Source organism: Physella acuta, unplaced genomic scaffold (assembly GCF_028476545.2).
Source record: "Physella acuta isolate Inbredline_101_S28 unplaced genomic scaffold, ASM2847654v3 ptg001797l, whole genome shotgun sequence".
Lineage (NCBI taxonomy): Eukaryota > Metazoa > Mollusca > Gastropoda > Physidae > Physella > Physella acuta.
Window position 1 is genome coordinate 22,247 of NW_026733307.1, and position 72,089 is coordinate 94,335.

General features: G+C 38.3%; 1 protein-coding gene across 1 annotated transcript; it reads right to left on the reverse strand.

The window, feature by feature from the left end:
• Positions 1-6,365: 6,365 nt before the first annotated feature.
• Positions 6,366-32,371, reverse strand: LOC131930537 (choline O-acetyltransferase). Its single transcript, XM_059287071.1, has 14 exons — positions 31,923-32,371; positions 28,762-28,956; positions 27,749-27,867; positions 26,696-26,749; positions 23,616-23,790; positions 22,886-23,060; positions 21,913-22,109; positions 20,706-20,806; positions 19,436-19,561; positions 10,514-10,636; positions 10,016-10,154; positions 9,827-9,889; positions 9,466-9,603; positions 6,366-8,959 (listed from the first exon to the last, which is right to left on the reverse strand). Exons 1-14 carry the CDS (start codon positions 32,052-32,054, stop codon positions 8,732-8,734), a joined length of 1,965 nt encoding a protein of 654 aa, XP_059143054.1. The 5' UTR covers positions 32,055-32,371; the 3' UTR covers positions 6,366-8,731.
• Between the last annotated feature and the right edge of the window lie 39,718 nt (positions 32,372-72,089).

A 72,089-nucleotide genomic window follows, 5' to 3' on the forward strand; every position in this document is an offset into this window, starting at 1 on the left:
TTAGTAGTTTCTTTCTAAGTGCTAAAGGTTGTTTACTCAGAATCCAGTGAAACTTTGCGATTTTATTTTAGCCTAAAAGTGCCCCCCCCCCCCCTTGCACTATCTTGATAAAAGTCACTAACGTATTTTACGGTTAAACAATCGTACAATACGTTTTAATACAATTGGTTGTTTTTATAAGGGGTAACGTTTATCGACTCACCAATCTAGTGTAAATTGTTCCGATTGAAGTCTCGAAAAAGCGCCCCCCACCCCTCCCCATCTAGGAAAAGCATGAAAGCGGTTTTGCCGGCAGTGTTTCTTCCAGACTTTTTTCTATGGGTGGGGGGGAGGGCACTTGAAATTTTCGGGTAGGGGGGGGCGGTAGACTTTCTTCGGGGGGGGGGGGGGCGGACACTTTTAAAAGTATATATTTTCTATATAAATTATATAAATTTCATTTCGTTCGGGGGGGGGGGGGCGGTAAAAAATGTTCGGGGGGGCTTTGCCCCCCCCCCCCCTTCCCCCAAAGAGATGCCTGGAAAAAACTCTGTTTGCCGGTCACTGTTTCTTAAGAGTATGTTTTACAGTTAGTAATCAAGGTAGATAACAGTTGAATTCGTATGAAAAGGCGTGTAGCCATTACATTTCTTAACTTAGACTGTTTATAATTCAAAACTGCAGCGTAAAATCAGCTTTAAATTTTTTTCACCCCTTTGGGTGCCCACGGGTCGGCCGCCCCCCCCCCCCCTCCCCTAGCTACGCCTCCGGTACTAGACCAGGAAGATATGCTCATCACATTTAACAAACTTTTTTTTGCTTTTCCAATCACTCCCATGACAGGTGTCGCCTGATGCAGCCATGACCTAATTTGTGGCTTCTGTGTACAGTCCAGTGGATACAGTCATTCATGTGACCTGCATATCTAGACTTGGATCTAGCCTTAAAAAACGTATTACAGTTTCAACATTATTGTCTTTATCCTTTAATTCAATAATTCGATATTTTGGCCTAAAAATAAACAATTCATACCAGAGTTCGAATTTAGCTGGCAGTTTCTGTGAATCAGTATCGATCATGCTTTCGTTATCAAAATGTTTGACGTTTTATCAGTGGCTGGTGTGTGGGCCGGTTTGATTAGATTGTAGAGGTATTAAACGATGTTGTGATTAGCTTTTATGATGGTAATTTCAAACAAGTTAACACATTTAACTAAAGGTAAGTAATTTCATGAATAAGCTACATATGTATCTGCTTATAAAGCTAATGTTTGGATTAGAGTTTTTAGTCTTCTATTAAATACTTTTATCCCTCTTCCGTATTATCATATGTGCAAATATACATTTATTTTAAGCCTTATATATATATATATATATATATATATATATATATATATATATATATATATATAATAAAAGGCTTAAAATAAATGTATATTTGCACGTATATATATATATATATATATATATATATATATATATATATATATATATATATATATGGCTACAGGACATTACCCCCCTGGATATTTCCCCCCCGGACATTCCCCCCCCCCGTATTTACCCCCCGGAGCAATTACCCCCCTGTCAATTACCCCCCTGTCGATGACCCCCCCCCCCCCCCCCGGGGAATTACCCCCCCCCCCCCTCTCAAGTTAAAATCCTAACTCTAACTAGAATTTTATCCCTATATACTACTTTAATCCAAACCTTAAGAAAAAGACCAAAACCTAAGCATCCACCTTAGCCTAAAACTTCACACAAAACCAAAACCAAAGCTAGACACAACCCTAACCCTAAAACTAGCTCTAACCCTAACCCTAGCTCTAACTCTAACCCTAACCCTAATCTTAACCCTAATCCTAACCCCAGCCCTAGCCCTAGCCCTAGCCCTAGCCCTAATCTTAACCCTAACCCTAATCTTAACCCTAACCCTAGCCCTAACCCTAACCCTAACCCTAACCCTAACCCTAACCCTAACCCTAGCCCTAGCCCTAGCCCTAGCCCTAGCCCTAGCCCTAGCCCTAACCCTAACCCTAACCCTAACCCTAACCCTAGCCCTAGCCCTAAACCTAACCCAAAACCTAGCCCTAACCCTAACTCTAACCCTGTCCGGGGGGGGGGGGGGTAATGTCCTACTGGGCGGGGGGTAATTGACAGGGGGGTAATTGACAGGGGGGTAATTACTCTGGGGGGTAATGTTGGGGGGGAAATATCCGGGGGGTAATTGACAGGGGGGAAATGCCCTGTTCCCTATATATATATATATATATATATATATATATATATATATATATATATATATATATATATATATATATATATATATATATATATATATATATATATATATCGTAATCTTGCAGTTTTTTAACTCAGCTTATATCTTGAGTTCACAAGCCGACATTAACTACATTCAGCCACTCACAACTTACCCACAACTGTAGGTATATCGCTTTAATACCTGTGATGGGGAACTCTAGGAGCCGAGACAAACAGACAGACCTGTTGAACCAAGACCACACCCGAACTTCACCCCATGGGCAGACGACCAGAACGGCACGCGCCAAGTCGATGACGTCACTTCCTGTGCTCTGCTTCAACACGTCTCACACGGCCCCACGACGCTGGAGTGACCCACCTACACACCAGTCCAGAGACAACTCACTCTCCTCAATTAATGTAAACATTACACATGTAAACATAGTAGAAAACGAGCCTGAACACAAACACGACAGTGAACAAGGGATGCAACAAAGTAAAAACCGATTCACTGCTAAGCTTAATAACGGTATCGTCCCTTTAAGCAAGCGGGAAATGCGTCGTGCTAAAATAAAAGAAACCCCAGAACCAACTACGCAAAGGCAAATTCTCACAGGATCTTTCTTAGAAGTGACATGTATTGACGTTGTAAGTCATTTAAGCTATGATAACGAAGAGATGACTCCGGAAGTCCAAGAACACCACATATTAAGACAAGAAGAGCCAGTGATTATTGCAAGGCCACTGAGCGATGTTCAACTATTCGACAAACACATTCCATATTTACACACATCTCTTCCAACGCTTAAATCCCGTTCAGATCGTTTTATAAATAAACCACAACGGCGTTTTACTTTCCCTTTCGATTTCAAAGAAAACGAAAATGAAAGCTGTCACAAATTACCTCGTTGGTACAGCGACCCACAAACACTTCATCTAATAGACAACACCACTTTGTCAATGCTGTTAGATGTTAAAACAACCAGTACAAACGTAGAAGAAAAGACGGATTTAAATTTGAAGAAAAAAAGCGTAAAAATCAAAGGGAAGCAACGAAAAATAAACCGCATTGGCGCTAAGCTTATTAAGAGTATTGCCCCTTTATGCAAGCGAGGAAAACGGCGGTCGAAACGAAAAACAAATCCCGGACCAGTCCCGCAGAGGTTGAGTTCAACTGGTCCGTTTCTAGAGTCATGTGACTCGCTAGCCAGCTTTGAGATCGTTGACCATTCCAGCTGTAACGAGGAGTCTTATCCCGACGTACAACAGCACGTGGTTTTAAAACAAGAGGAGCCGGTGTCTGTTGCTAGGTTACATCGCGTTCTTCAACCACGTGACAAAAACAGAACATATTTGAAAACAACATCTCTTCCTTCGTTGAACACATTCTCGGATTATTCGATAAATAAACAACAGCTGCGCCTTACGCACTCTGCTGATATCAAAGAAAAGGAAAATAAAGATAGTGTTTATTTTTCAAGTCGAGTGGTCAAAGGGAGATCACAAGAGAATTATTTTCACGACGATGAGGCACACATGACTAGCCTCCCTTTGTTAGCTGAACCTAAATGCTCAAGCTACCAGCCCCTGACGTTAGCAGAGCTGGCCGAATTACGTCCCTTTTTAGACGTCAGCGATTCAATTGAGGATTTTGATTGTCTGGAAGATTCTCTTAACGCTTGTTCGCAGGAGTTAAGCGCCAAACCCCCTTCACGGATCCGAACCCGACTCTCTCGCTTTAAACAATCCTGCAAAAAACTCATCCCAAAGTTAACTCACAAAACCCAGACAGACCAGGGGAGTAAAATAAACGGGCTTCAAAGAGAGAATTCGTGTCTAGTTAAAACGTACATACCGCCGGAAAATCGGACAAGGAATATCCGGATCGCTCGACCCGGTCAGGCGGATCCGTTGATAATTTCAGGAGCGGACACCCTTGGGGGTTTACCCGAGGGTGAGGGGTCCCAGTCCAGATTTTTAACGTCGTGGAGTCTGTGTGACGACGCGAGCGGTTGCTATGGCGACGGTGATACCGAAAGTAAATCGGGTGCCGGCCCCAGCCGTCGTTTAAGTTTAAACCCCGCTGTCGTTGAGGAATCATTAAGTAGGTCACGTTCTAATAATAACATTTCGCCCCGTCGAAAATTCAACAAGAAACGGAAGATTCGCCGCGAGGATGGGTTGGGCGACGACATTTCCGACGACTCGGAGGAATCGTCCTCGAAGAGACGCTCGGTCTGGAACTCTACGAGCCGGTTGTACAGCAGCTGCCGGGATCTCCAGCCCCGGGCCATGCACTTCCCGTCGCCTGAAGGTCAAGGCCGAGCGGCACACGTGGCCCCGCGGGCCAGCAGCCGCCTGCTCGGGTACCTGTCGAGTTCCAGCCTCGACTCGCTCAACTCGCAGCTGACCAGCCACCGCTCGGTCAGGTCGACCTCGTCGGCGGACGAGTCGTGCGCGTGACAGGTTTGTTGAGCTGGGTCACGTGGATTTTTTTAGGGGGAGGGGTTTACGTCACATGGCTTGAATGACGTCATATACTTTGAGTGGCTTCACACGGTATGAAATTTGTCACATCTTTAAACTGATGCCGCATTGGGTTTGACTGACGTCACATGCTTTGAATGACGTAATATACCTTGAGAGTTTGAATGATGTCACATGTTTTGATTGATAACGCAAGGTGTTTGAGTTATGTTCCACCTTAGCAACGAAAGACTGAGAGACTAGGCAGGTCTTGACTGACAGATGATTGACCCAGCAGGGTTGACCTCTCAGGCTATCTGCTACCAGGCTTGATTGTATGTCATAATGTCCAGCTGTTATTTAATGTAATTTTTAGAGCACTACTGAGTACACTGATACCAGGCAACAGTGAGTTAACTCAGCCCTATTGTGTACCAGGCAACAGTGAATTAACTCGGCCCTATTGTGTACCTGGCAACAGTGTGTTAACTCAGCACTATTGTGTACCTGGCAACAGTGTGTTAACTCAGCCCTATTGTGTACCTGGCAACAGTGTGTTAAGTCAGCTTTGATAGGTACCTACTAACAGTGAGTTAACTCAGTCCAAATGGGTACCAGGCAACAGTGAGTTCACCCAATCATAAGAGATGCCTGACAACATGGGTACCTTAGACCTAATACATACTTGACAAAAAGCTTTGAGTACTCAGCTATAAAAGTGTTTAGACATAAATTGAGCTGTGTATGTTGACCATTTATTTCTTGAACATGCTGGTTTCTTGCTGTTTTTTTTTTTTTTTTTTAATAATACATTCTACTTCCTCTACCCTCTGCAATGTCAAGTCCCCAGGCCATACTAAGGTACTTTTTTTTTTAAATTAACATATAAACAACATAAAAAAGACAAAAACAGATCAGGTATATCTCTTTAGTGCTTTAGTTTACTATCTATTTTAAACCTCTTAAAAAACATTGCATAAACAAAACAACAAAAAAATTCTCTGCCAACAAGCACAGATAACTCTACATCACTCAACTATACACCAGTATTTTACAGTTGTATTTAAGGTTAATCTGTACATAATATTTACACCTTCTCTAAATAAGTTAAATTATGTCACATTGTGTTGTATATCACCAATTAGATTTTAACACATTTTTAATTAACATGTACATACAATATGCATGCAGTAACTAGTAGTAAAAAAAACATTTGAACAAAAGTTGGTCTTGAGGTAATGGTAGTAAGTCTCTTACTTATAAAGTAAAATGTAGCGCAAGTTTTGTTTGAAAATCGAAACAAATTTCATGTAATTAAGTGATTTATTTTAAGCAAAAATTATTTAAAATTTTGTTTCATTGATCCAGTTAATTTGTTTTCAAGTGTTAACAGATACACATTTAGAAAATAAAAATAATAGCTAAAATACTAAATTTTGTCTTTTTGTTCTTTGATATAAATTTACTGCTTGATTTCATTTAAATTTTTTAAATAAAAGAAATCTTGGACACTATTAATTAATAAATTATTATTGAATAAAATTAAAATTATTATTTTGATATTTCATATTATTTACATGTTTCAAACTTTGAAAAGATCGCAGAAGTTGTGAGGCAATACATTGGTCACATGCAAAAGAAAAATATTTTATCACATGTCAATGGCTCATCGAAGAAATTTCATGTTAATTCAGCTTAAGCTTAAATGCAAAATTCAAATTTTTACTTCAAACTGTCACTAAGATAATTGTTATACTGTGATACTTCATTAATATTTTTTTGTTTATATCAGAAAAAAAATGTATCAAAATGTAATAATTTATTACTCTATTAACATTCGGGAGAAAACTAAAATTGGTTTAAGTGTTAGGTCAATGAATACGTTAACGTAATGTACAAGAACAGTGTTGTCACACAAATAAACATATTTGTATCACAGTTTCTATTGGATACACCAAACAATTTTACAAAAACATTCAGGCTTAATGTATATGTACATGTGAAAGCTACATCATTTTAATGCATCACTGGATCAAACTAATAACATTAATTACAGCTTTGGAGTGAGACTAATTAACAGTGACAGATTTCTGGTGATGCTGACTCCGTTGAGACCAGTTCCGCCACATGTGAATATTTTTAACTACCCCAAAATCCTTTCTCAAAGCTACCACAACATATAAGGGTGCTTTGTTGTAAGAAAGTCATTAGGGGCTACATGATCATTTTCAGCGGAATCTTAATCAACCAGACTCTAATAGAAAATGTAAGTTCCATCCGGATTCTCTTTATAAATAAATGACCTGATTGTTGCATTGACTTATAAAGGTGAGTAACTTTTGTAAGAGGCAGGTGGGCAAACATTGAGTGAGTCATTAACAGATTTAAAGCTGTTAATAAATTAATCGTCAATGCTATGTTAGCACATAAGGTTGATAATCATATTTGGGTAGTACAGTAAGAAATAAATAAACAAGAAGTTCAACGTTAATAGATTTCATAAAGAGTAAGTTATGAGATTAGACTATCATTACATATAAACATGTAATATATAAGTTCATATAGGATTTGATGGTATAATATTTATACTGGTTCTGAAGGTCAAGGTAATATTTTGTTATCAACATGTGATGTGACCTAATTGATTCTAGATAGTTCTCACAGCCAAATATTGAATTGTATTTGAGATTCAAATAACGTTTTCAACAACGATAGAAGATTTGAATCAGACTAGCATCAATGAGGATCAAGATGAGGACAGAGGAAAGTGGTATGGGGGGGGGGAGATAATTTCCTAAAAAGAGGTAACAGTATAATTTGTAAAATTTGCACATCTTCATTATGGTGATATTTAGAAGAAACCTACAAAGAATGTATGAGATCTAATGTTTGCTCGTTAATGTTTGCTCGTTAACGGTGTAGGTGGCATACCACCACTTCGATTGTTAGGTCATTTGCTAAAGGTCTCCAATGACATTCAAAAAGTATAAATAATCACATTATCTTACACCTCATAAAAAGTAACTGTTTAATTAAAAAAAAGTCTATTTAAATAAATAAAAATGAACTGGTATAAAAATGATTTGTTACAACAAACTTCAAAGTAATGTTATTTTAAATTCTATACATATTTTTAAAAAAAGCAATGCCTATAACTGGCTTGTACTATATACATATTGTTAAAGTATTTGGTAAAATAAATAATGATTTATGGCTGTGTGAGTCAATGAAACACTGTTCGTACAATTTTTGTATCCTTTATAAATAACCAGTGTATGTTATATAAATATATTTTTTATACAGGTGATATTGCACACAACTTTAGGCTAGAAGCAGCTAGGTTTTACATCAGAGATATCACATTGTGCTAATAAATTATGGTACAGGTTATAAACAGTAAATGTTAACAGTTATTAAGTGCTAATAAATTATGGTACAAATATTAACAGTAATTTTAACAGTTAATGAGCGCTATTAAATTTACAATTAATGAACAGTGAGTTTGATAGCTTACAAGTTTTAGAACTGCCTTAACTTTTTTCTTTTAAATCTTTATAATTAGGTTGTTTATCTTGTTAATATTAATTTAATTCTCATTCATTGTAGAGAATTAAAATTTTATGATTTCAAAGATTTACTTTTTTTAAATATATGATAATCAGATTCGTATCACATTTGTTTTTTATGCTTTTGTGTTATACTTTATTTAATAACTGAACACTTTTTCAAAACTTTAACAAAGGGATTTTTTAAAAATTAAAGCTGAAATTGTATGAGGGGAATTTTAAAAATGAAATGGTGATCAGAATTAAGTGAAATGTCACTACAAGATTTCAACAAGCACAACCTAATGTGAATTAATATGTAAACAATAAAAGTAATTGGTATATAACAAGTACTAAACCCTTGTTAAAATTAACGCAATTTCTAAACTTGTGAACATTGACAGATTTAAAAAAAAAATTTAATAAATTATTTCTAGAGTATTCTAAAAAAAAAACTAAATTACTAGACCGCAGCAAATTTTATCTCTGGTTCAAGCTGTGAGCATCGTGGTCAAAGGTGCATAACTCTGCCATCTGCAGAAGGCTGGACTCGAGGGAGTGGGCGAACATCTGGGACGAGGTGTCAAGGCAGTCGTTGAAGGTCGCCACGCTGAAGATGATGGCGTCGGTTTTTGGGTTGTAGCAGCATCCATACCCATCCGGAACCACAGCGCCATAGCCCATCCAGTAGTCGGATACTGTAGGAACCTACATGATTATAAAAGAAACAATTAGGATAAAATAAACAAAATTATTCTGCACAATTTAATTTATAAGGGAGGCCACCCTAGTGACTTTTTTAAAAACTTCATCTTCTAAGTATGTTATTAAAATACTGATAGTCTTTTTGATATGATTTTATATTTTATAATATTTAATTGTTTCATTGCATTTTTATTTTATTACTAATTAGCCTTTCATTAATTCAATAAGAGAGGAGAAAGAGTGGGGATCAGTCAGACTAACTTTGGCCTCTCTATAGCCTACATTTTACTAAAAAATATTAGTTTAGCATTTGAAGGGAGCAAAATAGAACGGCCCAATTAGCAAAATTTGAAAAAAAAAATTTAACACCTAGAGGGAGCTAAAAAGATTTGCCCATTGTGATAAAAATGTAAAAAAAAAAAACATAACACTTAAAGGAAGCAAAATACAGGTTGCATTTCACAAAAACAAATTTAAAAAAAAAAATAGAAAACATAAAGGGGGCTAACCTGACTGGTGGAGAGACGGAATGTGTTTAGTTCCTTGTAGGAAGGGTCAGTGAAGAATTCTGGAGTTGGAATGTCCAGCTCTTTGGCGACCTCTCTAAGGCCGAGAAGGTGAAGGTCAATGCCATAACCCAGGATGGTCTGTGGTAAACAAAAGAATGACATCAGATCATGAAATGTGTTCGCTCTTAAAACATTGGTAGCTTAATTTACAACACAAAACACATACACAGTGAGCCTACTTAATAAAAATGTGTCATTTTTTTTAATCGGTTTAACATTCTGGGATTAAATCGATGTATTTGATGTAATGTTTAAACAAGATTATGTGTAAGGAAAAATAAATGTGTGAGAGAGCGCTTACATCCATCATGTAATCTTGTTGCCACTGTACAGCCTCATTGAGAAGTCGAAATTTCTCTTCCTCCTACAAAGATTTAAAACGTCTGTTAAATTTATGGTTTTTCTAAACCGAATAATAGTCTTAAAAAAATTAATTAGAGCTAATTAAATTTATTAATCAATCAATGGGATTGCTAATGAGACTGCTTACGGATGCTTCGGTTTGTCCAAGCATGGCCTTGACCCAGGCTAAAGCTGGAGGGGAGTTGGCCCTGATGACGTCAACTCTGCCTTGCCTGTAACGGCGGACAGAACAGCTTTCATAAGTCGATGTCATCCTGCCATGAATTCTGTTGAGAAAAAAAAATAAACTTGTTAGGCCTAATAAATATATTTATATATATAAAATTGTAACAAGTTTTAGGATAAAAAAGAATAAATGCAAAGACATTTTATTGTTAGATCTAGAATAGATATATCCTTGACTGATTGTTGTTTTTTTTTTGTTTTATTTTTTTGTGTTTTGTTTTGATTTTTCGTTTTGTTGTTTAGTTGTTGTAGAATCTTATCTTTTTTTGCTTGAATGAAAAATTGACTAAAATTTATTTTACTGACTTGTTTTCTTCAAGTTTAGGCCTAAAACGTGTGTTTTTCTACTGCGAGCTTTGAGTGTACACTGAAGCAAAAATAATTCTACCAATCAACTTACTTGTAATATGTAAGCTGCAACGCCAACTGTATGAAAGCATCGGGACTCATGTTTTGGCTTTTGATAAACTCTCGACCGTAGCCATCAAATTTGTAAACAGTTAAATCAAAATCTTCAACCATTCTGAAATGAAACAAAAAAATCAATAATAATAAGATTTTTCTATTTAAACTGATTATTTAAAGCAAAATTCTTTTAACTAGATCTAGTAAAATTACAACTATATATATATATATATATATACTAAGAAAACATACTTTCTTTTTAAACTGAGTATGCATATTGAATATTGTAATTTGTATTAACGAGTTAAATTGCAGCTATCTATCTTCTATATATATAATTCTCTTCTTCGAGCCGTTAGAAAACAAGCTGCAAACGCTCTCCCTACCTCCCCACCCCTACATGGTTTTAGTGAGCTGTGTTCACTCTAAATGTTTACAAATTACAAGCAGAGCCAACGATTTTAAACGTAGGGGGGGGGGGGGAGGAGGGGGGAGGGAAGGAAGGGGGGGGGTTATGGTCCTTAACGAGCTACTTATAGTGTTTTAAAGAAATATTTTCAGTGTCAGCGTTGGTACTGTCGAATTCACAAATTATGAATTATTGAAAATGGAGGCGAGCGAGTTGACGAGATTCCGTCCCCAATGTTGTTGACATGGAATAAAAACGTGCTTTTTAGATTTAGACCGTAAAAAAAAATAAAAAATAAAAACTTAAGCCTAAAATTAATTTAGAAATTTTATATTTTTAGAATAAATGCTATAAAAGTTGCAAATCCAGAGAACTTGAAAATAATTTGTTGAGTTTAAGGCTACATTTCTATTTATTTTCATCAAGCCTAAGTTATAACCGGATGTTTCACTTTCGTAAGACAAATATTGATTGGCTGTACAGTAACTTAGTGATCGATAACTATTTGTTTACAAAACTTTGCAGATCAAGTTTTTAAATAACAATGCAAATTTAAAACCCCATGACCTAGTTTTCTATTTTTAGCTTACAATGTGTACAATAAAATCAATGGCGGCCTATCCAATAGCAGGATGCCATTGTTTATGTCGCCATTACACGCGAAAACCAAATTGTTTTTGCTTTTTTTTTTAATTTTTATTTAGTTACCGAAAATATTATAAACATCAAATACATCCAATCTTTAGTAAAGTCCGAAAAAAACCAGATAGACAGGATTTTATAACCATATTAATTGTAACTACGCTGTGCATGATTTTTAAATGAATTTATACACCTCTCAAATACCTTTGAGACTTTTCTCGCTGGTGTCCATTAGAAACAACTAAATAGCGGCGTATGTTATGCCGCGGGCCGGCTCGTAATATTTAATTTTAGTTAAACGGGGGAAGATATTTTTAAAGTCAAGTCTTTTAGATTTTGAAGACAACGTCAACATGATTGTTGAAAGCCCAACTTTTAACTACTACTGCTTCAAAATGAAAGTGTTTATTTTAAGATTCAAGAGACTTGATGTATTTAAAGAGCCATGAAAGGCTTATCTGAGCCCTAAGTCCTGAGCTTTGAAGGACTTGTTGGAAGGACAGAGGGACCTAACCCAAACGATTTATCTAAAACCAACAGAGTTGTATAATGTAGGACTGGTTTGATGGACGATACAGCGATACCAAGAGACAGTTTTCTGCAGACAATTTCATTTTTTTGTGTGTCTAAAACACACTCTCGGAGATACTAATGTATCGATTTTTCATAGACGGTCAGGATAAACCATATCTTGTTGCTGGCGAGCAACCCTTTCTACCAAACCACTAACAATCTTTTTTCCCTGGACAGCTAGAAACCTTTTACCGGTTAGTAATCATTTCCACCAACCCGCCAGCCTTCCATCAACCCACTAGCTACCCCTAACACCAACCCCACCAACCACACCCTCCACCAACCCGCTAGCAAACCTTTCCACCAACCTATGAGCAACCCCTTCTACTAATCCATTAGAAACCCCTCCACCAACTCGCGAGCAACCCATTTACCAACCCATTAGCAACTTTTTCACCAAAGCCATCAGCAACCCTTTCCACCAACCCAACATTACCTTTTCCACCAACCCACCATTACCTTCCAACACCCACCAGCAACCCTTTCCACCAACCCACCATTACCTTCCACCACCCACCAGCAACCCTTCCACCAACCCGCCACCAACCCATCCACCATTATCTACCCCCCCCCCCCCCCCCCCACCACCACCAGGGCCGACCACCGACAAACCCCGACGATATCTCGAAGGTTATTTTTCTTGGCAGAGAGTTATCTCCCCTCCACTGTCCGGCCTCCCCACCGAGTTCACCATGTTGTGTTCTCTCAAGAGCCCACCCTTGTTTGCTTGCCCCCTGTTTGTGTATCTGTGCGCCCCTACTCCACCCCCCTCCACCGGGGGCCAATTTGGCCCCTGGGGTTGGGGCGTCAATATTTAGAAACAAAATAGCGTCATCTCTACTCCGGACCCCCCACCTCCCCCCTCCCCCTATAGCAATCGCTCATTTCTCGGTCTTCTGCATCCTTCGTCTCCACCATTCTTTGCCTCCACTTGAGAAAAAGCTCGATAAAGAGAGATAACTCCGTGTCGTAAGGGGTCAAATCCAATTAGGGTGCTCGGCCGCGGTTCAAGATTACACGCATCGATTTCCTCTGTCCCGGGCCAGCCCGGGGATGGCCCCGGGACGCTGGCCAAGAGTTGAGATTGTTATGATGGCCAGCACATCAAAACAAAACTCAAGTGGGGGGGGGGGGGGGAAGAAGGAGGGAAAAAAAACTTTAGGATTGCGAAATCAAAAGTTATTAGCTCCCTTTGCGGCGAGATTCAATTCGTTCGCTGGTCCGAATTTAAGGCATGAAAGAGAATTTTGTTTCTTTCCGAATGATAGCATCTGTATTTTATCTTTTTTTTTTTTAAATTCTATTTATTTTTCTTTTCTGGTAATAAATTTAAGCATCGTCCGTGTTGTCGCACGCAAATAAAGTTCTATTGGAGAGTCGCCTAGCTATATTTTTTTAGCTCAGAACCTCACACCACACCACAGTACTAGAAGGCTAAAATATCAAATTCATGTTTGCAACAGAATTTCAAAAATGCTAATGAATGCGTATATGGAAATTTAATTTTACTGTTGTCTGAAAGTTTCTGTAAATTGCAAATTCGGGCGACATGGTGGCCGGAAAGAACCGCAACGGAAAAAAGCGCAACGGAAAAAAGCGCAAAACAAAAAGCGCAACGGAAATAAGCGCACACGGAAAAAAGCGCAAAGAGAAAAAAGCGCACACGGAAAAAAGCGCAAAGAGAAAAAAGCGCAAAGAGAAAAAAGCGCAAAAAGAAAAAAGCGCACACAGAAAAAAGCGCAAACAGAAAAAAGCGCACACGGAAAAAAGCGCAAAGAGAAAAAAGCGCACACGGAAAAAAGCGCAAAGAGAAAAAAGCGCAACGAGAAAAAAGCGCAAAAAGAAAAAAGCGCACACAGAAAAAAGCGCAAACAGAAAAAAGCGCAAACGGAAAAAAGCGCAAACAGAAAAAAGCGCAAACGGAAAAAAGCGCAAACAGAAAAAAGCGCACACAGAAAAAAGCGCAAACGGAAAAAAGCGCAAACGGAAAAAGGCGCAAACAGAAAAAAGCGCAAACGGAAAAAAGCGCAAACAGAAAAAAGCGCACACAGAAAAAAGCGCAAACAGAAAAAAGCGCAAACGGAAAAAAGCGCAAACAGAAAAAAGCGCACACAGAAAAAAGCGCAAACGGAAAAAAGCGCAAACAGAAAAATGCGCAAACAGAAAAAACAACGAAAAATGTGCAAAAGAGAAATTTAGCACAAATACCTATATCGACTAGATGACACATTTATACATGACTGTTAGGGCTGCTGTAAGAGTGTCGTGTTTGATCACGTGATCTACTACCATTTAAAGCGTACCACTACCATGTGCATTCCCCTCACCACGATACAGGCGATAATCGCTTTACACAATGCCTATTATTTTCTTGGTCAATAATTATTCAACTACTATTCTCATATAAATAAACATAAAACTATTCTTGATATTGACATTACACGAAGTATCTCTCACATTCTCCCTAGTCCGAACTACCTAGCTTGCATACCATAACTACCCGTTCCTATGGCAAAACTTCACTCTCTTTCATCCGCGTCATCTAACATGCATTCGTCATATTTCTCGCAACAACATTCATTCGCACCAAAACACACATCATAACGACGATTTATTTACCATTATTTCATTATGACGCACCTACCTACCTACCTACCAACCTACCTCCCTCCCTCCCAACACCTCCCTCCCTCCCTGACTGCCTGACTACCTACCTGTCTGCCTGCCTGCTTGCCTGCCTACCTACCTACCTACCTACTTACTTGCCTACCAACCTGCCTGCCTGCCCACCTGCCTACCTACCTACTTACCTGCCTACCAACCTGCCTGCCCGCCTGCCTGCCTACCTACCTACCTGCCTACATGCCTACCCACCTATCTAATTACCTCATATATATATATATATATATATATATATATATATATATATATATATATATATATATATATATATATATATATATATATATATGGGTAGGTGGGTAAGTGGGTGGGTAGGTAGGTTGTTAGGTGGGTATGTGGGTAGATGTGTGGGTGGGTAGTTAGGTAGGTGGTTTGGTGTTTTTGTAGATGATATAGATTATGCACATTTCCATTTTGCTAGCTTAGTAACAGTGTTACAAAACTCGAAATTTCAAACTGGTTTGGCGTAAGGTTAGTTCATTGATCCTGTTGAGCCCTACATTACATAGTTAATCAGTTTAACAATGTAGATGATATTGTAGTAGGTGTAAGTCAAAGCCTGATGTTATTATAAAACTTCATCCCTCTTTGTTTCTTTATAAAAAGGTTTTGGAAGGTTTTTTTAAGGTTTTTTACTGAAAGGTTTACCGGACGAATGCAAAATGATATAAACAACCATAGCTCTTCTGTTATATAGACTACATGCAGTGTTTCTTCCAGTCTTTTTTCTCCGGGGCTAAGGGGGGGGGGGGGGATTTTCGGGGGGGGGGGGGGGTCAACATTTTTCGGGGGGGGGGGGGGCGGACACTAGTAAAAGTGTATGTTTACATGTTTTCATTACCCTTCAAACAATAGTCTATTTTAGTTATATTGAGATTAAAGAATGTAAATATATAGTACACACAATTCTGTAGAATAGGAACGATTGGGAGGGAAGTGACATATAGCGCAAGAAATTTAGAGGTTACGTAGGGTATAATAAATGGTGGGGTTAGGAAAGTTAGGGGGTCCATTCTCTAACAGGCAGTCTATGTCTCTTTCGTACTTTCGTGTTGGTTTATTGTCGAACCTGTCCTCACATCACAACAGTTGGGTGACGCTTACCGTGTAATGTTAAAATAAATAGCATGTAATTGAGTTAGTTCGAAGTGAGTTTTCATACAAGCCCAACGCACTAATTAAGATTGTCGCAAAATGTAACATATATGTAACATATGTCAATGATATCAATGAATTTTCATTAAAAAAAAGTACAGTTTACGAAACTAACGAACTTCGCCGATCCTTTTTCGGTGGGTAGGTGGGTAAGTGGGTAGGTGGGTAAGTGGGCAGGTGGGTAGGTGGGTAAGTGGGTAGGTGGGTAAGTGGGTAGGTGGGTAAGCGTGTAGGTGGGTAGGTAGGTAGGTAGTAGGTGAGTAGGTAAGTGCGTCATGATGTGAAATAATATTAAATACATAATTGTTATGTTGGTGCGATGAATGTTGTTGCGAGAGATATGAGAGATATGACGAATGCATGTTAGATGACGCGGATGAAAGAGAGTGAAGTTTTGCCATAGGAACGGGTAGTTATGGTATGCAAGCTAGGTAGTTCGGACTAGGGAGAATGTGAGAGATACTTCGTGTAATGTCGATATCAAGGATAGTTTTATGTTTATTTATACGAGAATAGTAGTTGAATAATTATTGACCAAGAAAATAATAGGCATTGTGTAAAGCGATTATCGCCTGTATCGTGGTGAGGGGAATGCACATGGTAGTGGTACGCTTTAAATGGTAGTAGATCACGTGATCAAACACGACACTCTTACAGCAGCCCTAACAGTCATGTATAAATGTGTCATCTAGTCGATATAGGTATTTGTGCTAAATTTCTCTTTTGCACATTTTTCGTTGTTTTTTCTGTTTGCGCATTTTTCTGTTTGCGCTTTTTTCCGTTTGCGCTTTTTTCTGTGTGCGCTTTTTTCTGTTTGCGCTTTTTTCCGTTTGCGCTTTTTTCTGTTTGCGCTTTTTTCTGTGTGCGCTTTTTTCTGTTTGCGCTTTTTTCCGTTTGCGCTTTTTTCTGTTTGCGCCTTTTTCCGTTTGCGCTTTTTTCCGTTTGCGCTTTTTTCTGTGTGCGCTTTTTTCTGTTTGCGCTTTTTTCCGTTTGCGCTTTTTTCTGTTTGCGCTTTTTTCCGTTTGCGCTTTTTTCTGTTTGCGCTTTTTTCTGTGTGCGCTTTTTTCTTTTTGCGCTTTTTTCTCGTTGCGCTTTTTTCTCTTTGCGCTTTTTTCCGTGTGCGCTTTTTTCTCTTTGCGCTTTTTTCCGTGTGCGCTTTTTTCTGTTTGCGCTTTTTTCTGTGTGCGCTTTTTTCTTTTTGCGCTTTTTTCTCTTTGCGCTTTTTTCTCTTTGCGCTTTTTTCCGTGTGCGCTTTTTTCTCTTTGCGCTTTTTTCCGTGTGCGCTTATTTCCGTTGCGCTTTTTGTTTTGCGCTTTTTTCCGTTGCGCTTTTTTCCGTTGCGCTTCTTTCTGGGAACCGGGCGACATATGGGGAAAAAACTCGGCTGTCTTAGCTATTGAAACAATTTTTTTCTCGTGTTCAAGCCATGGTTCATGATCATGGTTCCTATAAACTTATTGTATTTTCTTTTTAAATTATAGGTATTTAGATTGTTTTTGAGGTGTGCCAATAGACTCATGGCTTTGTAATTGATGTAACAATAGACCCCTGACTTGTATGAGTTGTGCCAATAGACCCCTGACTTGTATGATTTGTGCCAATAGACTTCCTGCTTTTATTGTATGTTCCAGTAGACTTAACTTATATTTGTTGTGCCTGTAGACTCCTTCCTGTGTTTGCTTAGACAATAGACACCCGACTTGTATTTGTTGCGTCAATAGACACCCAACTTACATTTGTTGTATATATAGACACCCAACTTACATTTGTTGTATAAATAAACACCCAACTTATATTTGTCGTGCCAATAGACACCCAACTTGTATTTGATGTGTCAATAAACACCCAGCGTGTATTTATTGTGCCAATAGACACCGAACTTGTATTTATTGTGCCAATAGACTCTTCCCACGTATTTGTCGAGCCGATAGACGCCCGCCTGGTTGATGTGAGTCGCGAGTCGACAAATCCCAAAAATTGTTTCAATTTCCTGCCCGCAAGCCCGCAGGGAGGGAGGCAAATTGTGCTAAGTAATTGTCCATCGGAGGGAGCGTCAACTGGGGAGCGATTCCAGAACGTCACTGGGAGTGCACTAACTTCGTCGGGGTAGAGAGGAGTGCAATAACTTAGTCGGGGTAGAAGGGAGTGCACTAACGTAGTCGGGGTAGAGGGGAGTGCACTAACGTAGTCGGGGTAGAAGGCAGTGCACAGTATCGACGGGGCAGAGGGCAGTGCATTTACGGCAGGGGACAGCTTTGTGAATGTAGAAGGCAGTGACATGGCATTGTCATATGATGTCATTTTTACTTGACTGGTCGAAATGTATGCTTTAAAATTGTACGAGTTTTACAGGCAAGTCACATGATCAAATGTTATCATCATATTGATCGATAAGAAGTGAGAATTTTAAAAAGTTAGTTGGGAATCGTGCTCAATATTTAAAGTGCTTGATTAGCAAGATTTGAAGTACTTGATTCTCAAGATTGGTAGTACTTGATCATCTAGACTAGAGCGCATCAAAATGTCATTGAACTTGATGGTATCAAGATTTAAAGAACCTTTACCTGCAATACCCGCCCCAATAGTCCCTACTCCCTACGCAGCCCCCCCCCACCAAAAGCCCCAACACCCGCCCCAAAAGCCCCTATCCCCAACACCCGCCACCCCAACAGCCCCTATCCCCAATAGCCCCTATCTCCAACACCCCCTCCACCTGGTTAGGATTCGAACTCCAGACCCGAAACCGAATATTGACTTATCTCAAAGGTGTGAACAGTTTTTTTGTGAAAATTATGTCCCTTCTGCTCGATTTATCTGCCCTTTCTTAAGGGCGGTATCCCTCCCACGCAGTACAGGTGTTCACGAGTGAAGGTCACAGGTGGTGAGCAACATGTCTATCACGAGCTACTCACGTTAAGGTCAATGAACGACGGGGCGCAACAATCGATGTTGAGGGTAGGGAGGGGGCGGATATTAAGTGGGAGGGGTCAGAAAATAGCATGTCTGATGATTGCATCACGTATGAATTTAAATAATTCTATCTTGTCCTTGAATTCATCGTGTACTGAGTAATAAAATATACATACTTCGAAATAATGCGTTTGTTTATGTTACGTTATATTAAGTTATGTTAGGTTATGAGTGTACTAAAGTTATTGATTAAAGGTGTTTACATAATTTTATGTCATACAGTTCATTAGAAAAAGTTATTTTTACATCAGTGTCGAAGTACTGCTATCAGCGAGCTTTGGTTTAGCAAGGTAAATTCAAACTAATTTGCTGCAAACTACCACACGTGTACTTGAAGTAAGACAGTATGACGTCACTGTTGCATAATTGCTACAGCGAAAGCAAGGGAAATAACCAGGGCTAGACAATTTCCACTTGAAAAATTAGAAATCAACGAGCAACGGCATTAACGGATATACTAATTGGGTAATTAATTAGCGTCCTTACCCGTCCACTGATTCCTTGGCCAGTTCAATATCTGCCAGCGATTGGGATGAGAGATTCCACTGTAGATGTTTTGGGGGTGGCAGGTTAACTTTTTCACTGGTTACATCGAAAATCTTATCTTTGCCCCTGTTTCACGAACAGAACAAAAAAAATAGAACATGGAACTATTGAACACACTTAGATGAGTGAACGTAAAGAAGAAAAATAAAATCCAGCTGATTACTCATTTTAATAAGTAACTGATAATTAAGTTACAATTTGAAAATAACCTTTAATCTAGTATCGTTTACGTAATTGGCATAGGGGGTAGAGAGCTAGACTGTTAACCCGAAAGTTTCGAGTTCGAATCCAGGTTTCAAGCCAGGAGAACGTCCCTGAGTCCACCCAGCTGTGATGGGTACCTACACGTTAGGGGAAAGCAAATACAGCTGGGCATAGTGCCGACCACCCAGCTTTCTAAATGGGCTAACCACAGCGTCTCTCCTTCATCTGCCCCGAAATGGTCTTAATTGGTGTTCTAAATAGGCTTTAACCCGGCGTTATAGATGGGCTTAACCCAGCGTTCTTAATGGGCTTAACCTGGTGTTCTAAATGGGCTTTAACCCGGCGTTTTAGATGGGCTTAACACGCCATTCTAAATGGGCTTAACCTGCTGTTCTAAATGGGCTTTAACCCGGCGTTATAGATGGGCTTAACCCAGCGTTCTTAATGGGCTTAACCTGGTGTTCTAAATGGGCTTTAACCCGGCGTTATAGATGGGCTTAACCCAGCGTTCTTAATGGGCTTAACCTGGTGTTCTAAATGGGCTTTAACCCGGCGTTTTAGATGGGCTTAACACGCCATTCTAAATGGGCTTAACCTGCTGTTCTAAATGGGCTTTAACCCGGCGTTATAGATGGGCTTAACACGCCGTTCTTAATGGGCTTAACCTGGTGTTCTAAATGGGCTTTAACCCGGCGTTTTAGATGGGCTTAACACGCCATTCTAAATGGGCTTAACCTGCTGTTCTAAATGGGCTTTAACCCGGCGTTATAGATGGGCTTAACCCAGCGTTCTTAATGGGCTTAACCTGGTGTTCTAAATGGGCTTTAACCCGGCGTTATAGATGGGCTTAACACGCCGTTCTAAATTGGCTTAACCCAGCGCTCCCTCTACTCTATCTGCCCCGAAATGGGCTTAATCTGGCGTTCTAAATGGGCTTAACCCAGCGTGCTATTACAAACATAAGCCTAAGTGCCACCAGGGGCGGGGACTGTTTGTACAAACTCACATGACACTGAAGGCGTGCTCCACCATATGACCTAAGGCGATGCCTTCTGCTATCGAGTGCTCCATGTTGATACCGCAAGTTCCGTCTTTTGAGATGATCACCTACAAGGGGAGACAAGCAAACAAAACTTGGTGAATTTGTTTTACCCACATTCAGAAGAACAGAAAGACGAATAAAACACAGATAAAATATGTTTTATTTATTTTTAGAATATTTGGCTACATGCATTTAATTAAAAACGATAATTATACACCATTATACAGTATTAAATATTATAAGTATTTATTATTTGAAAGTATTAGGAATTTAAAAAAAAAATGTTGATATAAATCAAACGTCAGCATACAGCGTTCATTTTCAAAAGGGCTCACGTTTCCTAATAATTTCAAAATTTAATGTATATATGCGATTAGTGTTCATGTCTTTGATTCTGTGTAAAACTATCAAACAAATTATTATTACTTATTTAAATGATGTTTAAAACAATTGAATTAATAAAAAAATATTTTTAAAAATTCAAAATTTAAAGTTATAAATGAGGACAAGTTATTTTTAAGCTGATTTGATAAATAGAGTGAATGAACTCGGTAGGTCGAATGACGTTTATAGTTTTGTATTGTAGAGTAACTAGACTTAATGGTCCGATTATGTGTGTAGCTGGTATCTAGAGCTACCTGTATAATGTTGTAATATTGTGTGTAGTTTCATGTGAATCCGGTAACTAGACCTACCTCTAGTTTTGTGTCAAGCTGGTAACTAGACCCACCTGTATAGTTTTATAAGAAGCTGTAACTAGACCCACCTGTATAGTTTTTTAAGTAGCTGTAACTAGACCCACCTGAATAGTTTTGTAAGAAGCTGGTAACTAGACCTACCTAAATAGTTTTGTGAGAAGCTGTTAACTAGACCTACCTGAATAGTTTTGTGTGAAGGTGGTAACTAGACCTACCTGTATAGTTTTTTGAGAAGCTGGTAACTAGACCCACCTGTATAGTTTCGTATGAAGCTGGTAACTAGACCTACCTGTATAGTTTTATGAGAAGCTGTAACTAGACCTACCTGTATAGTTTTGTAAGAGGCTGGTAACTAGACCTACCTGTATAGTTTTGTAAGAGGCTGGTAACTAGACCTACCGTTATAGTTTTGTAAGAAGCTGGTAACTAGACCTACCTGTATAGTTTTATGAGAAGCTGGTAAATAGACCCACCTGAATAGTCTTGTCCATCCACCGATTGCCCGAGTTGTTATGGACGCCCTGACCGTGAATGACGTGGTGGGTACGTGCTGTCATGTCATTCATCATCCCGCCCGGCAGGTTCCGGCACGATGGCACCGTGGGCTTGTCCAGACACAACAGGAAGATGCAGTTCTCCAGCAGACTCAGGTTGGTTCTGTTCGCGGCATCTGGGGGGAGGCAAGACCAGGGGTTCTAACATTGTTGGGGACATGACACATGTAATAAGATACTTGGCGCCAGGGGTTCTTTAATTGTTGGGAACATGACACATGTAATAAGATTCTTGGGGACAGGGGTTCTTACATTGTTGGGAACATGACACATGTAATAAGATTCTTGGGGTTAGGGGTTCTAATATTGTTGGGGACATGACACATGTAATAAGATACTTGGGGCCAGGGGTTCTTTAATTGTTGGGAACATGACACATGTAATAAGATTCTTGGGGTTAGGGGTTCTAATATTGTTGGGGACATGACACATGTAATAAGATACTTGGGGCCAGGTGTTCTAACATTGTTGGGGACACGACACATGTGAAAATTGTTGGGAAGCAAGACCAGGGTTTTTGACATGGTTGGGGACATGACACATTTGAAAAAATACGTGATGTTTTGACAGAAATAGTGTATGAATGTGTATATCATGCATTAGGGAGAAATAAAATGCTAAGATTTTTTTTTTTTAATCTACTATTCGGGTATCTATGTCTTTGGAATGTCAGATGTAGTACAGTGCATATGTTTCTAAAGTAATGTGAAAATATTGCGGTGTACTGGAATTTGAAGACAGTCGCCAACCTGGGCTGCTTTTGTTTTGTAAAAATGGTTAAAGAGTGGACATTTGACATGACCAGGTGTCAGTATGTCACTGGATATGTGTCTGTCACTAGAGATGTCATAGTGTCAGCATGACACTTGACATGACACGACATAACACTGACCTTGTTGCAATCTCTCCCGGTGCTCCGCCCACAAGTTACGTTTCTGGGCGGTCAGTAGTCCAACCGGGGGCGAGTGGTCATCCTGCTCGGCCATCTTGATAACACGTGACAGCTGTAGACAGAGGTCAGCGCCAGACAGCTCCTCACCCTCTTGTTGGAGGTCAACTTTGTAGAACTGGGAATCACAATGGACTATGTGTCTTAGAGCTCACCTCATATACATACATATTTACATTCATTTATATGTGATTGTATGTATATAGATAAATAAATAAATATATATATATATATATATATATATATATATATATATATATATATATATATATATATCAGTATGAATGTATGGTGTGTTTGAGTCGTTTTGTCAGACTTGATTAAGAAATAATTTGATGTTATCATTTTTTTTGTGCAATACTTTATTGTAATGTTTAAAAAACATCAACAAAATTATGACGGGAAAATGTAAACAATCGTAAAATGAATGTTCAAAAAATAGCGAGTGAGAATGAAGATGTATGGCACTGAGTATGACAATCTAGGCGTTGATTTGATCAGTTGGACTGAGTTTCGTTGGTTGAGTTTAAACACAAAGCGTGTGTTTAAAAAACACAAAGGTTGTGTTTAATTCGAGTAGATGTTATCACCTCTAGACAATACAGAATGGACATTTATTCTTGTATTTTTATTTTTATTTTATTTTTTTATTTTTTTTTTAAACCAGCGTTACCTGGTTGTTGCAGGCTACGACGATAAACTCCCTCCCCATCAGCCCCAGCTCTGTTCTCTGGATGTCTCTCTCCCGTCCAGGCTCGCGATAAGACGTGAACAGCCGGTAGTGTTGGTCCATGCAGAGTGGTTGCCCTTTTTCCTTGTACTTGCAGCGTTCCACAGGTAGGGTGCGCCTAAGGGGAGATAACATTTTTAAAAAAATACACTACCCGGCTTCGATTCTTTCGTCTGTGTTTATATATCTCCCGGGGTGGACAGGATTCGATACATCAACATTCAACCCATTTAACGACCACATTTATGTATAACCCAGGCCGTAATTTCAAATCGGACATTCCAAGCCATTCCTCACACCTCTACAATTAAATTAAGATTATGGAAGCTTTCCAAATGACCAGTTACAATGAAGAGAAAAAAAAACCTGGATATTTTCCAAAAATGACTCGGAATTTTTAAAGTTAAAAAAAAGATTGGTGGAATTGGTACAAATGAGGACGTTTTTATATTGTGGCGTGGAGGGCGGTTACAATTATACTAAACGTAAAGCAGACTACTGAATGCTTACGTTTACAGAATTACAACTACATATATCATTCATCGTAGGCTACTATACATCAAATGAGTACACTATTTAATCCATCACATCATATTACCCTATTCTCTGTATCAGATTTAATTTATGGTTAGAATTAGGGAATACATGGCGCTCCTCTAGATCTGAAGATCTAATTAAGTGTATACATCATAAGACAAAAGCCCCACTTAACATAGAAGCCCCACTTAACACATAAGCTTCACCTTATGTAGAAGCCCATTTGACGCAGAAGTCCACTGAATGTACAAGCCCACTTAACACAACCGCCTTGCTTAACGCTCCAGTTAATGTAGAAGCCCATTTAACACACACCCACTTAACGTATATCTCCAAACAAACACAGAAACTTAATAATTTTACGTAAAATCCCACAATACTAAACATTATGCAATAAACTCCGTCCACCCCAGAAACACTACACTCAACACGAATACACAGAAAACCCTACAAAATTACACCCTCAAGCCCCCATAGTATTACACTATATTTTATAACCTTAATACCAGAGCAAAAGCGATTTTTTTTTAACTGAAGCCCCCAAATGTTACACTTTGCTCGCTCTACGGGTCAAAGGTTACGCCATTTGAAGAAACCTGTTAACTAGATTAGGTTTAGGGAGAGTCTATTAACTTCTGCCGAGAGCCTAACCAGATTGAGTATGTTTGTATGTCTGTGGTGGGGGAGCGAAGATAGAAGTGACGGAAGAGGGAGGGGCGCCACAATGTTCGCTCGTCTTCACTAGGGGGTGGAGATAACTGTGGGGAGATAATGTCCAAATGTCATGACAATTCTCACGATGTTTTTTTTTCTCTCTCCATTTTTTTTTCTCCTTTCCTCTCTGTCTCTCTTCTCTCTCTCTCTCTCTCTCACTCTCTCTCTCTCTCTCGTGTGTCTCTCGCTGTCCTTACGCTAGCAATTTTTTTTTTTTTTTTTTTTTTTTTTTTTTTTTTGTGGAAAAAATAAATAAAAGGAAACACCAGTTGTGGGACATTTGTGTGGAAATTAGAATGAAAAAAAAAGTTTCCCAGCAAAAGGCGCCGTTCCCATGACGGGAACCACGTGACGACGAAAGCAAATGTCTCATTGGGCACGTCTGGAATTAAGAGATTTTAAAGCTCGCACGAGGAAGCGACAACAATTTAAAGGGAAACAACTTTATTTTTATCACGTTTTTAAAAAAATGTGCTCTTTATTTTAAAAAGAAATCACTTTTTGTTTTCTTTATAAGAGCAGTTTTTGTTTTTATAGATTTTAAACAATAATTACGAATTTTTACTAAGTTAAAATTACTTTAGCCTACTTATAGTAAGAATTGCAACAAGTTTTGTTTTTAAAAATAGATCATTAAGGGGCAACTACTCTTATATCGGAATTTTTTAAAAACTTTTCAGTACTTAAAATTTGATACATTTTATCAGTGATTTATGGAGGGATACTCCAGTGAACTCGGTCGTCTGCTGCTTATAGATTTCTACACTATTTTTGATCTTTGACGCCCGTTGTGAGCCTGCCTTCAAAAGTAACTTGGCTTCTATTTATGTCTTACAGTGTATCCCATTACAGAAGGCTAACGAACAGCGTACCAGTAAAAAGGTCGTTATGTGCGTTGGTTGTAGGTTTTATGACCTAATGATGGTAGCTGTTTTATGGGGTGATTGGTGTTTTAAAAGTTTGTTTAAGAGAGGAAGTAGGATTGGCTGTAGCGGTACTTATGGTGGTTTCCTGATCGTAAAGAAATTTAGATGGTGTGTGTGTAAGGGAGGGGGGGGGGGGTATGAGGATAGTATACATAAATGATAGAGGCGTGGGGAAACAAAAGGGGTGGGGTGGACATTAAGGTGTGGGAGATGTGGGGGTGTTAATGATGAGAGGTGTGTCGGAGGGGGGGGGGTAGATTGAAAGGGGCTTAAGTGATAGAATGCACACAAAAAAGGTAAAGATTCTGCTTTATACCTAGCGATCAGTTGGCAGATGCTGTACAGTTCATTTGTTTCTTGACCTCGGCATGTGAAGGGATAGTGTGGTCAGCACTATGCCCAGCCACCTTACGTTTCCCTAACATGAGTTAGGTACCCATCAGAGCTGGGTGGCCTCAGTGCCGTTATACTGACTTGAACTCAAGACATACTGGTTAGCAGTCAAGTGCTCTACCGATACGCCACGCCGTCCCAATGATAGAGTGATGGGTAGGTTAAAGGACATGTATTGAATATTGTGGAATATTAAGGCGTGGAATGTGTGGGTAGGGTGGGGAAGGTTGTAGAGAATTAGGGAATAAAAGGGAGGGCGTAATAAAACTATGGCAGATATAGGGCAATAAGAAATACGGTTCTCGTAATGTCAAAGTGATATGAGAACAGGAGTCAGAATCTAATGGTAGCCCAACATACTCATGGTTATTTTTTAGAACGAAAGCCTTGGCTACTAAACAATTAAAAATATTTCTTAATTTCATCCTAATTAATTAGACTTGATTGACTTACGTGTCTGTTAATCTTTTGAAGTCTAGCATCCCTCGAATGAATTTGGCCGCGAATCTGAGAAAAAGAAAAAAAAAAAATTTTGTTGTTGTTGAGATGGATGGATGTAGTTACTGGGCTAGAAAATGTTTACTTCCCTTTCGTTTTTTTTTCCGTCTCTCGGAGCAATCTGATACTGAGCAAACAAGATAAATTCTGCTCGGTGCTAACTGTCGTGTTTGCTACGTGATGTGTGTCGTAGTTGTATCGTTGTGTGTCTTGCTAGTATCGTCTTGTGTGTCCTAGTTGTATAGTTGTGTGTCTTGCTAGTAACATGTTGTGTGTCTTGCTAGTAATATGATGTGTATTGGTAGTTAGACGATGTGTGTCTTGCTACTATCGTCGTGTGTGTTTTACATGTGTGTCTTGCAAGTATCATCGTGTGTGTCCTCGTTGTATCGTGTCTTGCAAGTATGCTGTGTCTCGTTAGAATCGTTGTGTGTAACTGCTGGTAATATGTTGTGCAGTGTTAGAAAGGTTGTGTGCGTCCCCTCTGATATAACTTGTTGCTGTATCATACGACGGTATAGTTGTGTGTCTGTATAAGCGTGTTTATTGTACGTTGTTGTTGTGCGTTTTGATATCATTGAGTGTCCAGAATGTAAGTTATAACACGTTCTTGTGTGTGCGATTACCATCGAAGATTGTTTATCATATGTTAAAAGGGTGGGGTTGTGTGTAAAGTGTTGTATGTCGTAGATGGGTTATGGCTTATGTCCTATGAAATGTCGTGTGTATAATTGTATAATGTGCCTTACTTATATACAATTGGGTTTATATTATGTGTATCATGGTGTATCCCACATGAATTTTAAAGTTTGTTCTATGATTATTTCCAACTTGAATTGTGTTGTGTGTCCTACATGTCTTGTATGTATGTATGTATGTATGTCGTATAGGTGCTGTGTGTTTTCCTATCTGACTTGCTCCCTCTGTTGGGGAAGGCCTGATGTGTTCTGTATGTCCTATATGTCTTGTATGTATGTGTGACCTATAAGAGACTATATTTTGACCTACCTGACTTGTTCCCTCTGGGAGGGGAAGGCCTGGTATGGGAAGATGGCACCAGGGTTCGAGTTGATGAGGACAGGTGCCCTGACATTCAGGTACATGTCATTGAGCCAGTACTCATTAGCCTAGGGAAGACAGAACAATTTTAGTTAACCTAGGGAGGACAGAAAAATTGCATTTAGCCTAGGGAAGACAAAACTTATTTAGCCTAAGGAAGACAAAAAAGATGTTAGTTAGTCTAAGGAATAGGCCATCGTTTTAGTTAACCTGTGAAGACAAAACAATACTACATAATGTAGTGAAGACACAAGTTTTAATACATCTATATCCTTCTACATTTGGGCCCACTGAAGCTTTATATTCTGAAATAGACAACTGCACTGTTGTAGCAATTAAAATTTAAAAAAAGACCCAAAAAAAATCAAATCTCCTCTTTTAGTATGATGTAGTCGCCCTTTAAAATATAAAGAGACTCCACTAGGTTTTTGCCCTTTCCCTTTTGAATCAGAAAAACGAGAATCAAAGCTGCCCTTTTAAAGTAAACAGCAACACGTAACGTGTGGGTCCTTAGAAGTTAATGAGGCGATATAAAGTTTACCCGATGGCACAAGTGTGTCGCCCTTTCAAGCTAAACATACAACAACAAAAAGTGTTTTTCTTTCAAGTAATGAATTATCTTAGCATTAATGCCCTTTAGAGTTAACGTAAAAAACATTAACGCTCTTTAGAGTTTAGGTAAAAAAAAACATTATCTCCCTTTAGAGTTAACGTAAAAAAAAAAAGCTTTAACGCCCTTTAGAGTTACGGTAAAAACGCATTAACGCCCTTTATAGTTTAGGTAGAAAACTAAAGCATTATCACCCTTTAGAGTTTTGGTTAAAAAAAAAAAAAACATTAACGCCCTTTAGAGTTTAAGTGAAAAAAAACCCATTATCTCCCTTTAGGCTTAAGGTAAAAAAAGTTATCGCCCTTTAGAGTTAATGTAAAGAAATTTTTTTTTTGGCAGCAAATGAACTCACCCAATTGTCCATAGCCTGCTGCCGCTGCAGGAGTTGTTCCTGCAACTCTTGACCAACACCCCCTTGCCGGCAGAACTCCTCCACGATGTACTTGGTGCGGGCGTAGTCTTGAGGGGAAACGACTGTCTTGATAAGGCTAAGGTACTTGTCCATGGTGCCTTGTAGGTCTGGCACTGGTAGTTTGGGTAGTGGTAGCTGGAGGGAGATAGGAAGGTCAGGGTTAGTCAAGCTTGATGGTTACCGTTGTATAGAGAAATATATATATATATATATATATATATATATATATGTATGTAAGTATGTATATATATATATATATATATATATATATATATATATATATATATGTATGTATGTATATACATATATATATATATATATATATATATATATATATATATATATATATATATATATATATATATATATTTATATATATATATATATATATATGAATGTATGTATATATATATATATATATATATATATATATATATATATATATATATATATATATATATATATATATATATATATATATATATATTATAACTGCACTTATGAAAATGTATGCCAATTTTGGTAAAAAAAAACAACAGGAGTAGTAATGTGTTTAAGTGAAGATTTATTATAGTGTTTTGTATAATTTATTGAAGTTTGTGGTGTCAATTTAATTGTGTTGTGTAGATGTATTGAAGTGTGGTGAGTTTTTTTATTGAAGAGTGCTGTTTACTTGTGTTAAAGTGTATTGTGTGCTTGTATTAAAGTGTGCTGTGTAGCTGTGTCATAGTGTGTTGTAGACTTGTGTCAAAGTGTGTTGTTTATCTGTGTCAAAGTGTGTTATTTAGTTGTGTCAAAGTTTGTTGTTTAGCTGTGTCATAGTGTGTTGTGGACTTGTGATAGAGTGTGTACTTGTGTCAAAGTGTGCTGTGTAGCTGTGTCAAAGTTAGTTGTGTACTTGTGTCAAAGTGTGTTGTTTAGCTGTGTCAAAGTGTGTTATTTAGTTGTGTCAAAGTTTGTTGTTTAGCTGTGTCAAAGTGTGTTGTAGACTTGTGGTGATAGAGTGTGTAGTTGTGTCAAAATGTGCTGTGTAGCTGGGTCGAAGTGTGTTGTGTACTTGTGATAGAGTGTGTACTTGTGATAGAGTGTGTACTTGTGTCAAAGTGTGCTGTGTAGCCGTGCCGTAGTGCACCTATCAACCGATTTAATTGACCAGATATTTTCCATTTTCCCAGAGCACCGAGGTCGCCAGAGGTCAAGTGTAATTAGCACAGGCGTAATTACAGCGTGACCCCGACGACGTGAGATCCGACACGAGATGGAACCAGGCGGCAGGGGGTCGTGGATAGGCCAGGGATACAACGGCAGGTAGGCAAGGATACTCGGCAAGGTGGTGGATACATCTATAGGCCAGGGATACGTCGGCAGATGTAGGCAAGGATACTCGGAAAAGTGGTGGATACAGCTTTAAAGTGAAAGTTGGAGGTAGGGATATCTGGATGGACAGGTGTGGGAATTGTTTTGATTGCATCATCGATGTTTAGACTCGTCCGTGGCTACCTAGCTAGACTGTAGCAATATTTATACAGTAGCTACATGATTGGACAGAAGCTACCTTGCTGCACTGTACCGTTACTCATACATTAGCTACATGGCTAGACGATAACGACACGGCTAGAAATTGGCTACCGGTATACAGAGAATGTTGATAGAATGTTGATACGCTGGACTAAAGCCTGTAATGCTAGCCTGTGTGGCGAAACAGCTGTTCCGTGCAAAGAATGCAGATGTTTGCACGTGCATTGCGTCATTGTTTTGTTCACTGTTTTAGTATGTAGGGATATAGGGGGTTGAAATATGAGATGGAAATGGAAATTATACGCTGTATTTTAATTGCTAGTGTTATACCGATGTTAGGTGGTGATGTATGCAAGGGAGGGAATGTTACGTAGGATGGGACGATGATAAACTATAGGGAGGCAATGCTGTAACGAGGGGTGGTAATGGTATACACAAGGGAGGTAATGTTGTAACAAGGGGAGGTAATGATATACACAAGGGAGGCAATTTTGAAACGAGGGGGGAGTTATTGATAAAGAAAAGGGAGGTAATACTGTAAAAAAGGGGAAGTAATGAAATACCCAAGGGAGGCAATATTGCATCAGACAGCTAACATTTTCTGGGTTCTCTTAAGTTCTACCTTCAATTACTTTTATTAGACCAATCATTGCTTTTAACACCTAGTAATTTGCGGGATTTCCCCATCGCAGCCTTTCATTACATCACCCACCTTCTGCGGGAATTTCCGTTTTTCGTCTACAAATCTACCTCAAGCAAAAAAAAAAAAAATTTGAAATCTTCCAACCTAATCCACAAGCTACATCCAGACGTGATATACGTCTTAACTATGACGTGCATCGTAAGAAGAAAAACATACTCCTGAACGGTGAATTAGTAGATAAGACATTTTTATACATTAGTAAAAAAAAAATATTAAACATATTATTATTTTTAACATTTGTTTTTATTAAACTGACGAAAAATTTGGAATCTTTTTTTTTAATACGAAAATAATTTTAAACTTTATCTGATTCTTAAACTTTTTTAAATATATATATAGTAAACAAAAAATGGAGTTTATTTAGATTAAATTTATTTTTTTAAAAATGGTGGTAGAGTTTTGGAAATGGAAGGTCAGACGTCATGAATCGGTGAGTCATGGTCTGGAAATAATTTTTTTTTTACACTGATGTTCCGGTTAGCGTGTGATTTAGAGCTGGATGATATTTTATTGAAATTTTTTTAAAAATATTTTTTTAGAGTCGGTAAAATTATTAGATATATATAATTTGTTAAGAATAATTATGAATATTAGATCTTTGTGAATGGGAAAATGGTTTATCCACTTTAAGACGTTTTACAGTTTTGTTTCATTGAATAATTTAATAATTTTCTTTTAAAACTCGTTAAGATAATGAATTGGGTTAAGATAATGTAGGCCTACTTTTGGGAATTTATTGTTTAAAGTACACTCAAAGTTTATTATTATAAAATAATATTTATTATTGGTCTTTTTTTCCAATCTTTTTTTTTAATGTTTGTTGACCAAAGGTGAATGAATTTTAAAAAGTCGTCTGATTAAAAATGGTGATGAGTCATACCGGGCTTAATAAGACGTCACGGATGTAATGGTACTCCATAATACACTGCAGACGGTAGATGCTGGTCCAGTGTTTGGACCATTCCGACTCCAGGGTCATTGACCCCAACACAGTACTCCCGTCAGCCATCATCCGCTTTGTGTTTTGATTGGGGTTGATTGGCGTGTAGAAATAAACAACAGCACAAAAACCACAACACGGGAAACTTGAGCACGTAGACGCGGGCGGGCACACGGCTAGGTAAGTCTAGTGATATCCATTGTCAAATGAAATTTCTACATTGATTGTGCGGATGACGAAACAACACACCATTGCGCGACCTTGCCGTATGGTAGCACATTACAGAGTTGAACTAATTGAATTTATTCGCCTGCACAGTTTCTAGACGATTTTTTTTAAACGTTGAAATCGAAATTTTAAAACTGTTTTCCTTTTGTGAATAACAAATCTCCAAATATTTCTTCTTGTAAAAAAATGTGCACGTAAATAAAAATCTAAATTCTATAATTCTTTTTATAAAAATATAAAACACGTTATATAAAATTCAAATTTAAAACCACGTTGAAAAAATACTTTTTGATATTTAACAGATATTTTAAACTGTAATTAGTCGGTTTAATAGAGAGATAGCACTAGAATCTACACACTACATAAATAGATCTAAAACTAACCTAAAGACTATGATATAATCCTTTTAATTCGGGTTTTATTGTCCGATATATCAGAAGCAAGGGAGGGTAGGGAAGGCGTTTTAAACGACATACCCCCTCCCCCAAAGCCACCCCCACCCCCTCCCCCCCCCCCCCCCCCACACACACACACAACACTTTCTTTTAAATCCGTAATCGGCTTACGATAGAATCTAAAAAATAGCTAAACACATCATCGATAACACGATTACTTAAGCAACCTAAGCCAAATTAGCCCTATCCTACAACTCGACAACATAAGCAACCTAAGCCAAAATAGCCCTATCCTACAACACGACAACATAAGCAACCTAAACCAAAATTGTCCTCACCAAACTACACCATGGACAACACGACAACATAAGCAACCTAAGCCAAATTAGCCCTATCCTACAACACGACAACATAAGCAACCTAAGCCAAAATAGCCTTATCCTACAACACGACAACATAAGCAACCTAAGCCAAAATAGCCAGTATACTGCCGTGAAACACCATGTTAAGAAAATCGTTTTATCGGCTTTTTGGTTTTTTGTTGTGTAGTGATTTCATCATCGCTTTCCTACGCGTCACGTTTCTCTTAATCCACAAGTGTACCTCCAAGAAGGACATTGTCCGGAGGAGAGGACATGTCCTTAAAGGACCATATTTAAACAAAGTACGAGCCGAGTGATATTTGCAAAGTAAATCTTTAAAAGTGATAAGTTCGAACAAGAAATGTAGCAGTATTATATCAAATATCTATATATATAATTCTCTTCTGGGATCAGTTAGAAAACAAGCTGCAAGCGCCTCCTTGCAGTCCCCTCTCTTTCTCTTTCTCTCTATCACTATCACTACCACCCCCACCCCACTCTGTTTACATTTTACAATCATAGAGACGGGTTTGGTGACGGCTATTAGGGGAAGATAATTTAGTTTGAAACGATTTTAAACTTAGAGAAGGTAACTAAGAGAAGACTGCTTTCACTGGGGGGGGGGGGGGGATGGGGGTTTAGTGTTTTAAAGCAAATATTTTCAGTGGCAGCATTGGTACTGTCGAATTCACAAATTATGAATTACTGAAAAGTAGAAAAAACAACTAAATAGCGGCGTATGATACACCGCGGGTCGGCTCGTAGTAACAAATGCGCGCGGTTTGATTTTAAAGAAAATGTTATTTAAGTAGTTAAGCATATAACGTTATGTAGTTATTGTAGTACTTGAGTTACGTGGTTGTAGCAGTTGTTCAATTATTTTGGAGTTATTATGTTAAATTGTTTTGCAAGCGCCGTAATACATTTCTCCTAGATGTGTTGTATCTCGTATCGTTATTGTTGGGTGTGTATAATGTAGATATTGAGGATTATGGTTAGTTAGCGTTTTATTTATCTCATGTGCATTATTTTAATAATAGGCAGAGTAGAGTAATGTTTTTCTAGTGTGTGTATATGTGTCTTTTACGTATAAGTTACAAAAGTATGGTAGGTTTTCCATAAAAAGTTAAATTCGCCTGATGTTTTGTGGGCTGAGCCTTATTTGATAATTTAGCATTGGAGATTCGTTAACTGATTCCCACTGTCACAAAACCCTATAATAGATATAATCTTTTTTTTAAAGAGATTCTTCTGCTATCAACAGGATCATACACTGGCTATTCCTCTAATTCTCGCGTGATACACGCGTGGTTTAATGAGGGAATTTAATGACAAACGGAAGTCATAGCTCCAAATTTAACGTGGGAAACTTAAATCCGTATTGATAACGTGATTAAAAAGTTTCGGAACGAATTCGTCAACATTTAAAAACAACACTTTCAGATTTAGAGGCGATACAAAAAGTATCGGTTAAAAACTAAAACAACACGTCATGGTATAACTTAAAATTATTGTAGCTGGTATGGTTATACGAAGGTTTCAAAACTATAATTCAAAACGATTTTTTAAAAAATGTTTACCTATAAATTAAATATTTATAATTAATAAGTTAAATTATATAACGTTATTTATGTCACTAGTGAATTCAACTCCAAAAGCGAATATGGTTTTTAAAAGTGTATGAACTCGAATCCACACATACGAATCCAACATATACTATGGTCATCCAGGTTGGTGTACATCGGAAGAAAACCACGCAGTTAGGAAAACGGAAGAGGTACTGGCTAGCTTACTCCTAGGCACCGCGTGAAACGTATAGGAGGCGGGGACGGAGGGGCGGATTCACAGGCACCTTACCGGAGTCTGGTAGAAGATTACAACCCCACCTGGAGGCTAGCAGACAGCAAGGTTGTTTTTTTTTTTAATATACGCGATTTTTTTTTTTCGTTTCGCGAGTATTTATTTATTTGATTTTATCCACATCACGGCCAGCATGCCGAGTAGAACAGCGAGCTAAAAAAAAAAAATTTTTTTACAAAAAAAAAAAAAAAAATATATCTAGGCTATCGTTGCTAGGGCCGGTCTCATAATCGTCTGGTGTAGGGGCGGTCACGTGATAAGAACTGTGTGGTTTACTACTCCGATGCTGCGCTATCAGCGGTTAATTATGTCGCGGGCGAGTTGTTCGCCCTCTCGACACTGAGGGTTTTTTTTTTTAAAGAGAACTCGGGAGTTTTCGCTTGCCGCCCCTTTTTGATCTTTCACAGTATCAGGGGCGGTTACCGTAGCTGGTGAGGCTTGTGTTTTGTCTCGGATTCAGTCATAATCAGAGCCGGCGTTAGGGGGTGGCAAACGGGGCGGTCGCCCCAGGCCCCGCGCTTGAAGGGGCCCCGCGCTTCAGCAACGCCATTGTTGCCTGAATTTTTTGTAAACTTAAATAATCTTTGCTGAATTAAATTTTAAAAAAAAAACCAACTAAATGGCCGAAATTGTTGGATGTTAAAACTGAGGCCACGGCTGATGTTAGTGAGTTATCCTCTACATGGACTGGTACAGACCGTTATTCGATACGAAGACATTTGTGTCACACATCGCTGGCACGGTCGACTCGCTATTGTCCTGAGGTGACTGGAGATGGCGGTCGCGAATTAGCCCCCGACCTGACATGGGATGTAAAATCGGGAAAAATGTAAAAAGATACCCTATTGTTTGCGGACCGTTGAAGACGTTTTTTTAGTGAGCAGGCGGTGGTGCCTGTAGTAAACAGTCAGTGACCTGATGATGGCTTGCAGAGGAGGAGGGGGGGGGGGGGAGCGGATGGGGACATGCCCCGGAAATCCAGAGTATTTATCCCTAAAATCATAATTTATACACTGTATGGGTATCTTTTGTGTAATTATGCATATTCACCACGATACGTTTGATAGGCATCCGTACAGTAATTATGTTCATATTTATTTTATATATTGCCAGGTCATCTTTAAATACATTATACTTGTATTTATTTTTATATTTTTGAAGGGCATTTATACAGTAATTATGTCCATTTTCATTTTGGTAAACTTTTACGGTATTCGTAAAGTGATTAAGCACATGTTTATTTTATTTAATTGTAGGGACAGTGGCGTAGCGAGGTCGGGTGTCACCCGGTGCGGCACTTAATGGTGTCACCCCCCCCCCCTTACCGAGGCGTAGCGACCCTTCCCGGGAAAAAAATTCAAATTTTCGATTTGCACCCCCCTCCTCAAACTTTTGATTTGCACCCCCCTCAAGTTTTTCATGTCACCCGGTGCGATCCGCAACCCCCCCCCCCGTTACGCCTCTGTGTAGGGATATTCAGTATAATAATTAAGGCCATAGTGATTCTTGTTTTAAAATAGTGTAGGCACACTAAACAAATTATAAAGTCTATACTGTTTGATACATCCGGCCGAGACTGTTTTATGGTAAAGTTCTTCTGATTTCTAAAACGTCTAAATTACCGGCAGTCCGAGCATGCCATCGCGAAACTCATAAATAACATGAAACTGGCTGTCACATAGTTCACTTTCTAATTATAGATACGGACCTTCTCTTGTGAGAACGCGGTCTTAATCTGTAATGTAATATGTGGACGCTCTATACACACGCACCATCTCTTGGATGGCTGCGGTCAGAGATCCAGTAACGTAGTACCCGAACTGATTTTTTTTAGGGTTTGGCATCCCATAGATTTAAATGTACAGTTATCCTTCACGGGCTTCACCTCACCCCACCAACTGTCACCCCCCCCCTAGTGTTCCACCTTACTGAGCGTCCGCGATTACATATGAGAGCCATTTCATTTGGATATCTATAGCTGTAAACAGTGTTTTTCACGATTCGAGCTTATTCCGAAATCTATCAATGTTTTGCTATTTTCCCCTGCATCCACACACCTTGAATGCCCCTGTTAACACTCGATAAATTGAGAAAATATCGATACTATCACCTGCCACTGTGGACCGATTTAACGTTGCTTCAAAGTGCCCGAAGGTATTAAGTCAGCCAAACAGTGCCTTCAGTACATTTGGAGTATTCGGGATTCCTTTCCCAATACGGCGATCGCCTACAGAATCTTGCTAACAGTTCCAGTCACGAAAGGCAAGAAAAGTAGATCTTCGTTTGTGAACGTACTGGTAAGATATTCATAAATAAACATTAATGTAAAAAAATCAGGTTTGAAGCTGACGTTCATCGTCTCTTTAATGCGTGTATCAAATGTATATCTGTTTTATTTTTTACTTTTCAAACAAAAAGCCTTAACAGAAACAAGCAACGTTTCAAAAGCACTTCTAAGTAAACAAATTATTTGTTAATCAGTGTCTTAATGTTAATACGACATTGATAAACAGCTTAAAAATACCATATATATCGTTATAAATATTAATTCGCGTTGAGAAGAAAAAAAAAACGCCTCACTGTACATGTTTTATTTAATTATACACCAATGAAAAAAATATAAGGCCCCGCGCGGATGGTTGGCCATAGGCCCCGCGTACCCCTAACGCCGGCTCTGGTCATAATAAGATAGGGTTGTCAAAACCCGTACGGTTGGGTTAGCCATACAGCTTCATCGTAATCTAGGAATTTTTTTTTCCGTATGGCATCGTTTACGGACACGACCGTTAAAAAAAAAAGTTGTATTTTGTATCGTGATATTCTAACCCTAACCTTGGCCCTAATACTGACCGTATCTCTTGTACCAACGCTGGATCTAGCTTTGACTCAAACGGCAGTAACACAAGCAAAAAAAAAAAATATTCAGTACTAGACTGGACAGTCCGTCCTAAGCACAATGGTTCCTTAGGTTGTTATCGGTTAGCCGTACCCACAGTTATTATCACAACGTCATATCTGTTTTAACCCACGGGGTTAGGTTTAAATAAATTGGCTATGTTAGAAATAACCTATATAACTAAACTTAACTTCATGGCTCTATGTTTGTGCCGCTAGGAGACAATGGATGCCCCCGGGGATGTGGGGACCACCCGGGGGGGGGGGGGGGGGGGGGGTGGCACATGCCAAGGCGTTAGACGAAGAGTTTAAGTTGGCCATGCATGATGATCCCTTTCTTAATCTGAGACTAATTAAAATTCTAGGCAAAACTTTTCGTGAACCCTAAACGTAAAAAGTAATTTCTACACTTTAAATAAAACGCAACTAACCCTAAACTTGATAACAAAACTGAATTGTTTCCTTTAAACTCTACTAAACCTAACGTTAAGAACTAAACTAATTTCTACCCTTTAAATCGACCCTTTAACTATAAACACGGTTGAATACCAAACCCATCAATACAAAACCCTATCATAAAAACGAACATAGAACGTAGGCCTACCGATTAGCACTAAAACTATTTTAAAACTTAAGTTTTAAACAAAACAAATTGTTAATTTTCAAACGATACGAATACTGCAAACTGCAAAAATGTAATGAATGACATCCTTAACAATAGAAAAAAAATCTCTTTTGCAGTCAATCAACATCTATTTATAGCAACAGCAACAGATGGCTAGTTCTCCGTCACATGACCTACAACATGTCTCCTACACACTGACCTTAAAAATATAGGATAAAAAAAACACACAAGCAACTATTTTCTTCATAGATAGGGCCTCGTTTGACCGCCAAAAAAAAAATCCTAAAAATGTATGTTAATTGTAAATACCGACGACTACAAAAAGGACGGATGACAAATATTTAGGTCAATTTTTGGACACGATAATAACTTGAGCTGTGATTCAGACGTGGATCAGACGAAATGCCACTTGTAAACATTTAGCATAATCGATTCCCGCCTACACACTTACTTAACATTAGAGTACAAACGTTATCGATCGGCGAAATCGAATAGGGAAGGGAGGGGGTTCTAGTAGTCGATTACATCATTGTTTTGCACGTGTAAGTATTCACGTTTAAGATCGCGGTTTTAAAAAAAAAAACTCGTGTAGACAGGAGTAAAAACGTGTGATGCTGAAGAGTTATGGTTTTCCATCTCTCACAACCCCCCCCCCTCAACCCCCATGTCGCGACCCAGACAATATAATCACGTGCATGGTGTGAGCACTGACTCGCGTGTATTTCTACTCAACATATCGCTGACTTGATGGATTTTTTGTGTGTGTGTGTATGTAGTACGTGCGGAGATGCATGATGTCGTAAAAAAAGATGTCATGGTAGATGACATGCACACTGACAAACAGAATGGCATGTGGGATGGCATACGTGATGTCATGTATAATACCATGTTGGATGATATACACGCCGGTATACAGGATGACAGGCATGCGGGATGACATGTAGAATGTCATTCATTGTGGCATGGAGCAAGTTACACAGAATGACATGCTGGATGTCAACCATGATGACATGCACACTGACATTCAGTATCAGCTGCATGTCATAACATCCAAAACGACATGTATGATGCCATAACATCATATATGACATGTATGATGTCATGTTAATGCTGCTCAAGTTAAAAATAGCAGACTAAATTAGCATAATAAATAATATTTTTTTTCCGGGAGGTTTCAAATTAATTATCATGCATTAATTAAATGCAGCCAGGATCTGCTAATCCTCCACCACGACAAGCCGGTGAAGGTTTAAATTTAATTAACGGCGATGCAAAAATGGCATCGCGTTATAAGGTGTCTGTTGTACAAGGTCTGCCTGCTGCTAGAGGCGTCACAAGGGGGTGCGGGTGGGGTGCGGACCGCAGCAAGGTGTGACACAAAAAAAAGTAAATTTACTAAATATTGGCGAAATTTTTTTTTTAAATATAGTCGCTAACAGTTTTATAGTTAAACATATCAATAAAAATATACTTGATCTAAAGAGAAAGGGGGGGGGGGGTGACATCTAGCGTTACCACCCCCAGGGACCCCCGACATAATGACGCCAATGTCTGATACAAGAAGCCACCAAACGTCTAATTTTTTAACTTCTAAAGCAAGACATTTTTATGATACACGACAAATATTGGTAAACAGACGTTTTCAATCAAACGTCTAGTTTCAGATGTCTACTGTAAGACATCTAATATAAGACGTATACGAAAAGTTATGTAATATACAACAATTGTTTGTAAGAATTAAACCCCTACTTGCAGAAATAATCAAAAGTTTAAAATCAGTGACCAAACGAATTGTATTAGATTGTTAACTAGCACTACATTTAATCCTAAACATCACCTATACCAAATAAAAAATCCAACACAACATCATTTCCTAATAAAACAAGTATTTCAAACTATACACCTCATACGGTAATGTATCCTTTTACATTACCAACTCATAACATCATAGCTAATCCTAAAACAAAATCTAACCCTTTATCAAAAACCTAGTCCAAATAAAACGCTTAACACGTCCCTAATCCTAATACAACACCTAACCCAAAAACTTTACATAATACGAACGTTAACCCTAATAAAAAAAATCCAATTTAAAAACATCACGTCATCCAAACAAATCGCCAAACACAAAACCTAATCCTAAAACACCTAACATATCATTAAATCCTAACACTTCACCTAATGCGAACACAACACCTAGCACAACACCTAATCCTAAAACACCTAATATATCATTAAATCCTAACACTTTACCTAATCCGAACACAACACTTAATCCTAACACTTCACCTAATCCTATTCTAATGCCCCTACCAGGTTGATAGAACGCAGCACACACTGGATCCCATTTGTCACACGTTTCAAAAAAATAATTAACGGAACCCAATTTCAATTAAATATGTAAATCATGGCCCTGATGAGTCAGGGGTCTGATAGTATGAAATTCCTGAACCGGCATAACCATCTACTGTTGTGTGTGTGTGTGTGTAATAGTGTGTGTGTTGTGTGTGTAAATATAGTGTGCGTGTTTGGATGAATCACTGACATAATTAACAACGAGGTGGCTAATTAAGCGTTATCATTTCTTAAATATGTTGATGGGTTTTTTTTTTCTTTATTCATTATAAATATTGTTTTGGTAAAAATTTTCAAGGTCGATTTAAAAAAAACATAGAAAACTCGATATTGCCTATTTTTAATGTATACGTCAATTCAATAATTGGGAAAATAAAATAGATTTACCTTTCGTGGTGAAAACGGACACTCGGTTGTCTTGCCCATGCTGTGTAGTCTTCACACTTTGGGCCAGGAGGAAAAAAAATCGTCTGTAAATCAAATGTGTTCCACGGTGGTTATGTCACTTCTCGGTAGTTAAACCGTCCAGATTTTCCCCACACGGTGACACTAGGGTCTATGTAGCCAGAGCGCGCGTGGCGACACAATTTATACCGCGGGAGAAGGAAAGGAAAATAAGAAATAAAAAAAAGGGGGAGGGAGTCTGTGTTCTAATTGGGTCAGAGTTTAAAGGGGAAGCTACTGCCGGCGTTTTGCGAGTTACGTTGAGTGCGGAAAATAAAGACTGGCTACTGTTTTAGCTACCTTCGCGCGTTATTTATTTATTTTTCGTTTGTTATTGTTGTTAAATGCTAACCTTGGACGTGATTTTTTTAAATTTCTCGGTCATTTATTGACGCCCTACTCAAGATGGCGGTGTTTTTATTTTAAAATAAAATTAATGCATTTGGTGTAATCGTTGTCGTCACTGATTTGATAAAATCGTGGGCGCGGCGCTGTAGAAAAATAAAAACATAAATTCTTCAGCGCGCCGCTAGAGTCCCTCCCCCTTTAAAAAAAAACGGCTGGTATTCCCCGGTAAGATAAGGGATTCACGTCAGACCTAATGATAAAGTAAAAGTATTGAAGGAAATAAAAATGCGATAACGGCTGTTGAATACGTGGGTACGGTTAACCCAAGAGTGCAAGAGAGGTCCCGGAGTGGAGTTATTAGCATCGATACTATAGTTTATATCGATACTTTTATAAGTATTAGTAGTTAGGGTTAGGTTATTGCTAGACAGTAAGTATCGATACTAGTTATAGTTGTATGCAGTGGCGTAGCGAGGTCGGGTGTCACCCGGTGCGGCATTTAATGGTGTCACCCCCCCCCCCCCCCCCCCAGAGGCGTAGCGACCCTTCCCGGGGACAAACTTCTCCCCTCAAACTTTCGATTTGCACCCCCATCCCCCCCCCTCAAATTTTTCTCTATATATCGTGCTATTTTTTGCCTTGGTGTCACCCCCCTAAATTGTGTCAACCGGTGCGGTTCGCACCCCCCGCCCCCCCCCCCCCCCCCCGATACGCCTCTGGTTGTATGGTCTGTGTGTAGGTTGACACGAAGGGCCTACTACTTTTAATTTTTTTCTGTAAATTTACACCATTATATTTTTAAAAATAAACGATGTAAATTATTAATACTTAGTACACCTGTTCTTATATACGAATTTAGATTAGTGTTAGGGTTATCTATTGATTATAAGTGATCGATTGGGTATTTACTGCGGCGCTGATCATCTTGAGCTAAAAAGAAAGGAATCCATAATGTACGTGTGTTAGGGTTGAAGGTTATATGAATGAGATCGATAATGGCGACGTGAGTAAAGATTTTGGGGTCACTTCAACCCGTGTTAGGTCACTGTGGTGGTTGTTTGCGCATGTGTGTGTGTGGGGGGGGGGGGAGTAGGTTATAATAAATGATAAGTCGTTATGATAATATTTTTAGGTCGCTTTTCTGTGATTTTGGGATCATGATATAAGAATTGGGGGTCATGATGTGCGATTTGGGGTCAAGGTAGTTGATTTGGAGGTTATTGTAAGCGGGTTGGTGTTAAGATGATTGTGTGTGTGCTTTGTTGTCATATGCTGTTATTTCCGGGTCAGATTTAGTGCTTGGGGGGGGGGGGGGAGGGATCACACGGACAGCTGTAAACAGATTGGTTATAGATAGAGAGGAGGTGGGGGAGAGAAGGGGGGCGGAGGATTTGTAGATTTATCGGGACCTGACCTACTCGTCCGATTGCATGACTCGTGGTGACCTTGACTTTGGGCTAAAAATAGATTGGTTGTAAATAAAAAGATTATTTTTAAAGTTTCAGTGACGTTGATAGTCGTTTATGTTTAAAATCTATAAATAAACCAGAGTGAGACGATTTTAATCAATACGATACGGCATAGGCTTTTATTTGAAAATATACTGTTATTTAATCATATATATTTAAAAATAGATATGTATATATTTTGTAATGAAATGACCGTTTTAGCAATAGTTAATGGTGATCAAAATCTGGGTTACATTGTTATGTAGTTAGTGCGACTGCCTAATATGGCCATCTGGTTTTCTGATTAAATATGGCGGTGAGTCAAAAGCGGAAGTCTTCCTAGAGGTCAAATTACGTCACATCTGATACAGCTTAACCGGGAGCTAAACTAACTTTACTATCTTACCTTAAGATTAACCATAAATCATAATTAAAAGCGCTATTAAAGAAAAAGAATACCCCCAAAAAATATTGAAAAATAACCTTTTATTTAAACTGGTCTATGGTTTAAATAAACTAACCAACCAAACCTGTATTAAAATACATATTAACTATGAATCATCGTGGTACACTTGCCCTTAACTGTTAATCTAATAATAGCCAATAAATAATCTCACTTTCCTGGTCTAGATCGGTGTTTATTGAATGTAAGGTTGAGCAGGCACCTAGGATGATAATCTTTTGATGTACGAATAAAATAAGCAAAGTACATGTCGCGTCTAACTGTTGTTAGATAAGATATGGACCCGTGCCAGCTTCAAAGTTTTTTTTCGACAGTTTTGTTTTTTGTGTGTGAGCTCGAATCAGGTAGAATGTTGGTTTTATTTTTTTGTATATGTCTGTAGTTATGGGAGTCTGGTATAGGAGTTGGTGGATTGGATAGGTTTTGTTGGTCAGTGAATGGGAGTTGTTTGTTTGTAGGAGTCAGTAGCTATTGTTTTATAGGAGTCAGTGATTGAGAGAATGGAGTCGATAAATGTGAGATGATTTTTGTAGGAGTCAGTAGCTTTTGTTTTATAAGAGTCAGTGGTTGTGATATTGGAGTCAGAAAATGTGAGATGATTTTTGTAGGAGTCAGTAACTATTGTTTTTTAAGTCAATTGTAAGATTGGAGTCAGTAAAAATGAGGTTTTTGTGTAGGAGTCAGTACCTTTATGATTTGTTAATAGAAGTCAGTGGTTATGAGATGGAGTCAGTATATGTGAGACGTTTTTGTAGGAGTCAGTAATTGGTGGTTTTTAAAAGTCAGTTATTTTGACATTTTAGTCAGTAAATGTGAGCTTTTTTTAGTAGAAGTCAGTATATTTATAAATTTTTAATAGGAGTCAGTGGTTATGGGAGTCAGTAAATGTGAGGTGTTTTTTAGGAGTCAATAGCTATTGTATTTAGGAGTCAGTGGTTGGGAGATTGGAATCAGTAAATATGAGATGTTTTTTTTTGGAGTCAGTAACTATTGTTTTTCTTATAGGAGTCAGCTGTCGTGAGATTTGATTTAGTAAATGTGAATTTTCTTTTCTGTAGGAGTCAGAATGGTTTATGATCTTTTAATATGATTGAAGTCAGAAAATTTTATTCTTAGAGTCAGATAGCAAAGAACTGCATTTAATTGGAGTCATTTGATGTTGATGTTTCTTGTTTGAGTCAAGAAGTAAAGAGTCAATGTTCTAATGTTAAATGCTATTGCAGGAGTCAGTGCTTCTGAGGGTCAGCTGTGGAGTCAGATACCTTTCTCGTTGAACAATGGTAGAAAACGTTTTGTCTTAGTCATCGGGTAAACTATGTCGGAGTCAGTGGGTTAGTTAAAACATTTCAGAGTCATCGGATTAAGTAAAGTTTTATCGGAGTCAGTGAATCAGGTAGAATCTTTCAGAATCATTGGATATTGAAAGTTTTTTTGGGAGTCATTGGATCAGGTTTAGTTGTGTCGGAGTCATTGGATTATTTAAAACCCCTCAGACTCCATCGATCAGAAACAACAAGTTTGAGTCATGAAGGTCTGGAAAACTTGACAGATTAATACGAGCAGACAAACTGGGAATACAGGCACGAGCATTTGCCTTCGACACTTTGATGAACTCGCGCCTGCAAGCATTACTGTGGTATTTTTTTTTTCAATTTTACAGGTAGCTGCCATCGATATATTTTTTTTTTTCAATTTTACAGGTAGCTGCCATCGATATATTTTTTTTTATTTGGAATCGGTTTGAAAACCAAGAAATAACATTTTTTTTGTCATGTTTAAATAAACTATACGCGCGTCACTGAACTTCTTTAAATATCAATGTAAGGATGTTCCTGAGCACGTCCGCATTTGTATAAATAAATGTGGCGTCACATAGAGACATGCAGAAATCGGTCAGTGTAAATATATATATATATATATATGTATATATATATATATATATATATATATATATATATATATATATATATATATATATATATATATATATATATATATATATATTTATATTTATATTTATATGTATATATATATATATATATATATATATATATATATATATATATATATATATATATGTATATATATATATATATATATATATATATATATATATATATATATATATATATATATATATGTGTGTGTATATATATAAATATGTATATATATATAATATTTATCGATCTGAACAGGGTTCGGTCGCTTTCATTTTGGAAGTCAGGTGTGAGTTGAGATAACCCCCCCTCCTCCTCCTAATACACAACTCCCTCCACCATTGTACGTCACAATAGAGATATCTAATAGACCCAATGTACGTCACAATAGAGACATCTCTAATAGACCCATCATTACTCGGGAAAAAGAATTTGAACACATTTCTAAGGACCTATTTGGGACAAGCGTTTGAAATGTTGGTTAAAAATAAATTGTTTTATCTTAAGTCTCTGACAAGATGTTTTATCGTAAGGAGATGGCTCCCGAATATCTCTCGAAAATAAAAAAAAATAAAAATCAGAAGAAGAAACGAACTGATAAAAAACACAAAACAGGTGAAATGGAAAGGAAAAATTTCCTAGGGAAAAACCGCAAATCATCAAAAGCTAACAGAAAAAAAATGTAAAAAAAGTGAAGGAAAAGTAAAAATAAGTAACTTGTAAAAAAGTTAATAAGATGTGTCTACAGGTATACAAAAAAATTGCCAGGAAATCAAATCGCGTAAAAAATAGTGTAGACGTGATAAAACGAACATCTACTGGCAATATCCTCTCACTCGTTTTTTTTGTGCGACCTCCTGGCAAGATTTTGACTCATTCGACCAATTTTGTGCGACCTTCTGGCACGATTTCGACTCACTCGACCAATTTGTGCAGATTATTAACTCTACTTGACTTGCCCAATGGACCATCAGGTTCGAAAAGGGAACTATACTTTACAAAAGTGTGGCTATAATGTACATATAATACTAGACGCTTAGGATAAATAAAAAACAGATTTGGCAAAAGACGAAAAAGTGATTATATATCCAGCTGGGTGGTAAAATCCCCGCCTTCGACCTCTTTGGGGAATAAAACTGATTTTTTTTTAAAAAAAGAACACACGAAACAGCCAACATAGGAAGCACATGAAACAAGAACATAAAAAAACACTTTAAAAAATAAATGAGAGAAAACTAACTTTTGAGTACCTGTAAGGTGTGAAATCTACTCGGTTATCGGTCGGTTAGAGCTTGGGTTGGGGTAGATGAGATTAGGGTTAGGAAAATGTGTGACAGCTCACAGCTATAAAGAGTACCCGTCATGAACGTCTTAGTATAGCGAAGACCCGATTTCGTTGAAGAGTAATTTAAATCAGAGAACATTGATACTGAACTACGTCATGTGGATCTTTCAACGTTTCTATACTGAAGTATGAGATGTTGATGTTTCAATGTTTTTATACTGAACTATAAAATATGGATCTTTCAAGGTTTCTATACTGAAGTATGAGATGTTGATGTTTCAATGTTTTAATACTGAGCTATGAGATGTTGATGTTTTAATGTTTTTATACTGAACTATAAAATGTTGATCTTTCAAGGTTTTTGCACTGTGCTGTGAGATGTGATGTTTCAACGTTTCGATACTAATCTGTAAAATGTTGATGTTTCATGACTTTTATACTGACCTATGAGATGTTGATGTGGCAATGTTTTGATACTGACATATAAAAAGTTTTTTTAAATGATTTTGATATAGACTACAAAAAACCATTTATATTCATTTGAAGTTCAAAAACGTCGTTTATTATATTATTATATTATATTTCCTAAATAATTGCTTTCTTCAGACATAGGCTTAGAATTTGTTTATTTTTTCAACGCGTGTACAAAAAAACAAAACAACATATTTACAATGGGTTGAAATTGTTAAACCCCCCGACTTGTATTCATTGACGTCACATTATTATTTTTTATTAATTTTAATGGCCGCTCGATTGTCCTTATCATCAAAGGCGAAGCTATCTGGTTAGAGAAAAAAACAAGGCTAATATTCCCTGTCGGCCAACCATTAGCCAGTTAGGGTTAGCCGAGACTGTGTTGAGGTTAACATGGTTAACCTAGACTGCTGAGGTTAACCCGTGCTATCGCAGGCAGACGATATGGAAAGAATATTGACGTCATGGGCACTTGGAGTTAATTTTCCTCACCCCGGGATAATGTTTTATCTACAGACCAGGCCCGCCCCACCCCAACACATCAGCCCACACCTTATCCACACTCTCTATACCACACAGATGGTGTGGTGGTTCGAGGCATATTACGTAACATAACAATCTTGAAACCCTGGAATGCTTTAATATATATTTTTTTTTTTGAGATTTTGTTTTGTGTTATTATTCCTTACATCAACTCTTTACTATGTAATTGGTTTTGTTAAATTTGAAAAAAAGTCTTTACTTTTTTAAACAATTACGCCTTATTTTTTTTTATTGCTTTTTAAATACGCCCATATTAAAAATGTTGTTCCTTTTCATCTCTCTCTCTCTCTCCCTCTCTCTCTCCCTTTCTCTCTCTCTCTCCATTTTGTATTTTTATAAATATTTGTGTAAGCTTAATAATTACAACAATGTCAAAATACCCCCTCTCCTTTTTACAGTCATTGTGTCTTATTCCCTTTTATTAATAACCATGCGTGAATCATAAATTGCAGGGAATGCCCATTATGTTTGTAAATAATTGGTGCAATAATCCTGCTATAGACACATGGGGTAGATGAAGTCGAGTTCATCTGTTTCTGAGATTTCGGCATTTGAAAGGATAGTGTTGCCCATATACATATCATGCTGGTGTAGCCCATAGCGTAGCCCATATATACCATGCTACTGTAGCCCATATATACCATGCTACTGTAGCCCATATATACCATGCTAGTGTAGCCCATATATACCATGCTACTGTAGCCCATAAATGCCATGCTACTCTAATCCATATAAACCATGCTGGTGTAGCCAATAGTGTAGCCCATATATACCATGCTACTGTAGCCCTTATATACCATGCTACTGTAGGCCTTATATACCATGCTAGTGTAGCTAATAGTGTAGCCCTTATATACCATGCTAGTGTAGCCCATATATACCATGCTAGTGTAGCCCATATATACCATGCTAGTGTAGCCCATATATACCATGCTACTCTACCCATTATATACCATGCTATTTTAACCCATATATACCATGCTAGTGTAGCCCATATATACCATGCTACTCTACCCATTATATACCATGCTATTTTAACCCATATATACCATGCTACTGTATCCCATATATACCATGCTAATGTAGCCTATATATATATACTATGCTAGTGTAGACAAATATACCATGCTAGTGTAGCCCATTTATACAATGCTGCTGTAGCCAAAACAATATAACATGATGCTAGCAGATACACCATACGTGTGTAACTCACACAACACGTGCATGTTACTCACACTCACACCCCCGTGTGGTCCACTTAAATTCACGTGCTACTCACTTTGTTTCGCCAGTGCGATCCACTTTACTTTCACGTACAAGCAATCAATTTATAACATTAACTATTCCTGTCATCAACGTTAATGATGTACTCTATCATCGGCTTTCATCATAGTTATTATCGAATATATCATATTTTAAACTAACTATCCCCAACATGTTATACTTTGCCTGTTTTTTTTTTTTTTTGTCTTTTTCTTTTTCTTTCTTACTGTAATTATTATAATTGATTCATTTCAACATAATAAAGTATCACGTGTTAACATGTAAAACGCCATATGGACCATTGAGATCAATTTCAGCCTGCTTTTCCTTTTGGATTTGCTTCCATAGTCTTTGTCCATCCAAGAACATTTTACAGTATATTAACATTTCTTTTCCTAGATGGGTCGCTGCCCCGCGCTAACAAGCCTCATCTGCCCGGGGATTCGAACTCGAGACTATGCTTTAGCAACTATGAGATTCTACAGACCTGACCACTCGGATCCCTGTCTGGTTTTAATATATCTCACAAAACTATCTTCTACTCAAAACAAACAAGATTCTAAATTTCATCTTTATTTTAACCCACGTATATAATGATCCTGCCGTATACTCCAAAAGATTAAACTCTGCTGGTCTAATATCTAACTTTCTCCAAGAACGTTAAAAAAAGGATCACATCATTATTGTTTTTCTCCTTGCGTTTAATTAATATGTCACATTTATCTTAGACCCGCGCCAACCCTGAACTCATATACCAGCGATGTATCTCAGCAACACCCTACACCATCATCGGGTGTCACCCCCCACCCCTGGAGATGACTCCCCTCACCCCGTCTTACAAGAGCAACATGGGATATAAAACCACCCCCTTGAGCCCATGTTCACTAGACAAGTGTACCTCAGCGAGTTCTTTTTTTTTATCTCCTTCTGCGAAGAGGTAAAAAAAAAATATTCGTCAGATTGGAAAAGGGGCATAACCATATTATATCAAAGGGAAATAATTCTGTAACATATAGAAGGGAGGTTATCCGCTGCGTGATAAGCAATATTTTGGCGTCAGAGAGAATCGTTTCCCGATACGGGCCCCGGCTGATAAGTTGCGAGGTGGAGACGGTGAAAATGTCGGCCCCAACCGGATGTTGTAACACAATTTAATGGCTCAACTGACGTACCACGTGACGGGGTTGCCGGATACGGAATCGTAAAAAAAATGGCAACATTTGCTATCGAGTGAGTCATTTGGTGACGTCAGATGAAATATTTGTCGTCAGATAAGTCAACGGTTTTTTTTCCCCCGGAGGATTTTAATTATGATTACAACATGGGTTTATTAGATTTTAAAATGTTATGTCGTTCACTGTTGAGGGGCTAGATCAAGGTTGGTTTGCAGGTAATGGAAAAAGAGAAGTGTCTTAAAAACTGGTATATTCGGTCAATTAGCGGGTTAAGTAGTTTGAATCCATGCACATGTACATGAATATGTTGCTAAACCTGGGCAGCAATTCATTTAGGTGAGACAACTCCAAAATCAAACAACTGCTGCCTTGTAGTTTGTTCTTCGATGGACAAACGTTAAAAAGGACAAAGGTTCAAAAGGACAAAATTAAAAAGGAAATGCAGGCTGAAATAGAAGTCAAAGGCCCATATGGCGCATAACAAGTTGACTCGTAATACTTAATTGTGTTGGTGGAAGAAATCATGTCCAACATTACAATTAGGAAGGAAACAAAAGTAGATGAATCTGAAATATTTAGACATATCTAATGAAAATATTAATACATCTGCAATATTTAGACAAATCTAAAACATTTGGACAAAACTTATACATATATGCGAATTTAAGACTGCCCCCCCCCCCCTCCCCCTTTCCGAAGCACGTCCAACATTTCCTATGACGAAATGAAAAAAATATATAATTTATATAGAAAATAAATGTTTTAGTGTCGTCGTCGTCCCCTCCCCCCACCATCTCTAAAAATGTCAGTGTGCCTGCCCCACCCCCCACCCCTTCCCCAATTTCAAGTGCCCCCACCCCTGTCCCTCTTGAGAAAAATGCCTGGAAGAAACACTGCATGCATATTTCAAGCTACCCTAACACGCACTAGACAATTAACCCCATAACTACCATACATGCAGGTGCTATTCAGTACACATATTGTACCCGGACAGTGAACCATAAAACTAGCAATGCATCATGAACGAAATAATGTATTAACCCATATAGAACCTAATAAATTTAGAGTTCATCTTTTAAACATCAGACATTTTCAGAGTTAACCATCTATCCGCCAGACAAGCTTGGAGTTAACCCTACAGCCGCAGACAAGTTTACATTTAACCTTCCAACCTTCATGTACACAGACAGTTAACCCTCTAACCATCATGTACGCAGACAGTTAACTTATTACAATCATGTAAACAGACAGTTAACCCTATAACCAACAGGTACACAGACAGTTAACCCTCTAACCATCATGTACACAGACAGTTAACCCTATAACCATCATGTACACAGACAGTTAACCCTATAACCATCAGGTACACAGACAGTTAACTCTATAACCATCATGTACACATATAGTTAACCCTCTAACCATCATGTACACAGACAGTTAACCCTCTAACCATCATGTACTCAGACAGTTAACCCTCTAACCATCATGTACACAGACAGTTAACCCTCTAACCATCATGTACTCAGACAGTTAACCCTCTAACCATCATGTAAACAGACAGTTAACCCTATAACCACCAGGTACACAGACAGTTAACCCTCTAACCATCATGTACACAGACAGTTAACCCTCTAACCATCATGTACACAGACAGTTAACCCTATAACCACCAGATACACAGACAGTTAACCCTCTAACCATCATGTACACAGACAGTTAACCCTCTAACCATCATGTACACAGACAGTTAACCCTATAACCACCAGATACACAGGCGGTTAACCCTATAACCACCAGGTACACAGTTAACCCTATAACCATCATGTACACAGACAGTTAACCCTATAACCATCATGTACACAGTTAACCCTATAATCCCCAGGTACACAGTTAACCCCATCTCCCACCAGACACATTAATAGTTCACCCCACAAACACCCGGAATTTTATAACTCCCCCCACACACCTACCCCCACCCCCCACCAACTTTCTGCCCCCCCCCCCCCCGCCGCACATAACCACCCAGCACACTCCAAAGGGTTAAACCCCCCGTGCAGGTAAAAGTGCTAGACCGAGTACAGGTCGCCGGCGTGCGCCGACTCACGTAATTTCCGTGCGCTATCACCGGGGCGCGGGGCGCTAAGAAACAAGCCCCGGCACTTACATCAACACACATCTTCACGGCTAACTTAATCTTCGCATCGGCCTTGGTGTGAGCGAAACCCCACTTACGCCTTTGACGTCATTGGAAAACATCCGGCGAATGCCCTGACCTACATGCGCAGTGCGGGGATAAAAAAAAAATAACCTCATAGGTATCGTATATATGGGGGCAGAAGGGCGGTAAGCGAGATACGACTCGGGCAGTGTTTACAAAGAGAGATGGAAATTTTGCTCTATCGCTCTGTAAACATACGTGTGGTGGATCAGGTGTCGCCTCTGATGAAATGGGTGGGGCAGGGAGGGAAAAAAAATAATGAGTACATTTTCAAGATTAAATAGAGAAAGGACAATGTTCCTTTTTCTTAAAAGTGTATTTTTTTTTACCTGCACTGGGAAAAAAAAGTAAGTGCAGGAGTTTTTGCACCGAAAAACGTACACACACTCACACACTTAGATACTGCACACTCACACACTTAGACATTATACACTCGCACACGTAAGCTAAAAACGAATTTTTTGCTAATATTTTCTAATTATTATACTTTACACTAAGACAATCACCCATTCGAACACACACCACACAAAACACACAAATAAACACACACACACACACGCATATATATATATATATATATATATATATATATATGTATGTATGTATGTATGTGTTTATATATATATATATATATATATATATATATATATATATATATATATATATATATATATATATATATATATATATATATATATATATATATATATATATATATATATATATATATATATATATATATATATAATTTTTAAAATTTATTTATTTATTTATTTATTTATTTATTTATTTATTTATTTATTTATTTATTTATTTATTTATTTATTTATTTATTTATTTATTTATTTATTTATTTATTTATTTATTTATTTATTTATTTATTTATTTATTTATTTATTTATTTATTTATTTATTTATTTATTTATTTATTTATTTATTTATTTATTTATTTATTTATTTATTTATTTATTTATTTATTTATTTATTTATTTATTTATTTATTTATTTATTTATATGTTCATGGGTGTGTATGTATGTGTGTGTGTTTGTACGTTTTTGTGTTCGTGTGTGCATGTGTGTGTGTGGTTTAATTAAATATAATCTGTGAAAAAATGAACCCGCAGACGTGAAGTTTAATTAAGACTTCAATATCTTTCCTGAGGTAGATTTCTAGTATGTAAGCATTGAAGTATCTCTTCATCATTGGTGATCGTAATGGTGCCTCTCACGCTCAGCTTGTCACGCTGATGGTACTCACGTACATGCACGTGACTTGAAATCTAGACCAAGATGTCGTGAAATATATTGTATCTGCTCCATCTCCAAAGCTCGCTTCATCAAATCCTAACACTAAGTGGAAACCCCTGGGAAAGGGATGACAGGACGCCTAGGACAAACTTGGAGGCGGAGTCTTCTTGAGGAACCGAAGACAGCACGGATGTCTTGGGAGGCTGCTAAATCAACAGCAGTGGATAGAACAAAATGGAAGGTTAGGGTTGGGGACCTATGCTCCACAAGGAGTAAAAAAGGAATAGGTCAAATCAAGTAAGTTAACCAGAATAACTTGTATCCCTCCGATCTCTAAAGATAGCTGAATCAAATCCTAATTTTAACTATGAACAAAATATTCTGTATCAACTCCATCTCTAAAGATATATTGATAAATCCTAACTTTAACAATGAACAAAATATTCTGTATATACTCCACCTCTAAAGATATATTGATAAATCCTAACTTTAACTATGAACAAAATATTCTGTATCAACTCCACCCCTAGAGATAGATTGATCAAATCCTAACTTTAACTATGAACAAAATATTCTGTATCGACTCCACCTCTAAAGATATATTGATAAATCCTAACTTTAACTATGAACAAAATATTCTGTATCAACTCCACCCCTAAAGATAGATTGATCAAATCCTAACTTTAACTATGAACAAAATATTCTGTATCGACTCCACCTCTAAAGATATATTGATAAATCCTAACTTTAACTATGAACAAAATATTCTGTATCAACTCCACCCCTAAAGATAGATTGATCAAATCCTAACTTTAACTATGAACAAAATATTCTGTATCGACTCCACCTCTAAAGATATATTGATAAATCCTAACTTTGACTATGAACAAAATATTCTGTATCGACTCCACCTCTAAAGATATATTGATAAATCCTAACTTTAACTATGAACAAAATAATCTGTATCGACTCCACCTCTAAAGATATATTGATAAATCCTAACTTTAACTATGAACACAATATCTTGAATTAATACCATCTCTTGAGATAGCTTGATCGAATCCTTTTAAAGGAACAAAGCTTCTAGTTGTGTTAAAAATTGGCAGCGTCTCTAGCACTTTAAGGTAGACAATGAAGTCTTTTGTTCAGGTTGAATGATTGGTAACAGGATATGCTTGAGACTTGGGTTGGAGAGATTTTTTATATGGTTTATTGACGTGACTGGGACGGTGTGGTGGGACGGTAGACCAGAAGACTGCTGACCCGAAAGCTGCGAGTTCGAATCCCTGGTTCTTATTGGTAGAACGCCCCGAGTCGACTGAGTTCTGATGGGTACATAACTCACTTTAGGGGAAGTAATTTGCATATTGCTGACCACACTATTCCATGTATATGACAAGGTCACTCATACAGGTGAACTCTACTTCACCTGTCTCATGGACAATTAGGTTTGAAAGGATACTTTTAAACATTACACTATTTAGTAAATGTTGTTGGTTGTTGTTTTTTTTTTGTGAAGTTGTGTGCATTCAGACACTTGTGTGGTAGGGATCTGTTTTGTTTTGAGCCATATAGTCGAGGCCAGTACACAATTCAAAAAAAAAAGTGTATTAGACATTTCATATTTCAGTTTTAGTCACTTACAATAAAAATTAAAAAACAAAAATATATAATAAAACATAACTCGCAAAAAAATGAAAACATTTTCCCCACTGAACATGCATAGGCCTGCTTATTTGTTGCGAGTTTATTTTCTAGACTTGCATAGTATACATGTCGCTAATGTAAACGCTGTGATAGACACTTGCAGTTCTTAATCACAATAATCTTTAACGTACTCATGAAAAAAATGTGAAAGCAATAACAAATACATAAGCACGTATTTCAAAGGCACAGCTTGTTGATTGAAAACAAACATTTCGTATCAAAGGTCTTTGATAAATTTTAAAATAAAACAAAGACCATGAAATGAGTGTATAAAAAACACTTTCTGAATTAAGCGACGGATTACAGCGTAATCCATTTTCTAGGCGAAAGACTTGTTATTAATTAACTGATTAGAAATTAGCTGCAGTGTGGACTTTGAAACGGTTAAACAAAAAAAAAAATCGACTCGACCTGTTATCACCAAGAACACTTTCTTAAGGAATGTAAGATTTGTAGCCTAAACACCTAATGAAGTTCAATGACACCTTTTGCTCAATTACTGTGGCGATCTAAGAATGTAGAGAACAACTGCACCCAGAAATGTTCTATTTTTTGTATTGGTGATATTGGCAGCACTTATTTTTGCAAGATAATTTTCCATAGCTCGGAGCTTTAGCTCTGCAACTAGAACAAGATCTGCTCAATAGGTGTGACTTAAGCTCTGCTTCATCTACAACAAAATTACCCCTACTCAACAGCTCCATTCTTTAGCTCTGCTTCTATTCCAACCATACAAGGCTTGCTCAACAGATCCTCACTTTAGCTACTATTTTACTCCACCAAAAAACCTGCTCTACAGCTCCCAGGCTTTAGCTCCAGCTCCAGCCACACATGACCGTGTCTATAGCTCCAACCTTTAGCTCCGGCCTACACCCCTGTCTAGATGCACAACTCCAGTTTGTTAAGCTCAACTACTTGTTATGTCAAATTTTTTCCCTATTTGATTTGTATCTTTCCAATTCCAATTTTTTAAAAAAAAAGAATATAAAAAAAACTTCACGAAACAATTTCTTTTTGAGAAAAGTGAGATAACCGTTGATCTGACTCAACATGCACCCGACGCTGGTGGGGATTTCGTACGAGTTTTTGCCCCTGTTTATGTTTTGTCTGGGTGGCTCCTGGTGTCATATTCTAAGGGCAGACGACTCCAAGCTTGAGGCACAAGTGGGATTTGGTGCAGAGCTGGGGCATTAGTTTCGTATTTTTTAGAAAAAAAAAAACTTGTGTAATCTGGAAGACGGCCATGAAAAACTGTTGCATCAGGGCGCGTGTTTTTTGTGTATTAGCTTTTAATCTCTGGTTCCGGTGGTAGGTAAATATTGTGGGTTGGGGTTAGGTGCCAGATAATAAACAAACGTTTTTCAAAATTTCATAAAGTTGATGCTTGAGGTGAGTAGAGCATGGGGGTAGGGGGAAAAAAGGTGTGGGTTAGGGTATAGGTTAATAAAGCTATTGGAAACGTACGTTCACATTTGAAAAAGGGTTAGGGCACAAGTTAATAAAACTATTGGAAAAGTGCGTTCGCTTTTTAAAAACAAGAGCTTTGAGTTCATGCAGCAATCGATAATGTGAAAAATGTATTATCTTTTATATATATATATATATATATATATATATATATATATATATATATAATTAAAGCGGCTTATATCTAATACGCCAATTCATTTTGCTCTGTATACCTTTTTACCATATTATTATTTTCAAATTTGAAACTGTATTGATGATTCAGTTACTATTATATGCAAGTAGAGCATAGGGGTACTGGGAAAAAAGGTGTTGGTTAGGGTACAGGTTAGTAAAGCTATTGAAAAAGTACGTTCACATTTGAAAAAGGGTTAGGGTACAGGTTAATAAAACTATTGGAAAAGTGCGTTCCACTTTTTAAAACAAGATCTTTGAGTTCATGCAGCAATCGATAATGTGAAAAATGTATTATGTTTTATTAATATATATATATATATATATATATATATATATATATATATATATATATATATATATATATATAATTAAAGCGGTTTATTTCTTATAAACCAATTCATTTTGCTCTGTATCCCTTTTTACCATATTATTATTTTCAAATTTGAAACTGTATTGATGTTTCAGTTACAATTATTATGGGTTTAATGTGCCTATTCATAAACAAGCAAAAAGTGAATACATAAATCCTGTTGATAAACGGAACACATAAAATAATTAGCAAATAGCTTTAACGTCATCATCACCGGACGCAATGTCCTTTGGATCAAACAATAAAACCCTTGTGTTTCTATACTTAGGTTTATGTTTACATGATGACTTTAAAACAGCACACGCCCAGGATGACGTTGAAACCTCGTCACATTGGATCAGTTGTCCTAAGGACAATAGTACTCCTGTTTTGTTTGTGGATAGCTATTTTTGGATGATGCTCGTGACATGCACGTGGCCAAGCTACGTCCGTATCCGGTACACGGTGTACGCTTCATACCTTTGACACACATCCCTACTTGTGACAAATATTCCTACTTGCGACACATATCTCTACTTTTTACACATATCCCTACTTTTTACACATATCCCTACTTTTTACACATATCCCTACTTTTGACATATATTTCTACTTGTGACACATATCCCTACTTTTTACACATATCCCTACTTGTGACAAATATCCCTACTTGTGACGTATGTCTCTACTTTTGACACATATCTCTACTTGTGACACATATCCCTACTTGTGACACATGCAATGATTTGTGAGACATGCAATGCACATTCTGAAATCGTCACACTTGCACCAAATAGTCACGCGCATCAAATCTAGACAGTTGCACTAAAATTTGACACAATCACCAAATTGTGACACTCCATCTCATATTGAGATTTGAGTAACGACCACGTGAACTACATCACTAAAAGCTCCAGGTCATCCTGTCACGTGTGAGCTACCGATGTCACGTGATTCTAGCCGCCATTAATGTCTTGTGAGAGAGAGTGAGGACAGGGTCAAGTCAGTTCAGCTTTCAGAACTTTTCAAAAGCTTTCAAGTCATGTTACCAGATGAAAGTCTAGCACGACTCAAAGACAGTCATCTTAGGACTAAAGTCAGGAACTTTTTAAACTAAAAATTTATGATTCATCCTTGCTTAAAAAAATGGTGTTGTACTATTTAGGATATGAAGGGGGTCGTGCACTTATTTTAAAATATGAAAAGGATAGAGTAGCGATTTATCATTTTATTATATTGTATGATATTGGATTGAGATTTATTATTATTGTGATATGGGGCGGGGAATAGATTAAAATATCTGATATATACAACTTTTGTTTAATAAATCAAATTATTTTCATAAAAAATTCCCTGCTATTCGTACGCTGTTTGATGTTTCATTTCCCAGTAACTTGCAAGAATTATTTTTTTTTAAATAGTTCTAAAGAATTAACACAAGCAACAGACATTTTGTGATAAAAACTTATCAAAATTTTCCGTTGCATATTTTACTGTGGGTAAGGGTTGTGTGGGTCAAAAATAATATTTGTAAATTAATGTAAGTACACAATTCCCATGAATAAAAATATTTAAAATATTTTGGCGAAGGTAATTTAAATTATTTGTAGATTAAAGGAAGCCATTTAATCGGGAGCCTATATGATTGGAGACAATTTGTCGGGAGTCTATATGACGAGGCCCATTTGTCGCTGGCCCTTTTGACGGGCCGTTTTTGTCATCAGCCGCATTGTTATTTAGTATTCTCACATATTCTCAGATATGGATCGGCGTGGCCTTAGCGGTAGAGCGCTAGGCTGCTAATCCGAAAGTCTCGAGTTTGAAATCGGGTTCAAGTCAGGTGAACGTCCCTGACTACTGAGCTCTGATGGGTACCTAGCCAAAGGCGGCTGGCCAAAGTGCTGGCTACACCTTCTCTTCACATGCCGAAGTCATGAAACATGAACTCTACTTCATCTACCCAACTGATTGCTAGGTTTAAAGAGAATTCTTTTTTTTTTGGTTTATTGTCACATATATTTTTACGCTTGTATGTCTAAAACAACATGGGACAATTGAGTCAGAGTTTCGCAAGCGATCATAGTGACCCCCGACCTGGTTCAAGTTGTCGATTAGTCACATGTACCGGGGCATAGGTCAACTTAAAAATGTATTTTGACGGGGTCAGGTAATTTAAAACAATTCAGTGAGTTTTGAAATATCCTTTATGCATACGGTTTTATTACCTGAATAAATTACGATGATTTTTAGCGATATTATTAGCGCTATTATTATACAAGTGACATTGGCTTATCAGCTGGTCTTAAAATAGACATGACTGACAGTTAATAGACTGATGACTTCGTTTTCAAAAAAGTTCAGGAAGAACGAGTCTTGCGGGAAAAATCTGACTAATGCAATGGACTCCTTCAACTGGTATCTTTTTTTTTTTTAAACGCCTTATGTTGAAAATTTTATGACTAATGCAGTAAACTGTTTTAAAGTTTGAACATTTCTGACTAATGAATGAACAATTTGATACGTGAGGTGTAATAAATGACGTAATGAATAATTTAAACTGCGAAATTAACATACAATGCAATGAGCACTTTAAAAAGGTGAAGTTTCCTGAGTGATATAAAAAGCACTTTAAATTTAACAGTGCAGTTTGTTCTGACTAAGAGGTCATTCATCAATGCCGTAACATTTAGGATTGGAGGTTCACAATTTTGTGACGACGATTGACGAGGGGGGGGGGAAGGGGTTGGGGGTTCAGGAATGATGACGACACACTTTTAAATTTGAAAACACAACTTTAAGAACTAAATTTAGCTGTTATTTCGAATTTTTAAAGAATGTGTTCGAAAAATTTGCAATAGAGATAAAATGAAGTTCACTTTTTTGCAAAGCTGAGTACAATGTTTCAGCAAGAATTCGGTAAGATTTCTCTTTAGACCTAACGATCCATTGGGCAGATGAAGTGGAGTTCATTTGTTTCTTGACCTCGGCATATAAAGGGATAATGTGGTCAGGAATATGCCCAGACGCCTTTACTTTCTCCAACGTGAGTTAGGTACCCATCAGAATTTAGTGGACTCAATGACGTTCCACTACCTTGGCCCCTGATTCGAACTCGAAACTATCTGGTTAGCAGTCTAGCGCTCTACCGTTAGGCCACGCCGTCTCATAAGAAATCGGTATAAAAAAAAAAAAAAATTAAGGGGAGGTTGTACGTTGAATGTGGGTGGGTCTGGATTTCTGTTAATATATTGACGATGGGTTTGGCGCGCAGAGTTTCTTCCAGGCGTCTCTTCGCCCCCACCCCCCCCCCCCCCCCCGAAGAAAATCTACTGCCCTTCCCCCCCTCCCCCCAGAACGAAATAAAAATTATATAGAAAATATATACTTTTAACAGTGTCCGCCCCCACCCCCGAAGAAAGTCTAAAGCCCCCCAAAAATTTCAAGTGCCCCCCCCCCTGAGAAAAAAGTCTGGAAGAAACACTGTTGGCAGGATAGGGGGGGGGAGATAAAAGTCATCATAAACAGCGTGACGTTTATTATGGATGACTCCTAACGCAAAAAAATGTATTGAGATATTTCCTGCCTAGCGCAGTAAACAATGTAAACTGTGATGGTCCCCTGTATGACGCAACTCTCTGTACACAACGCTATAAGTCCAACAAGTGTCTCAAGGTCTAACCCGCTTCCGTTTGCTTAACGTTAGTCACCTCTTGAGGATTTAACCGTCCGTGCTTCTAGTTGTCATTGACACCATTTTAACGCCACTTGCCGTAGATGAAGTGCAAAGTTTAACACATGGTCACTTCAGTACATTGTGAAATAGTTCAAAAATATTTAAAATTTTCATTCTGTTTTCGTTTTTTTTTCGTTTTTTATGCATAAAATCATCGAGTATTTGGTTTAAAAATGCGATTTAAGATTATGAAGATTAGTTTTAAGGTTAAAAGTGTTAGGCCCTACACTTGATATGGTTTACACCCAGTTGAGTGGTTAAGGTTAGGGTGGAGTAAGACTAAGTATCCTGCACTTGACATACGCTTACACGACATTCAAAGTACACGTGAACTGGGTGGCTTAGTCATGAATTGGTCATTCATGGGGAGGTGCAAAAAAAATGTCCCATTTATATTATCATAATATTATATATATATATATATATATATATATATATATATATATATATATATATATATATATATATATATATATATATATATATATATATATATATATGTGTGTGTGTGCATAATCCATTGTTTTGCAATTCTTAATAGGATAATGCAATTAAAAGCGCAAAACCCCATTGCCTTTACTTTCTCCCACGTTAGTCAGGTACCCATTTGAGCTCGCCGGACTCAGGGATGTCCTACAGTCAAGTCCGAATAAAGATCCGAACTCGAGAACTCCGGGCCAGCAGCCAAATGCTCTACCATTAGACCACGCCGTCCAGTTGCTAACACTACTACGTGAAATATGATCTGACTTCTCTTTATAGTATGAAATGTATTTTACGTAAAGCTGTACGTATTTTAAGTGAGTAACAAATCAAGCATGACAGAATGTGGTTTATAGAAAGAGTTACGCAATAAGCTTCTTATTTTAAGAAATAGAAACATTCTTTGTAGAGCTACCGTACAGAAATGAATGTTTACTCTCAATTCCATTGTGTTTTTATATTGTAGATTTACGTTTGTGTATTCTGTAAACTTAAAAAAAAAAAAGATTTATCTTAATGTTTTTTTGTTTGTTTCAAGCGTCAAAGATATAAGGGCGACAAATGAGTCGAGATATCAAGGGAAATAACTTTTGTTTACAGGGAACTGGTGCATTGGGTGCAAGTTTAATGTGTGCATGTCCGGATTGTTCTAGCTGCTGATACAAGCTATAATTGCCACTGTGGCATTCTCAAAGGTTCAATAAACTACATCGTGAAATGTGTAAAAAGTAAAAAGAAAAGTTCCTTTTTCAAAGCCATCGGTCCATATGGCAAGTACAGTTCAGTTTACAGTTTTATGTGACCTTGATATATGAAGGGATAGTGTGGTCACCACTATGCCCAGCTGCCATTACTTTCTTTAAAATGAACTACGTATCCATGACAGCTGGGTTGACTCAGGGACTTTCTACTGACTTGAACCCGGATTCGAACTCGAGCCTTTCGGGTTAGCATGCTAGCGCTCTACTTCTAAGCCACGCCGTCCCATAAATGTTGTGTAGTATTTGATATGGTGAAATGAGGAATCATATAAAATGTATACCCTGCCACGAATATAATTTATACTGCGAAATATATACGTCAATCATTGTCGTTCCCACGGAAATTTAAGAAGTCATCATAAAGAGCGTGACGTTTATTATGGATGACTCCTAACGCAAAAAATGTATTGAGATATTTCCTGTCTAGCGCAGTAAACAATGTAAACTGTGATGGTCCTGTATGACGCAACTCTCTGTACACAACGCTCGAAAGATCCGAGTGCACCCCCCCCTTTCTCAGTGAAATAAAACCTGAGTTGTATAAGGGACGATATAGTGATATATACAGTCGAAACCTGAAATATGCCCCGAATTAATTCACAATATGAAAACAAAAGATTTTAAAAAGATTAATCTTAGACATTTTGTGGAAAGAAATACAAAAATTAAAAAAAATATTTAAATTCACGTGAAGTACTAATAGAATAATTAATCATGCAAACAGACGACGTATATCAAGATTTATTATTTTTACGTAGTGTGCTTGACATCTCATTTAATACCTTAGGATTAGATTTCAGTTTTTTTTAAGCTTCTGAATTAGAAATTTGTGATTGCTTGTATCTTTAAACATTAGCACCACATGCTTGAATCTGTGTGGGTGTAATAGGGAGTGGGGTTAGGAGTTGGTGGGGTGTTTGTGTGTGTGTTGGTGTGTGTGTTAGGGGAGGGGTGGATGGATGTGTGTGTGTTTGTGTGACAGTGTCGATGAGTGTGGGTGAGAGTGAGTTGCGGTGTGTTCGGTGGGAACAGAGCATAACCCCCCCCCCCCCCGTCAATTACCCCCCGGGCGTTTCCCCCGGACATTACCCCCTGGAGTAATAACCCCCCTGTCAATTACCCCCCGTCAATTACCCCCGCTCAGTAGAACATTACCCCCCTCCCCGACAGGGCTAGGGTTAGGTTTAGGGTTAGGATTAGGGTGATGGTTAGGACTATGACTATGGCTAGGGTTAGGCTTAACCCAATGTCTAGCGTTGGTTTTGGTTCTGTGTTGGCTGAGGTGGATGCTTAGGTTTTGGTCTTTTTTTTTTTAAGGTTAAGATTAAGGTAATATATAGGTTTAAAACTTGAGTTAGAGTTAGGATTCTAACTTGAGGGGGGGGGGGGGGTAATTCCCGGGGGGGGGGGGGGGTAATTCCCGGGGGGGGGGGGGGTAATTGACAGGGGGTAATTGCTCCGGGGGTGGGGGGTAAATACGGAGGGGGAATGCCGGGGAGGGAGAATTGTCGGAAGGGGGTAATGTCCTGTAGCCGTGTGTGGGTGTGGGGCTGGGTGGATGTGTGTATTGGTGTGTGACATCTTACATCTCTGTTCATCGGTCAGCGTGTCTTAAACCCTATCAAACGAAAGCATGAATTGCCTAACACCTATTTAACAGCAGCACAGGTTACTGCAAACATCTGTAGCCTAAAACGTAGATTACTGCAACCCCTGCAAGATCTATACTAGCGACCATAAATAAAGTGGTTACACTTTGAAATCCGGGGAAAAACCCAGTCACAGATGTAAGAACATTTCACAATCGTTGAAAGCAAATGTACGCATTTGGCGGCGGGGAGTGGGGGAGGGGTAGTGTGTGTGGAGGGGTGAGGAGAGAGTCTTGTTACATCGAAGATTTACTACATAGGCAATACTTTTGTATAAGGTGTGTGAAGAGTGTTGAGACACGATATTTAGCCAGCACGATATTTAGTCCTGGTGATGAACGATACCTAGTGTTTTTATACCATGTAGTAAGTAGCGATACTAAGTTAATACGATACTCTTGCGTAATAATACTTCCCTAATATTTGTTTATATGATCATTTTTAATATAATCACTACGATACGAAATAGACTCGATTATCATTCGCCCACGATATAGTCGTGACGTTACACAGTAGTCACGATACTCAAATGCCACGATACCAGCCCTCACGATACTCGGCCCTTCACGATACCAAATAGTTACGATGCTTAGTCGACAAAAACACCCAATTGTCACGATATCCAGTTGTCACGATTACCAGTAGCAACGATACTCAGTTATCGCGATACTCATCCCTTCACGATCCAAAATAGCTACTGTGCTCAATCGTCAAGTATACCCAATAGTCACGATGCCCAGTTGTCACGATACTCAATAGCTACGATACTCAATTACCCCGATACTCCGCCATTTTGGCAATTTATTCGACTGCGTGGTGGTTTACACCGACTACTCGACAGAAATCGTGTGACCAGTCACACGTAGTCGTATGGTTGAGTGGTAGACAACGGCGTATCGATTACTCATCAGTTCCTGTTGTTGTGTGGATGTACAAGCAGTGGCGTAGCCAGGATCGTCTCAAGGGGGGTTCCATTTTTTACCCGGGAACAAACTTTCGATTTGCAACCCCTATCAAACTTTCGATTTGCACCCCCCCCCCCCCCGTCAAACTTTCGATTTGCACCCCCCCCCTTCATACTTTTAAAATATATATCGAGGGGTCTATGCGGGGGGGGTATGACCCCCTTAACCCCCCCCCCCTGCCTACGCTACTGTGTACAAGAAGGAAGTGGAAGAAAACGAAAGTAGAACTGTAAGGTCACTACAACAGTACCCACGTGAATTAGTGTATACATTTTTTTTAAACAGTTGAAGAAAAAAATTGTGTTACTAAAAGACACGTCGTAGCGTCACGGCCAGTGTTTCTTCCAGACTTTTTTCTTCGGGGGAGGGGGGCACTTGATATTTTAGGGGGGAGGCGGACACTAGTAAAAGTGTATGTTTACTATATAAATTCCATCTCGTTCGGGGGGGGGGGGCGGTAGACTTTCTTTGGGGGGTAGGGGGAAGATGCCTGGAAGAAACTCTGGTCACAGTATAGCCTGTCGACGTCACTGCAACTTTTGTCAACGTCCAAGGAACACTTCTCGGAGTCATAGCACAACTTGTCAGCGTCAGAGCGTCGTGACGGAATACCCCCTTACATCACAGAACTAATTAGTATTAAATCCATGATTTATTAAAACATGTTCTTACAAATCGTTATACTTCTAAAAATGTAAATCACCAATGGTCGTAGCTAAAAAAAAAGCCATTTGTTGCAATGATGATAGCAAAAAAAAAACAAATAAAAAAAAGAAAATGAAAAGAAAAAGAAAAAGAAAGAAAGAAAAAAAAAAGAACAGAAAGAAACATTCGTCACAAATCATGACAGCAAAAACATGTTTTTCACAGATTGTCAAACTAAAAAAGCAATTGACCACACATTTGTCACACTGAAAAGCAATTTATCACAAACAGTCACTTTAAAAACAATGTGTCTCAGTTTTAAGATCGTTCCCATAACGCCAAAAAAAAAAAATAATAATCAATTTTTATTCGACCTCCTTCATCAATAATTATTGTCAGAGAGACCTCACCCCCCCCCACCCCATTACCGCTGAACAAACTCTAATTCTCAACACTATGCTATTACTCAATGACAGAGGGAGATTTATTAGAAAGTTTAAAAGGTGAGTTTTTTAAACGAATTTATAACTCGATTTTTCATAACGGAATTTTAAAAACAATTTTTGTTTAAATCAAAATTTTTAAAGAAAAAAAAAAACAAAAAAAAACAACTAACTTTTTAAAAAGTATTTTTTAATTTGTATATGAGACAAGATTTATTTTCTGGATAACAGCAAAAAAAAATGTGTGTTTATTAATAAATAAAAATTGTGTCATCGTTTTTAATGAACAGACAGATGACAAGCAAAAGGCGGAAGCAGTGGCGTAATTTATTAGGAAGGATACGGTTGCACCAAGTCGTGCGCCGTTTTATAAAAAAGTTCACGGTACCGTAGTTATGTAGGTGGGAGACAGGGGTTGTTGAGAGATTATAAAGATTGTATTAAAAATCATTGAAGCGGTACAGAGGAAAAAATAATATATTTGATAAATTATGGCGCCAGGGGAAATAATAAATTATCATAAGGTTGGGAGTTCAGGGTAAGCGGGTTGAGTTAAGGATACTGATCTTTTTTGTGTTTTATTTACACCTGTAAGGTAAGATCCGGTTTGAAGACGCGTAAGACTTCAGCGATGAATTTTAAATTAGATGCGTTAATCCGCTTGAAGATCGTATCCACGGCACATGTAATACGCGTTAATTATCAGGGGATATTAATGGTTTTTTTTTTTGTTTCTTTGGCGAGTAATAGTAATTAGTGAAGTAATTAGTGAAATAATTAGGCGATATACAGTCTTGAAAGGGATAGACTTGTTTATGGAAGTTCGTCGTTGAGGGAAGGTTTGTAAACAGTTAGACGCAATTGGTTGGTAAGGGGGGTGGGGTTGTAAATAGTTAGACGTCATTAGTTGGGGGGGGGGGGAATAGAAGTTTGTTAATAGTTACATTTCATTAGTTTAGGGGGGGGGTGTTAACAGTTAGACGTCATTAGTTGGGGGGGGGGATGGAAGTTTGTTAATAGTTAGATTTCATTAGTTTGGGGGGTGGGGGTTGTTAATAGTTAGACGTCATTAGTTTGGGGGGGGGGTAGAGGTTTGTTAATAGTTAGACGCAATCGGTTGTTGGGGGGGGGGGGGTTTGAGGGGTTAATAGTTAGATTTGATTATATTGACAGCGGGGGGGGGGTGTTAATAGTAATACGCCAAAGGTTGGTGGTAAGGTTATAAGTTTGTTAATAGTCAGACGTCATGGGGTGGGATTAAGCAGGAAATGAGATGTTTATCTTCTCAGCGATCAGCTGATGCTGGGTAGAGATACGTGCTGGATGACAGGTTGATACAACATGCCTGATGATGTATGATGTATGACAGGTTATGCATTAGGCGTACAGGTGTCGCTTGACAGATCGCCAGTCAGACAAAAAAAAACGTGCTGTCTGATGAATGGGACAGCAGACGTTAAGATGTTGCGTGATAGACAGCACAGGGTGAAGTGGCTGAGATCTGTCAAACATCTGTCCAACGTCTGTCAAACATCTGTCTAACATCGGTCAAACATCTGTCAAACATATGTCCAACATCTGTCAGATAATTGTAAACGAGAGCAGCCTGTATAGGCGTAGAAGTGGAACCAGTGAGGGTGAGGTGAGGTGGGGTGGGTGAGGTGAGTTGAGTTGAGGTAAGGTGGGGTGGGTGAGGTGGGGTGGGTGAAGTGAGGTGAGGTGGGGTGGGTGAGGTGAGGTAGGGTGGGGTGGGGTGAAGTGAGGTGTGGTGAGGTGAGGTGGGGTGAGGTGGGATGGGATGGGTCCAGGTCAGACTGGGAGGGTGGGGTGAGGTGGGGTGGGGTGGGGTAATGTGGGGTGGGGTAATGTGGGTTGGGGTGGGGTCGGGTTAGGGTCAGACTGGGAGGGTGCTGTGAGGTGGGTTTGGGGTGATGTGGGGTGGGGTGGGGTGTGTTGGCGTGAAATTATTTTTTTCACTTGCTTGTGAGATCAAAACAACAGCAGACAACAGCTGACACAATTGTCGTCTGGAACTGGAAGAATCGACTGAAGAAAGAATCGCCCGAAAAGATAATCGCTCCAAAGAGGCTGTCGTGTAACGGTAAGAATCGATTAACACAAGGATAGATTAACAGAAATAATGGGTTTTAAAAAAAATTTAAACGAAAAACTTTAACGAAAATAATTGTTTAACGAAAATAATCGTTTCACACAAACGTAATGGTTTAACAAAAGTAATAGTGTAAAAAACGTAATGGTTTAACAAAAGTAACAGTGTAAAAAACGTAACTGTTTAACAAAAGTAATCGTATAACAAAAGGGATCTTTTTTACCAAAGGGATCTTTTAAACACGTATTGTCTCACGTAGTTATTTAACAAAAGTAATTGAATAACAACAACGTAATCGTCGAAACAAAAAGAATCGTTTTTTTTTTAGATTAAAAAAGTTCAGATTTTTAAATAAGCCGTTTAACAGAAGTAATCGTTTTACGAAATTAATCGCAAAACGAAAATACTCGTCTAAAAAGAGAATCGTTTAACAAAAGAAATCGTCTACTAGTAGAAATCTTTAACGAGAAATGCCCCCAAAAAACTCGTCATTAACCTACAAAAATAAAAGAAATTATCGTCACATTGAATAACAAATGCACAGTTGCGGATGTATTAAACTTTTCAACCAATCGTCTGCTTGCTCGGACGTCTTTGCTTAGGGGAAGGGTCTCTGTGGGTGGGGGGGGGGGGGGGGAGGGGGAAGCCTGCATTAAATGCGCATGCTGTGGAAGGCGAGAAAACGTCTGCTTGAAAGTCAGTCAAGCAGAAACCGAAAAGATAGTTATCACAACTCCAGGAAGGGGGGCGGTTTATTTATTACATCTGTTGTTGTTTTTGTGTGTGTATGTGTGTGTGTGGGTTTGTGTGTGTGTGGTTGAATGTTGGGCTCGACTAGCCAGATGATTGACGGGAAGGATTGTCGGGGTTGTGTCAGTGTGGGACGTATGATGATTGAATCTATTATTTTTTTTTTTTTTTTTTTTTTTTTTTTTTATTCCAGAGAAAAGTGTAAAAAATGAAGCTGTTTACTACGACGGAAATATATTAAAAATTGTGTACAACCGGTGAAATCTTTTTTTTTCTTGTAAACGATGTTGGAGGTCTTTTTGATTTTAATGTATGGTGATGGTGTAAGAAAAGTGCTAGGTTTGAGTTATGTTTGTTGGGTTAAGTGTGTATACAACGATGTGTCCCTCCATTCCAAGTCCGTATGCCGTGGCACATCTACACAAATACTGTAATACATTGGTCACCAACACAAATTATGTAATACACTGGTAACCCACACAAAGTATGTAACACATTGATGGCCCACACAAATTATGTAATACATTGGCCACCCACACAAATCCTGTAAGACATTGGCCACCCACACAAATCCTGTAAGACATTGGCCACCCACACAAATCCTGTAAGACATTGGCCACCCACACAAATCCTGTAAGACATTGGCCACCCACACAAATCCTGTAAGACATTGGCCACCCACACAAATCCTGTAAGACATTGGCCACCCACACAAATCCTGTAAGACATTGGCCACCCACACAAATCCTGTAAGACATTGGCCACCCACACAAATCCTGTAAGACATTGGCCACCCACACAAATCCTGTAAGACATTGGCCACCCACACAAATCCTGTAAGACATTGGCTACTCACACAAATCCTGTAAGACATTGGCCACCCACACAAATCCTGTAAGACATTGGCCACCCACACAAATCCTGTAAGACATTGGCCACCCACACAAATCCTGTAAGACATTGGCCACCCACACAAATCCTGTAAGACATTGGCCACCCACACAAATCCTGTAAGACATTGGCCACCCACACAAATCCTGTAAGACATTGGCCACCCACACAAATCCTGTAAGACATTGGCTACTCACACAAATCCTGTAAGACATTGGCCACCCACACAAATCCTGTAAGACATTGGCCACCCACACAAATCCTGTAAGACATTGGCTACTCACACAAATCCTGTAAGACATTGGCCACCCACACAAATCCTGTAAGACATTGGCCACCCACACAAATCCTGTAAGACATTGGCCACCCACACAAATCCTGTAAGACATTGGCCACCCACACAAATCCTGTAAGACATTGGCCACCCACACAAATCCTGTAAGACATTGGCCACCCACACAAATCCTGTAAGACATTGGCTACTCACACAAATATTGTATAGAACCTTGTGGCCATACACAAAAGTACTGTAACCACACAGTACCATCCAACTCCTCATTATGTGTGGCATCTACATACTCAATGGCCAAAAAAAAAAACCTTTGGAAGGTTTGAGCGTATGGCAAACACATCTGCAAAAATATCTGGAAGATTTAACCATATGAAGCGATATTGTGATTAGCACTATGCCCATCCGCCTTCTTATTAACGTGAGTTAGGTACCTTTTAGAGCTGGGCGAACTCTGGGACGTTCTAAGAACTTGAACCCGGATAGCAATTCGAGACTACAGTTTGGTGTCTTGTACTCTGCTGCTAGGCCTCGGCGTCCCCAAAACGACATTTTGCAATGTATTAATTTTGGGCCTATAGAGTTGATGTGTGACCATTGGCCTTGCTAGGTCGGGTGTCACCCGGTGCGGTCCGCCCCCCGCCCCGCCCTCGCTACGCCTCTGTGTGTCACTATGGTTTACCTACATTACTGTGTGTGAGGCGATGGGGCGTAGGTGTGAGGGATAGATGGAGGGTAGGGGTAGTGATAGTGTATGAAAATATGGGTGTGATGTAAGAGCAATGTGGGGAGGGGGTGATGTGGGATACCGTTGTAATGATGTAGTTTGTTATGTGATAGAGATTTTTGTGATGAGTTGTGGGTGATGTGGGCGTTGAGGTGTGGGTGTTGTGGGTGAAGTGGGCGTTGATGTGTGGGTGTTGAGGTCAACTTATAATATAATAGTTTCTCCATTATTTTCTTGTGCAACACTTCCGTTTTCCAAATAAGAAACAAAAAAAAACAAAATCAACTTCCGGGTCAAACGTATCCATGGTGACGCTACCAACAGCAACGCCCTGACAGACAATTATCCCCACCAGATGTAACTCTATCGGCAGGCCGACTACAAATAGATTATCACGTTAACCATTCTAGGGAAGGGAAATAACTTAAGTGGCGCTTCCTCCCCACAAGACAAAGGAAGAGAAACATGGTCTATATTTCCAAATACGGCACAGTGACGTCATGAAATGTCAGTATAACGTGGACCCCCGCCTGAAATACGACGTGGAAATAATTGCACCGTTCGCGAGGAAAGAATAGAGAAAAAATATAATTACGAAACAAAATTGTAGTGGTTGGGTGAGGTGGGGGGGGGGGGGGGGGGGCGGGGGAGGGAACAACCCTTCCCGAAATTGTAGATGGCGATTTCGGAATATCCGGTGTAAAATATAAGGGAAAATATCGATTCTAATCTGTGACCTTAGGGCGAGGCATATGTAAAGTACGAATTAGAGTTGTGCATGAAGTGTCAATGTTTACTACAATAATATGTCGTGATGTTTCCTGGATGTCACCGGGAAAAAAAAGCTGATGGTTGTAGGAGATTATACACGCAACAATAATATACACATACGTACGCGGTGACGTACGAATATACACAAGGAGGTTGGATTAGTAGTAGTTTAGGTTAGGTTAGGTTATGTTAGTATTGGTATTACAGTTTACGTTCATATACTCCATACAAGTATAAATTTATAGGGCACTTCTCTGTACAATTTTTTCTTGTACGTCACGACTTTGCTATCATGGGGGAGTGTACAAATGAAATATATATATATATATATATATATATATATATATATATATATATATAAACATATACATATATATACAAAGTTCGTGTATGTAGAATGAATAACACGATATTTTGAACTTGCTGCACATACACATGAAACCCAAGACGATATTTTGTCAATGGAAATGTTAAGGTTAGCCAAGGTCGGAAGAAACATCTGTGCACATGCATGCTGCTAATGAGCTACTTCAGTCCGGGGTCACGATTTCCTCCAGCGACCCCTCCCTCCCCCTTGTCTGACAGAAGGTCAAACGGTCCACCCACAAGCCACTTGTAGATATC

Excerpts from the sequence above, each read along its gene's own strand:
- LOC131930537 (XM_059287071.1), bottom strand. The coding sequence starts at position 32,054 with ATGATGGCTGACGGGAGTACTGTGTTGGGGTCAATGACCCTGGAGTCG. Across the intron at positions 22,110-22,885 it reads CCGGGAGAGATTGCAACAAG|ATGCCGCGAACAGAACCAAC; the intron begins GTCAGTGTTATG and ends GCCTCCCCCCAG. Across the intron at positions 10,155-10,513 it reads TTGCAGCTTACATATTACAA|AATTCATGGCAGGATGACAT; the intron begins GTAAGTTGATTG and ends TTTTCTCAACAG.